Here is a 72,089-nt window from a genome sequence, read left to right on the forward strand (position 1 = left end):
TTGGATGAAAATTGGTATCTGGGAGTTTTTTGACATGAAAAACTTGATTTTGATGCCAATATGACTTCTTGTTATAGGGGGCGCCACCTACATGTATTTTAACTGTTTTGAAGAGCAATAACTTTTCGTCCGTACCTGTATTAAACTAATGAGTGAAAAAATATACATTTTCGTGATTTTTTACGTAAAAAATGTCTCTATGTAAAAATTGCTACGAGCCACTGTTTTTAAGATATTTAGAATGGAAATAGTCATTACATGTCATTATTGACAAAAAATAAACATGTTGAGTAGATAGCTATTTGAATGAAATAATAAATTTGGAAACTTTTTATTTTTTTAAATTAATCATAAATTTTTCATCGAGAAAACGATGATAAAACAGTTTCTGTTAAACTTTTGGCACAAAAACATTTCAAAAGTTGTCGTCATTTAAGGAGAAAAAGGTAGTGACAGAAAAGAATAGTATACGTCAGTCAATCCTAATGGTATGAGCCACTTTTGATACGCACCCGGTATATGCATTAAAATTCATAATCTTTTTAGATGTGATACACACTTTCTTATTTAATTAAATATTTTTTTATGTACTCTTATGATTTTTAGATTTTTTAACTTATCAGTTACGTTCTTATAAATATGTTCCAGAGTCTTTCAAATTACTAGTTTGGTTTGTTGCATGATGTTTAAATTTATTGCTCGTATTTGCAGGGTCCAGTCCGTGATTTTAATACTTACGCATGTTCTTTAGTCCTTATTTAGCTTTTATACAGATTTATTTGTTTTAAATTTGTTTAGTGTGTAGTGTTTAGTGTGCTTCTCATACGAAATATACAGGGTGGTCCGGAAACTTCGGCAGCATATACTGCAGATAAAAATAAGTAAAAATTTCGTATAAAATATGTCCTAAAGAAGAAAGTTTTGAAGAGCAATAACTTTTCGTCCGTACCTGTATAAAACTACTGAGTGAAAAAATATGCATTTTCGTGATTTTTTACGTAAAAAATGTCTCTATGTAAAAATCGCTACGAGTCACTGTTTATAAGATATTTAGAATGGAAATGGTCAATACATGTCATTATTGACAAAAAATAAACATTTAGCTATTTGAATGAAATAATTAATTTGGAAACTTTTAATTTTTTTAAGTTAATCATAAATTTTTCATCGAAAAAACTATGATAAAACAGTTTCTGTTGAACTTTTGGCACAAAAACATTTCAAATTTATGATTTCAGTCTAATAACTATTTGGTCAATATGTTTAATTTATGTCAATGATGATAGGTATTGATAATTTCGGTTCCAAATATCTCGAGAACCATTACTCGTAAGGATTTTTACCAAGAGACCTTTTTTACGTAAAAAAACATCGTAAATGTATATTTTTGTTTTCAAGAGTTTTGTACAGGTACGGACGAAAAGTTATGACTCTTCAACTAGTTAAAAATATTTAGGTGGCGCCCCCTAAAAGCAGTAGTCATATTAACATCTAAATCCAAATTTCTAATATCGAAAAACTGCCAGACAACAATTTTCATCTTAATATTGACGTTATTTCAAAAATAATTTTAAAAAAATCGAAATAAAAATTGAACTTCTACATCCTGTATCTCCAAAACGAAGCATTTTAGGAAATAAGTTTACACGAATTTTTGACTAATTTTTATATGCACAAAATGCTGCCGAAGTTTCCGGAATACAGTTCGGACCACCCTGTATAATGAACGCTTCAACAGTTGTCCTCTTTTGCCCAACGTTTGTTGGAAGGGACCTGTTTCTAAAGTGAAACATACAGCATGTCCTCGGATTGTCTTTACAAGAGGAAAAGCTTTTTTATTATTTATATTTTGAGAAAAATGCATTCTTCATGATTTTTTTTTGCTTGTTCTAAAATGAAGAAAAACATGAAAATATGGTTGAATTATTTTTGGTTGAAGTCTTAAAAATCAAAACGTGTTTCTATGGTAATGCAACTTCGTTTTCATTCTTTGATAGATTGTTATTCATAGAAATTTAATTAACGTAATGTTTTTTGTTGTTTTAAATGTTAAAGATGCACAACATTTATTTAGTTCAAGGCTAAGGAAAGGGTGATGATAGTTATCGGAAAATGACACTTTAACAACAGCAAAGAATATGACATTAATCAAAATTAATAATAACCATCTCTCAAAGAATGAAATTGGATTGATATTACCATAGATTTTTCAAACGCCTTCACAAAAAATCAAACGCCTTTTGATTTTAGAACTTAGGAAAAATTTAACCATATTTTTGTTTTTCATAATTTCCACTAAAACGGTATGGAAATTTGGAAAAGTATAAACGGGATTAGCCATTTTAGAACAAGCGAAAATTTTTATGAAGAATGCATTTTTCTCAAAATGTCAATAATAAAAAAGTTCTTTCTCTTGCAAAGATAATCCAGGGACATACTGTATAGACTTGGAATGGCACAGGTCAAGAATATCCTAGCGAAATTATTCAAGCTAAACTCCAAATAGATATTAACGCAGTACAAAAAGGAAAATGAAACAAAACAATATGCATTAAGAGAATACGTTTATTGGTTGAGTATAACAGAACATGCCTGGGCAACAGGCCTAGCAAGCCTGTCTGTTATAAAATGGTTAACCATTTTAGTAACATCGATAAATATTTTAAAACACCAATAATACATTATATTATGTTTCCAAGTAAATCTGAAGAAAGTAGCAGGTTTGTACAAATAGTCCACCATTAAAATTTGCAATAAGAGTTAGAGAAAGTAGTTAAGTTTTATTATTAGGTTTTTTGTCGTGTCAATAATTCGTGAGTGAATTCGACTCTATTCAAAGTGTCAAAGAAAGAGCGGGGCGAGGAAAGTAAACCGCGCATAGACACACAGGTTAACTCTCCCCGCCCGTCGTACTATCAATAGAGTCGAATAGGGCCATGTCGTCAAAATCGTGAGTGGGGGCGCGTGCGGTTCGCGCAGAGCCCAATCTGCGCCGACCACAGCGCGATTAAGTAATGTCTCAACCGGTGTGTGGATTTCCGTTTTCGAAAATCATTCAAGAGAAATGCTCTCTACAATTGTCAGGTCGTGTTTTTGTGTCCCTGACATGATTCACGCATACTCGGTGTATTTAATGAGTATATTTAGCACATAAAAAGCAACTACTATCTAAAATATTGTTCACGAGATGGGGATTTCAGATTAAACTGATTCGGGATTAGTTAAATATTAATTAGAGTGAGAGAATCGTCCTTGTTCTTTGCCGCGGGTCGGTAGTATTGGGTTTGGGCCGAGGTCCGATGTGCTGCGTTGACGTAGCAGTGCGCGGCTAGGGCCCATCCTAGCCGGCAAGAGCGGTGCTGCTGGGCTTAGTACATGTTGTTGCCCTTCTTCGCCGCTACTGGTAACTTCTCACCCTCCAGGAATGGATTGGCTTTCTAAAACGTGTAAAGAATAACGGATTTTATATTTACACTCAACGGAGAAATTTTGGTCAAATTTAAACTGTTATATTTTGTTATATTTAGCTCTATTTTCATGATTTTTTTAGCAAGCTGTACATAATTATATCATCTTTAATTCGTAAACTAAGTTTTTATAAACTTTTGTATTTGGCATAGTTTACAGGGTTAAACGAGGGGTTGTTTTTTACCTTAACTTTAAAACAACCTGTGCAATAATTTCGTGTGTAAATTTTTCTAAAATATAATTTTATTATTTCTATTTGAAATTGTTTTTCAATATACTATGAACTGGCCATCGTGTTCGACGTTTGGGAAATGCTTGGCAGGATGTTTAGAGGTCGCGAAGCAATACCAGCTTCATTAAATGAACTTCACTTGGTTCTTACAGAAGAATGGGAAAGCATAACGCAATATGATACATGCAGCCTCAATGACAGTATGAACGGACGTATAAGGCAGTTGTAGCAGCCAAGGGAGGCAATACAAAGTATTAGGGTATTTTTTACAATTTCTTTTTCTGTTTGTATACCTACTTGACTATTACAGATGTTTCTTTAATATCGTTAATTCTGTTATCGTTATGAATGTTTATTTACACCAGGACATTATCGTCAGTCTTTAGTGTTTTTTTTTAATTTAGTATAGAGTATCCAATGCAGCGTAATGTGACGTTACGACCATGGTCACCAAAACCATCTCGTCATATTACAAAATTACATCAAAAAGTAATGATAATTGAAAAAATTGCAAATTGACCGTGATCAGTTCATTTCGCCCTTAAAAATTAACCAAAGCATGTATTGATATCAATCAAAAAACAAAATACCCGGCTTCTCACCGTAAAACTATATTTCAGAAAAATTTACACACGAAATTATTGCACAGGGTGTTTTAAAGTTAGAATAAAAAAAACAACCCCTGGAACACTATAAAAACTTAGTTTAAGAATTAAAGTTTAATTAATTAATTAAGGTTGATAATTATATACAGTTTGCTAAAAAAAATCTCGAGAATAGGGCTAAAAATAACAAAAATATAACACTGAATTTTTTGACCAAAATTTTCTCCGTTGCGTTTTTTTGCATCTGAGTGTAGTATACAAACGATTGAACGTCCAAATATATGAAACACGGGCGACGCCGACGTCGAGAGTATCAAGCTGGATTTATAAACTCGGAAGATGAGGTTCAGTTGCCGTTCAAAATATCCAACGCTATGAAACGAACGCGCGCATTTATAAAGTCAGTTGGTCGAAAAGTTGGCAGTTCGTTTTACGTTCAGCGGAGTTCAAAGATGGTCAACGTTTATGTCGGCAGTTGCAGGCAGTTGGCGACCGCTGGCGACGTTCGGCGACAGCCAATGAATAAGCGCCTGTCGATCACGTGAAGCACGGTAAAGAGAGGCGACGCCAATGCATTGGAAAATGACCCTTATTGTTGTTTCATTATTTCTGTTAATATAATGTTTATATTTTGCGTAATCTTGGATTACTGTGTTTGAACTTTGACAAATATCAAAAGTATTTTTAAATCGAAAGAAAACCGTTCGAAATTTTCACAATTCCAAACCTAACCTACAACCGAAACAGACAGTTTATAAATGCAAAAACATTGAACCTCAACTGCCGCGAACATCCAACTGCAACTGAATCTCAACTGAACGCCAACTCCCGAGTTTATAAATCCAGCTTCATGGTGTAAATTGTCACTGTTGACGCGTCAACTATGGTATCGACGTCAATTCTAGTAAATCGACGTCGATATGTCCAAATATTTCTAGGGATGGTATATTTCAATCCCAGGAACACGCCTATGAGTTTTTTTTGCGTGAAAAAAAATTGAAAAGTATGTATATTTCAAAATTTGTTTTAAATAAAAAAGATGCATAGAAAACAGTAGAAAATTTAAAATAACAAATGTCAGATTAGAAAAAAATTCTAACATCCAAAATAACAAATATATCCAAATTTCAAAGAAAATTGTCATAACAACTGGCAACATTTACCATGTCTATCAACATAAAGCAGTTTTATCGGCCAATTCGTTTACTTGATGCGATAGCTTTTTTAACAAGGATATAAAATGCGCTTTAAGTTTCAAACAAATTTTTATTTATTAGAAATTTACTTTGGTAATATTTTCGACGTCTTTGATGACGTGCACACCAATTTTATAGATTTATCTGTAGGTTATAATAATCTCCTAATACTGGTTATAATAATCTCCTAACTACTACACTTCAGTAGGCTGAAGCTGAGAAACAGCGGCAAATGCAGATTCTGTGGGGAAAATGGAGAACACCAGAACACCTCATCACTGAGTGCGCCGAAACGACAACCATTCGTACCATGAACTTTGGTACGGCTGATGTCGAGGATGGAGAGCTGGCCTCAGTGGAGCCGTCTCAGATACTGGCTTTTGTTAAAGCCCTGAGACTGTATGATAAGTTATAACTCGTTATAACTCAAGAAAGGGGAACACACAATAGATCTGTAAAGTCGCGGTGATTAACTCCCCTCCTAAACATTCTACATTCTACTACACAAACGTATTACTTTTGTTAGAGATAAACAAAACGATAATAATGCCTACTAATAAAGGTAGTTCTAATTGGATTTTAAGATTTACCATATTTATGGACAATTGCAAATATAAGATTCAAGTCTATCTCTTTTGTGATATTCGAGAATAAGGAAAATCCTATTAAATTACGTTTATTTGTGCGAGACTACCTGTAGAAAAATATATATACAAAGTGAATATGATAAAAAATATAGGTATAAAAATATGTTATAAAATGAACAAACATTTTTCCTACTCATTGGAAAAGATTCGTTTAAATGAAAGTTATATGCGAAGATGTAAAAAATATACAAAATATCATTTAAAATTCTGCACATACAGGGTGTTTCATAAAATATGTGCTTACTCAACATATAAATTCATTCATCAAATCCAATATCGCAAAACTACCAAATGTTAGAATTTATAGTTAGCCATGGATAAAATTTTGTTTTGATTTTTCAAGTGAAACCTCTTTAAGCGCGATGGGAGTAAAAATTCAAGGCCGCGACACACGAGCTAGCGCATGACATGCGTCACAAAAGTGGTACCGATAGAGAAAGTGGTAAGCCAACGAGGAAGAGATAGTCTTTGGAGTGTCGTAACTCGTGTCTTATGTGAGCTAGGGGGTTGAAACTAAGTCGAAACTCGGAATGTAAATCAAAAAAAGTATCGAAGAGCCCATCTTTTCATGATATTTTGGCGATGTTTCATGCACTATGAAACTCTATCATCAATGGCGAAAAAATCGTCCGATTTAATAGGTCTTTGGAGCGTCGCAACTCGGGCCCTATATGATATTTTGACGACGTTTCGGGCAGTATGAAACCCCATCATAAATGGCGAAAAAATCGTCCGATTAATGAAATTTGGTATGCCCATAGATAGGACCAAGGCCAACTTGACCATGTACGATACGTGTCACTGTTAGGCCGGATTATTTATTTTTATTATCACCCGATCGGACCGACCCCAATCGTCCAGATTTAGATCGCGCGACGAAGATCTTTCACCTAAGCGCAAATAGGTACGTGCCCACTGCACAGTGGTTCCCCTTAATTAGCTGCGCGGTCATAACTGTTAGATATCTAGATATATACGCTGTTTTTTTTCTCAGGTAATATTTCGACAGACGATGACAGAAGAAAAGCAGATGATGTCCCATACCAATCTAATTATTTTACTAAAAAAAGTTTCTAATAATTTTTAAGTTATCTATGGATGGGTTTAAATATAAATCCGTCATGCGTCGTGTCTTGTTGTTTTTAACCAGTTTTATTGGTTTATTTAAAAAATGACAGATCGTATTTCAATTTTATTGGTTTGACGGAACGATGAACGACAAACGGACGCCGATGCGTATGAACTCGCCTGTAGATTTTGTCATTTTTTGACGCTTGTCAAAGTCTTGCCAAATTATAGGTTATAATTTTGTGTCTTTTATTTAAATACCCTGCGTTTTTGGAAGATGATGCATTTTTGATTCGTATTATTACGTGTGTTTTGTGTCTTTTGAAGTCAATTGGAGGAAAAATCGAGTGAAAATTAACTGTAGACCCAGAGCACAGTTTATGGTTAATACTCGCTGCCCAGGCAGAAAGTCTTATACACCAATGAAGTTGCCATCGATAAAGTTTGTACACCATTTCGTCGTAGATAAGTGCATCTCGTATATGGTAGAAGGATCAAACTAAACACATACTAAAAACTGGAGTAGCTGTAAAATATCGACATCACACGATAGGTAAATAATGGATTTTAGTACTGCAGAAAAATAATGTCAAAAGGTACTGGTTTAAAAAAATTATGATTAAAGTTAATTAATCAACCTTTAAGGTATAAAATTTGGTAGGTGTTATTATTAATAAAATAGTTTGTTTTATTTACCTATGTTGTTTTATTTATTCCTGTGAAATATTACAAATTTGTATTTGTACATAAGTTATATTGATAAATATAATCATAAATGCGGGTAGTTTCATAAAGCTTGAAAGTAAATAATAGTTCTTTTTTATATTTTTTTGGTATGTAGTGTCTTGTTCTTGTTTGTTTTGTATTAACATATACCGTTTTTATTAAATAAAATAACTCGATTACATTTTTTCAGTTTTATACAGTTTTTTTCACAATATTTTGAAGTAATCACTTTCAGTCAAATTTTAAATATTTCCTGCTATGCGTTCCAGTTGCACCAACTTATTTCTTTGTAAAATAAATAAACTACTTTGAAATTAAAAGGGGAACACACAATAGATCTGTAAAGTCGCGGTGATTAACTCCCCTCCTAAACATTCTACATTCTACTACACAAACGTATTACTTTTGTTAGAGATAAACAAAACGATAATAATGCCTACTAATAAAGGTAGTTCTAATTGGATTTTAGGATTTACCATATTTTTGGACAATTGCAAAAATAAGATTCAAGTCTATCTCTTTTGTGATATTCGAGAATAAGGAAAATCCTATTAAATTACGTTTATTTGTGCGAGACTACCTGTAGAAAAATATATATATACAAAGTGAATATGATAAAAAATATAGGTATAAAAATATGTTATAAAATGAACAAACTCTGTCCTTTCAAAAGGTTTGTACAAAACAAACATGTTTCCTACTCATTGGAAAAGATTCGTTTAAATGAAAGTTATATGCGAAGATGTAAAAAATATACAAAATGTCATTTAAAATTCTGCACATACAGGGTGTTTCATAAAATATGTGCTTACTCAACATATAAATTCCTTCATCAAATCCAATATCGCAAAACTCCCAAATGTTAGAATTTATAGTTAGCCATGGATAACATCTAATTTTGTTTTGATTTTTCAAGTGAAACCTCTTTAAGCGCGATGGGAGTAAAAATTCAAGGCCGCGACACACGACCTAGCGCATGACACGCGTCACAAAAGTGGTAACGATAGAGAAAGTGGTAAGCCAACGAGGAAGAGATAGTCTTTGGAGTGTCGTAACTCGGGTTCTGTGATGTCGTAACTTGTTCAGTGTCGTAACTCGGGATGATGTGAGCTAGGGGGTTGAAACTAAGTCGAAACTCGGAATGTAAATCAAAAAAAGTATCGAAGGGCCCATCTTTTCATGATATTTTGGCGATGTTTCATGCACTATGAAACTCCATCATCAATGGCGAAAAAATCGTCCGATTTAATAGGTCTTTGGAGCGTCGCAACTCGGGCCCTATATGATATTTTGATGACGTTTCGGGCAGTATGAAACCCCATCATAAATGGCGAAAAAATCGTCCGATTAATGAAATTAGGTATGCCCATAGATAGGACCAAGGCCAACTTGACCATGTAGGATACGTGTCACTGTTAGGCCGGATTATTTATTTTTATTATCACCCGATCGGACCGACCCCAATCGTCCAGATTTAGATCGCGCGCCGAAGATCTTGCACCTAAGCGCAAATAGGTACGTGCCCACTGCACAGTGGTTCCCCTTAATTAGCTGCGCGGTCATAACTGTTAGATATCTAGATATAGCTTGACTGCACCTTTTTTAATAGAAATTGATAACAAATGCTAAATAAATGTATATAGAAGATTTAATGTAATATGTATTAAAAAAATTGGGCCCAGTTCGTGTGATTTGCATTTTAAGTTCTAACTATTCGGAAAGGTATACAGATTATGTTTGCACATATGTACATGTTTTTTCATATTGAAGAGGTCTAATTTATTTTAAATGTTGAAAAAATTAAAGAGACAGTTGTTTCATTTTATAAATACAATTTTACTGTCAATTGATATACAGTGTGTCCACCAAATAAGTTGACAGGAAGGGAAACAAATAAGTTACTTTTATTTTAAGACAAAATGTCAATCTTTAATCACCCGGTATAAGATCCGGCGGCAATTCGCGGCAGCCAGTGGCAATTAATTTGTATGCAATATACTTTAAGCAACAAGTATTATCATGCCCTTTAAGAGGATTTGAAAGGGAAAGTAGTTAAAAGTCTTAAAGAGTGACAAGCAAAAATGTAAAAATACTATTTTTGATGCCTTCAAATAAATTGCCATAAACTAATATTACTTAGGTTTAATTAAGTGAAAAATAGAAAAAAAACAGTTCTTTTTACCTTCTTTTCGAACGTCCATTACAGAAAAGGCAACAGCTTTTATCAATTTTAATAAAATAAGTAATTAATTGGCGTTATCTGACAACTGTTTATGTCAGCTTGATACCATTAGCCATAGATAAATGAAACAAGTTTAGATTGGAAAGTGCCCATAAGGACAATGTAAACACTGTTTGGCGCTATTCTTGCAACGGTCGCGACCCAAAACTTTTGAAAATTTCGGAGCGGTTCGGCTTTTTCCGGAATTATATCGCCAAATATTGTTTATTCAAATTTATTATTATTTTCGTTTAATTTTGTAAATAAAATACAGTGTGTTGCATACAATAAACTTTATTTTATATAAGGACGCATGTATGAAATACCTATGAAACATTGGAAACCGACGTTATGCCACGATCCACGATGGTTTTTGCAGTTCACAGTTCACAGCACAGCTTTTTAAGTTTTTAATGCCACTTTTTCACAATTATCACCGGTTGGAGTAAATAAAACTTGAATTGAACTCACAAGATAGCAATAATTACTTTGAAAATGGACGCTATAAATACTTTTCGGAATTTCTTTAATGAGAGCGGTTTAGATTTTGAAAGATTATTATGATTTTTGAAGATTCTGACTTTGACAAGAGAAAATTATTTCTGTTTTTGTTTGCCGTTGTTCTTAGCGACCGCTATAGTAGCGCCAGATCGCGTATAACGGTCGCGACCCAAAATAATTTCGCGACCTAAAATTTTTACGAGCTTTCCAATCTAAACTTGTTGCATTTATCTATGACCATTAGCAAAAATGTGACATTTCTAATTAAAAAAGCGCTACACTAGGCTTACTTGATTGTGTTATTTATTATGTATCGTTTACAGGGGAATATAAGAAAAGTATTAGCAACAGTTTCATGCAAACATTTTGAAACTGATATTTCTAAGTAATGACCTATCTGGGAACCACTGTGCACTGACAAGATTTCAGTCGTGACCGATTTTAATCGGGCGATATTAGTCGTACGCAACGCTGCTTGCAACGTCTTTGGTCGGCAGTCGGCAGTTACTTCTTCCACTGACACACATTTTCTGTAATTTCTAATTTGTATCTCGTTTGGAAATATACTGCCGCACCATATTACATAGGAGGTTAAAGCTATCTTTCGACATGCGGTACATAGTTTTGAACTTGTCGTTGTGGTATGCCAATTCACGAGCGCAAATGAAAGCACCTCTGTTTTGATTTTCCGCTATGTACAGGGTGTCCCACTAAAAATAGCTCTCGGCTATATCTCGGAAAGTATTAGCAGTAGCGGCTGCGGAAAAAAATATTTATAACTAAAGAGGCTATGGGAAATTGCTAGGAATTACTTGCAAGTTTGTAGAACGACCGCTAGGGGGCGCAACTGCAACAAAAAATAAGAAAATGGAGTTTTTACACAATTTTGCCTAGATAAGGTGTACTATAAGTAACAGCTTCATAATCTTCAGTAAATTCTGAATATTTTTTGTTAGAGCCATTTTCCCTAATCTATCTACCAAAATAATGTGGTGGAAGAAGGTTAGATCTGTTTTTATTTGAATATTAATAACTCTGGACTGGATGATCGGAATCCAACAAGCGAGGGCTCGTTTAAAAGAGCGTTTCTTACTCTATATTGTACCGTATAAACAATAATAATAAGCTTTTGAAAGTAGACGCTAGCGCGTTTTTTCCAAAAAATTAAATGCAATAGTATATGTAATTTTAGCTGATAGTAAAGAGTAGTAAAAACTTTAAAAGTCGGCAAAAAAAGCGCATCTTGATATCTTCTTTCAAACCGAAGATATTAGCAAAATTATAATAAATACCAAAAAATAAGGCCTTAATTACCTTATTTTTACAACACGGTATAGTAGCCCTTTTGATTATGTCCATTCTAACCTAAAAATAAGATAGAAACAGTTAGTTTATTTTAAAATCGACGATATACCAGAATATCATAATATCAGATGTATTAATATCTAATAATTAAGATATTAATAATAGTGAAAAAGAAACGATGATTCAGTGAAGTAATGGGCTTTGGAAAAAAGTTGCTTTTTACGTAATAGTATAAACGTCAAATTGTTATTAGATCAACATTTTGATAGTCTTAGCAGCGTTTTTTATCTTTTGATTGCTTTTTCAAAATGCCCCAACAAGTTCAACTACTTCAAATAATAAAGGCATTTTGAAAAAGCATTTAAAAGATAAAAAAAACGCTGCTAAAACTATCAAAATGTTGATCTAATAACAATTTGACGTTTACACTATTACGCGAAAAGGAACTTTTTTCCAAAGCCTACCACGACTTCACTGAATCATCGTTTCTTGTTCACTATTATTAACATCTTAATTATCAGATATTAATACATTTGGTATTATGGTATTCTGGTATTTCGGCGATTTTAAAATAAACTAACTGTTTCTTTCTTATTTTTTTGTTAGAATGGGCCTAATCAAGAGGGCTACTGATACTGTATTGTAAAAATAAGGTAATTAACGGCTTATTTTTTGGTATTTATTTTAATTTTGCTAATATCTTCGGTTTAAAAGAAGATATGAAGATGCGGTATTCGCTGACTTTTTAAGCTTTTACTACTCTTTACTATCAGCTAAAGAAACACATACTATCGTATTTAATTTTTTTGAAACAACGCTCTATGTTTGTTAAATTGTAAGAAAGCGCCCCCTAGCGTATACGTTCAAAACCTTATTATTATTATTATTATTTTTATTATATTATTATTATATATTTTCGGTCGGAACGACCACAATCGATCGAATCGATCTGGATCAGGACGATTATGGTCGGTCCGATTTGGTGAGAATCCGGCCTTGCATTTAATTTTGTCGTCCGATCGTAAGAAAGTTGATGTCGTCCGATTGCGACCAAATTTGGTGGGTAGGCGACGTGCACACAGGGTGTACAGATAGACAGACGGATAGACGGACAGAGAAGGACGGACGAACAGACAGGCGGACAGAAATTTCACTTGTTCACAAATATGGGCACAGTGCACACACAATTTTTTTTCATGTTGAAATAGGTTTTTTAACTTTCCAAAATAATAGGAGTCGATTTTTCGGAAATATGAGAAATAAGAGGGGAGATTCCTCAAGTAAAAATAAGATTTTTCATATTAAAATGCGTCCGATTCTGGTTTGTTTCGTAGCTACAGGAGGTTAAAGTCTTCATTTTTTTTTTCAATTTATTATAATTTTCTTCCAAGTTCTTTTAGTGATTCGAGAGTTGGTGTTGTTTTTTTGTATTAATAAACTTCGTTAAATAAATTAGCAATACGAATTATAAATACTGGATGTTGTATGATTAAAAAAAAAGTTCAAAAATTAATTATTGACGTAGTGTTCGTTTCTAGCCTTGATTATTTTACTGTTGTCACTGTTGTATTGTGTCTGAGAAATAAAGCAAAATTTGAACCTATTGACCGTTCGACATTGAATAATGTTGACTGATTTCGATACTAAGGATTGAAATTTCACGGTGCGTACAGTATTCTATCAGCAATTCACATAGCCGCATGCGATCATTTAAATTCGGCATTTCAGTATTAATCCCCGAAAATTCGTAAATTATAATTGAATGGCGCTGAAAATTAAATTTTTGCAGAAATTAACGTACTTTACGTGATTCCTCCATTTTTTTTAGTTTTTTGCTAAAAATATATATAGAGATGGAGATTAAAATAAACTAACTGTTTCTAACTTATTTTTTTGTTAGAATGGGCCTAATCAAGAGAGGGCTACTGATACTGTATTGTAAAAATAAGGTAATTAACGGCTTAATTTTTGGTATATATTTTAATTTTGCTAATATCTTCGGTTTAAAAGAAGATATCAAGATGCGGTTTTCGCTGACTTTTTAAGCTTTTACTACTCTTTACTATCAGCTAAAATAACACATACTATCGTATTTAATTTTTTTGAAAAAACGCGCTATGTTTGTTAAATTGTAAGAAAGCGCCCCCTAGCGTCTACGTTCAAAACCTTATTATTATTATTATTATTATTATTTTTATGGTATAATATAGAGTAAGAAACGCTCTTTTAAACAAGCCCTAGTTTGTTGGATTCTGATCATCCAGTCCGGAGTTATTAACATTTAAATAAAGATAGATCTAACCTTCCCCCACCACTTTATTTTAGGAGATAGGGGAAAATGGTTCTAACAAAAAAATCCAAAATTTACTGAAGATTATGAAGCTATTATTTATAGTACCCATTATCTAGGCAAAATTCTGTAAAAAAACTATTTTCTTATTTTCCATAGCAGTTGCGCCACCTAGCGGCCGTTTTACAAACTTGAAAATAATTTCCAGCAATTTCTCATAGCCCCTTTAGTTGTAAATATTTTTTTTTTCCGTAAGCCCTACGGCTAATACTTTCCGAGGTACAGCCGAGAGCTATTCTTAGTGGGACACCCGGTACGGATGTACCCAAAACCGGCGACGACGGCGGCGTCTTCGTCTTATATACGCGAGTGCTACAACAACTTTGTCTTCACTTGACGACATCTTGGAGGAGACTAAGTATCTCAACTTTAAAATAAATCTGACCATAATCGTCCCGATGCAATCCGATGAACACATTCAATCGATTTCGGTCAGAACGACCACAATCGATCGAATCGATCTGGATCAGGACGATTATGGTCGGTCCGATTTGGTGAGAATCCGGCCTTACATTTAATTTTGTCGTCCGATCGTAAGAAAGTTGATATCGTCCGATTGCGACCAAATTTGGTGGGTAGGCTATGTAAGCGACGTGCACACAGGGTGTACAGATAGACAGACGGATAGACGGACAGAGAAGGACGGACGAACAGACAGGCGGACAGAAATTTCACTTGTTCACAAATATGGGCATATAGTGCACACACAATTTTTTTTCATGTTGAAATAGGTTTTTTAACTTTGTAAAATTATAGGAGTCGATTTCAGAAATAAGAGAAATAAGAGGGGAGATTCCTCACGTAAAAATAAGATTTTGCATATTAAAATGGGTCCGATTCTGGTTTGTTTCGTAGCTACAGGAGGTTAAAGTCTTCATTTTTTTTTCAATTTATTATAATTTTCTTCCAAGTTCTTTTAGTGATTCGAGAGTTGGTGTTGTTTTTTGTATTAATAAACTTCGTTAAATAAATTAGCAATACGAATTATGAATACTGGATGTTGTATGATTAAAAAAAAAGTTCAAAAATTAATTATTGACGTAGTGTTCGTTTCTAACTTTGATTATTTTACTGTTGTCACTGTTGTATTGTGTCTGAGAAATAAAGCAAAATTTGAACCTATTGACCGTTCGACATTGAATAATGTTGACTGATTTCGATACTAAGGATTGAAATTTCACGGTGCGTACAGTATTCTATCAGCAATTCACATAGCCGCATGCGATCATTTAAATTCGGCCATTTCAGTATTAATCCCCGAAAATTCGTAAATTATAATTGAATGGCGCTGAAAATGAAATTTTTGCAGAAATTAACGTACTTTACGTGATTCCTCCATTTTTTTTTAGTTTTTTGCTAAAAATATATATATAGATGGAGATAAGGATAAAACATAAATTATTTTTTTTTTAGTTTTAGGGCATTTTGCAAAATTTACTTAAAAATTTTGGGCTACTGAAACAAGTTGTGTGCTAATACAAAAAATATACCAAGCAAATTCAGATTTTTTTGCTTATACAAACCAGTAAAAATAAAATCCAAAAGAAACAATCACTAAAATTTCTATTTAATTTTCTAACATTAAAACAAAATTATATATTATATTACATAAATATTCTTACCTTTTCAGAAGTATGATACTTTTTGGCGATCAAACTTTTATGCGGATTCATCTAAAAAGAAGAATATTACTTTTAATGTATTTTATCAAATATCACGTCACAGAAGTGATAATAAGAAATAATCATTTCCTTGATGTTCATGTTCTTGTAATTATTTAAAAAGATTATATTAGACAGTAGCAAAATGATACCCACAAAAGTTTTTCACGAGTCGTTTCAGCAAACTCAACGACGATAAAAATCAAATTCAGTATAATGTAGATATGCTGAGTGGTGCATCGTCGTTAAGCCCCATACTCACACTTCGCTACTTCACTTCCTTCCTTCGTCGCGTCCCTTCGTGACCAACATGAGGTATGTAGGTCGTTGGCCGTATAGTAAAATTAAAAAATATGTTTGAAAATTCGCAACCGTCCTATTTGTTAAATGTGTTCCGTGATTGTTTTTTATAAAGTTTCTTTCTATGATCTACGTTCTTGGACTCTGATGAAGGCCAAAAAAATGGTCGAAACCAAAGACATTATAAAGCTAGACCGAACATCTCATTCATAAATACTCGTTGGTAGTGTATCAAACATTCCAATGTGTCAAACAAGGACAGAAGAGACAGAGATGTCTAAAATTTCCGACCCCGGCAACTAGGCGCATTTGAATTGTTCTAATGGCCAGTGGCGTATCGTTTTTTGGAACGAATTTAATTAGTAAAGTAAAAGTAAAGTAATTAGTAAAATTTTTACTCCATATTAATATACTATATTAACACTTTTTCGTCAGATGACTTTTGTTATAAGGTCTAATATAATAATATAATTAATATCCCACATATATACTTATGTTGAAACGTTAGTAGTTTTCGAAAATCGCTCCAACGTCGATTTTCAATTTAAACTTTCAGCACAGTTTGAAGAATATAAATATTTTCAGTTACTTCTATATAAACTTTCAGTTACTTGAATATTTACAGGGTGACTCAAGATGCCGAAACAGTTCTATATTAGGTTTCAATGGTTGGTGACTTTTCTTTCATTTTTTTTTAGAATATGGAGGCAATGGTAAAGCACATTTGAGATATTTTTGTAAACATAGGTGGCCGGAACATATTTTCAAAATAAAGTTATAGATTTGCCATTAAATTTCCATTCCAGAAATACCTAGGGTTGTCACCTGTCCTTTTTTGAAAAGGACAGTCCTTGTTTGGAATAACTTGTCCTTTTGACTTTTTTTGACTTAAAAAGTCATTTTTGTTTACGTATTTTCCCTGAGAAAATTACCTACAGCAAACAGAAATATTCTTTTCGTGCTAATTTAATTCGAGATGTTATAAAACTTATAAATTAATTTTTCTTGTTTAGAATAGGCAACATTATTTAGAACTTCCCGTTTAATCTCAAATGACAGTTTAGGTTTTAGTTTTACCTTTTTTGATCTTAAAAAGAACTTTTCAAAATTAGTAAATAGTAACTATTTAGTTAGTTCGCAATCGATAGACACCCCCGCCCCCCCATACATACACAAGACAACATAAAGTACGTTGTCATTTTATAATTTTGTCAATGTCAAATTATTATTTTCTAAACTATTAAATATATTTTTTTCTCGCTTCCTTTTAGAAGGAGTATTTTGTATTTTTTAGGTATATGAGAGCTAAAGAGCTAAAAAATAAATATTTTTGGATTTTTTTTTGTATTTATAGTATTTAAATAAATATATTTAACGGTTTTGCAGATTATTCGAAATGTTTTATTACTTCTGCACCCTTATACAAACTTATACTAAGAGACAAAACTAAAAACCATTAGATGGATCTGAAAAAATACTTATAACTATGCAGGGTAAGTATTTTTAGGGGTAGTATGTTTCGACCTCAGAAACAAGTCTACAAGATTTTTTTTGGCAAAAAAAATTGAAAATTTGCAATTTTTTTTACTTGTTAGTGGCATTTTCTCGTATAAATAATTAGAAATATAGGTCATGTAGGAAGTGGCAATACTGCATCCCTTTTAGTAATGTAACCATGGTAATATCAGAGATTAAAAAATTATACCGTGGGGGAAATTTTGCGGTGAACAGACAGTTCTAAAAATATACAGGGAAATTTAAAAGAAAGAAATTTAAACTAATGCTGAGAAATTATGTAATAGATAACAGCCATGAAAATACTTGCATTTATTAAGACTCGCCCTGTATTGTATTGTAGTCAAACTACTAACTCCCAAGTTATCCTAATAACAGAAATAAATCACTAAATAACTAAATATTAAACGACTAAAAGCGCCAAAGACAAAAATAACTTAATTAACTTAATGGATATCACTTCCCAGTTTTGCTGTAACAGCAGAAATAAATAATTAATTAACAAAACATTGAGCGATTAACAGAGCCAAAGACAAAAATATCTTCGCCTTCGGCTCTCAAAAACATAGTGCTTTCTGTCACAACAGTTTCTTCACAATAGTTCCGTCACAATGATATTTATACTAACACAAAATATTTGATCTAAATTCTGTTTTAGCCGTTCTTTTTCTTCTAATAAATTTACTATTTTTTTGACTCTGTTATTAGTAAAATCTACATATTTTTTAATGTAAATATTACTATGTTCCAATTCAACTACAACATTGAACATAGGATTTTCAACGGTAAAATACCTGACAAAGATCATTAGGTGGCTTTGATAAAAAACACAGACTAATCTAAATTACTGTTGAAAGAGCCATATCTAATATAATACAGTGAATATTTACAAAAGCGTTACAAATTTAGGTACACTTTAAATACAAAAAATGTTCACTTTTTAATTCTGCGTCGGAAAGAAAACTAATATACAGGGTGTTGCATTTAAAAAATTGAGATATAGCATTTAAATATTGCAATGTTGGCGACATCATAAAAATTACAGTGTATAAGAAATGTAAATTTTCCTCGCGAGTTTATTCTGTTATCCTTGGTGTTTAGGAAACTGTATATAGTGTTTTTTGGATATAGTGTTTCTAACCAAAGTTTAAGTAAATATGAACTAGAATGGTAACACCGCATAATGCTGGAAATAAAACTAGCGTACTATAGCAGAATATTATGCTGAATCCAAATCTATAGGGAAAAATGTGGGGTGCAATTTAAAAAACTTAAAACTTTATATAATATGATATGCTCCTTTATAAATCATGCAACATCTGTAAGTATAAATCTAATTTTTTTCATATCTTTGACAACGACGACGATATTGGATTTCCTCGCACTAGAATGTAGAATTTTTAGGAGGGGAGTTTATCACCGCGACCTTACAGATCTATTGTGTGTTCCCCTTTCTTGAGTTATAACGAGTTATAACTCATCATACAGTCTCAGGGCTTTAACAAAAGCTAGTATCTGAGAACAAAGTAGTAAGAGAACAATATCTTTAACAAAAGCCAATATCCTCGCACTATGTCTACATTTTGTTGACTCTAGCGAGAATTCTACATATCTACTATACTATCTTTGCGCGTGCCACGTAATAATGTATATAAAAATTAGATTACTGTCCTATAAAGTGTCAATTCGATTTCCAAGGTTGGGTATATTTAAAAAAAATCTAGAGATTTTGGATATTAAAGATCAAAATTGGAAAGGACCGTGTAGAATTTTTCCTGCGCTGTGTAATGGTATAAAAATATTAAATGGCGTCCATAAGAAAACAGAAACTTGATTTTTGCGAAATCTAGAAGGCTTAGAAAATTTCAATAAAACGGCATTTAATTGACTGTGTTCAAAAAAGTAAAACTATCAATTTACGCTACAATAGATATGTTATGGTTAAAGTTCGAAATGAGTAAATATGAGTTAATATCAACATTAATAAGTTAACGTTCGGGTTTGATTTTGTTTTATAACATTATATCGAGATTAACCTGATAATATTGAAACTAACTTTATTTCGGACCTAATAAAATATAAAATATAACAGATACAATAGCTTTGAAAATATTGTCGTTTATAATAAAAGTAGTTTTTCATTTTTTGGTATAAATCGGAAACTAATCAAGATATCGGGGTTTTCTTTGCAGGCGTTTGTCAAACTTCTAATAACGCAACGTTTTTTTCATTTAACCGAATTCCTATATTTTATAGTTTCCGAAACACCAATGTCGAGCCTCGAAATTGCCACCACCCTGAATATGAAATATTGAATTACATAAAAGGGTTATACAGGGTGAGTTTCCTACGATGTTCCCTATATGGGTATCTCGGAAACTACTGGAGATAGGGAGTCGGTTAAATGGGGAAAGAATTGCAGTTTTGTGGGGTCATAAATATACGCCTTTCAGATTTTTGAAAAAGTTCATGGCTTACTAGATATTTCGAAAAAAACAAATTTTAGCTATTTTAAAAATTGTCCCTAATTCCATTATAATCTATTTTAGACAAAAAGTTTTCAGATAAAATTTGTAGATAATCGCATCCTTAATGCGCTTGTGTTCTCCGATTTTTTTCTAAAGCGTGTCATTTTTGACATATTACACAAACATACGTTTTTTTAAATGGAAACCATAGTTAGCCATGACTTCATGAAAAGCGCCATTTTTTAAGCTTTTCAGCGATATAAGCTATAATATGTCTTTTTCACAAAATTACTGAGTTATAGCCGATTCTTATCTTTCTTGACTAATTTCACTTAGTTAGACACGGAAACAAATTCATCCAAACCAGAGAATAGGTACATTAAAGAAATGCTAACTTCATGTTAAAAAATGGAAACAGACGCCACCTGGTGTCGCCTGGCAGTACTAGCGAAATTGAGGGGAATTGGAGGGGCGGGGCTTAAAAGAGGGGAAATTTTTAAAAAAATATTTTTATAAGAATCACTGACTTACTGTTTAAAGTTAATAAACATATTTTATTACTTTAATATAATTTAATGTATTAAAAATATGTTTATTAACTTTACACAGCAAATCAATATTATTAAAAGGCTTATTATTTTCAGTTCATAATTCATAGTAAATAAATTACACATTAGTAAACAATATCATTTATTTTTTTAGAGCTGCGATTTATATTACAATAATATTGAAATATATATATATATATATATATATATATATATATATATATATATATATATATATATATATATATATATATATATATATATATATATATATATATATATATATATATATATATATATATATATATTAACAATGAAAAAGAATATCCCGGAACCTGAAAAAGAAAGATGATCAATTAATGACTTAAATTAGTTCAAAATACATTTTGCAAATAACTAGTGAATTGGACAGATAAACATACTATTAAAAAGACATTTTAGTAGTATATTATCATCTATTTACTGATAATACATAAGTATATAATAGGTAAATAACATGCATAAGGCACTATGATACAACTACCTGTATCATGATAACACACTAACATCACAAAAAATATATGCTAATTTAAATTTCTTTAATGGTCTAATGAAACACTATCTAGCCTCAATGCATGCCATTCCAAAGGCAAAAAAAACTGTTATACCAAATAAATATAAGCTGAATAAAACATAAACCAAGCCAATGTGCATAAACAACCAAAAAATGCATCAAAAAATACTTTTATCAGATCATGCCCTTGGATATATTATGTATTTTATATATCGCACATCCCGTTCAAAAGTTTACTAACTCAAAATAGAGAATATAGAGAACATTGTCAGGAGAAGTAAAAGAAAATTTAAGTTAACGCAATATGCTCCTTTTTGCATATTAATGGCCAAATAATGTAATGTTGATTTAATAAAAATTTAACTGGCATCCTTCTGAGGTATAAATCAGATTAAAAGGACATTGTTTTTGTAATAATTGTTTGTTCTGTAAACATTTTTTGAAGACAATACAGTTTTGAACGGGCTGTGCGATATAAACAAGGATCTTACTATTATTTGAGGTTATAAAGTATTTAAATAATATAAAACATAATCAAAATCATTTTTCATCATAAATTATAGAGGTACTTACGTGTTTTGATATTATTATCAGGAAATAATACGTTTAATTAAACAGGTACGCTGCCAGGCAAGTTCTATCGGCGGGTCTTTGCAAAAGTTGAAATCTAAAAATACAAAACTACGTTTACATCTTAGTTGTATTTACGAATAAAGTATTTGTGTGTAATTTCTGACTTACCAGTTAATTGAATAATCGCATTAAATACATCCAAATGGTAATTTAATATTGTAAAAAGCAAAATTGTTTTAAATCACTTGCCAGGACAGCCGGCCAGCTTCTTTGTTGGCAAAATGGCCGCGGTATCATGATTTAAACAATGTGAGTGACAAAGAAAGCCAATGCCTGGCAGATGTTGCTTTCTTTGTCGTTGGTCCTGGCACGTTTAAATTTGACTGTTGCCTGTTTTCCCATACAAGTGACATCCCCGTGATCCAAACAGTTTCCACGGAAACTGTCACATCCAAACCAAAGACTCAAACGTTGTAAATTAAATTAAGGCTCTCCTTCCCACTGGCGCTAGCCTAGCTTTTGTAAGGGTTTGGCTGTCACAAAATGCTGCAAAAACCATGTGACCTTTCTTCACGAATCTTTTTTTATTTGTTTGTATACATCTTAAGACGTGCTTATAATTATATTTCCTTCCCCAAACTCAACTCAAACTGTTTCAAATTTACCCCTAAAACGCCCTAAAAAAGATGATTTTATAAGTAATTTTTTTAGCATTAAATGTATTCAAATCGATTTTAAAACTAATTACGAACATGTCCGGAAGCTTCCTTAATAAAGTGAAAGAAAAATTATTTCAAAATATTAAAAAACATGGTCGCAATTTTGTGACGCCCGACCCTCTACAAACCCAATTTTGATCATTTTTGTTGCCCGTAATGTGGCGCCCTCACGTGAATTTTGTTGCTGACGCTTTTGAAGGCGGGTGAAGGAAACCGGGTACGTATTCGAATTATTTGGATAAATTATTTTATAACGCTTGTCTCTTACACAATAATTTGAAATTTCCATTTTGTAATCAAATCACACGGCAAACAAAATTTGCGTTGCATCTATTGTGTGTGTATGGTCATTGATCATGATGCAATGTAACAAAACATAAAACAATAAACAATTAATAAGATGGTTTGAGATGGTGAAGTAATGGAAGGCATCTGTAGCTTCTAGAATAAAAAACTTTTTTAAGTTTGCAAACCTAAATTATGTACGAGGATGTATTTGAGGAAAATATTTTAACTTCTATAATGGTGGTATATATACGCTCAGATAGCTTATTATTACTTATTCTCCTGTACTGCCTCTTCGAGTGTCTCTCTTAATTCATAAGTTCTTTTGTAAACCTTGTTGTTAACCATACCTCATAAAAAATCTAAAATGGATACGTCAGGTGATCGAGGAGGCCCATGCAATTGGTCCACCTCTTTCTATCCCTGAGTCTATATAATTCAGCTCAGATAGCTTATTATTACTTATTCTCCTGTACTAAACTTATAGAATAAATAATAAAAACTTATAGAATAAATAATAATAAAGTACAGAAAGTTTAATTAACTCGACCAGTCGTTCTGTAAGAATAGCTAAAAATTCAGTTTTAAAAAGATGCATTTATGTACTCAAAACAATGGCGGATTTTTTGAACAGTTTCTAAAATAACATATTGTACGTAGTGATATTATTTTAAGGTTTAGTTTGTGTAATGTAAATTTTAAAGAGCCGTTTAATAATATATTTTGTCTTTTTATAAGTTATAAATCATAAGAAAATATGAACTTTTTTATGAAGTCATGGCCAACTATGGTTCCATTTAAAAAAAAACATATGTTTGTGTCATATGTCAAAAATGACGGGCTTCAGAAAAAAACGGAGAACACAAATTCATTAGGAATGTGATTATCTGAAAACTTTTTGTCTAACTAAAATAGATTATAATAGAATTAAGGACAATTTTTAAAATAGCCAAAATTTGTTTTTTTTTAAAAATATCTAGTAAGCAATGAACTTTTTCAAAAATCTGAACGGCGCATATTTCTGACCCCATAAAACTGCAATTCTTTCTCCATTTAACCGACTCTCTATCTTCAGGACTTTCCGAAATACCCATAGAGAACATCGTAGGATTAACTCATCCTGTATATTATTTCTCATGAACCATTTGGTCAACATCTCCCCTAGGTTATTCACCTTACCTTCAACGATTGTTGTAGAAAACGACCAAAATCAACGCGAGCCACATCCATTGGATCTTCCATCGGGTTGTTAACGCTGGGACAGTCGAACATGTGTTCGGTGTCGCACATACAATCCTGCATTGCCTGGTAGCTGCGGCTATAAGCAGCGGTGTTTTCAAAGTTTTCCAAACATCCTTGATTATCTACAATTATTAAATATAATAATAATAATAGCTCCCGTGTATAGCGTTTAACGCAGGGCCGTATCTAGACCAAAATTTCGGGGGTTGGCTTGGAGGGGGGGTACAAAAGCTGCTAGGAAAAAAGCATAATAAAAAATCGCTTTGGGCTACACTCAAATCTTAATTGAAAATAAAATTTTAAAAAGTAACAGGTAAAATTATTAATCTTAAAGGATAAACTGGAAAACGATTGACTACCTCTTCGATATCGATATTTATTTCTCTATGTACGCTTAATAGAGCAAGTCCTGTCAATCGCTCCTGACCTGTAGAGTTACGTAGGAAGTCCTTCATTCGCCCTATGCCGCAACCGCACATGCGGCATTTAGCGAACTCCGAGCGTTCGTCAACTACCGAACGCTAGTGATCGGACTTCGCCTTTCCATCCACACATGCGGGCTCTGATAGCAACAACATAGAGACGAGCGCTCGTTCTCGCCGCCGATCGAGTCGCCGAAGTCCGACTTCCTCATTCACACACATAGGAAATCGGCGAAGCCCCGATCCGAGATCGCCGAATACCGCATGTGCGGCTGCGGCATTAGGGTTGAAAAAGACCTTTCTGGTGTAGCTGTTGACACTAGTAGAGTTGCTAGGATCATTAATAAAATGTATATATTTGGAAATATACACTGGTTACACTCCGATTATCGTTTCGACGGCGTTTTTAGGTCGGTCGACTGCAGGTAGTTGCTTCCATTTTTGCCGCCACAAGTCTACTTCTGCCGCTAAAGTGTCATAGTCCAAGAATTATTTGTTTAATAGCAGAACAATAACAAACGTTAATCACGTTAATGACCAGCAAAACACACAACATTCAAAATCTCCCTCAAACTTTTGCTGTTTTAAACACTTGAATGTTGAAAGTCGAAAATCGAAAATGACATTTGCTTTCAAAGTGGAAAAGTGAGGTTAGGGTGTATAATGTATAACATCAATGACTAAAGAATACAAGGACAAATAGCACCCGAGACCAAACTGTGGCCATTCTTACAAACAGTGCCGTGGCACATATTTTACTTAACATTGCCGCTTGAAGGATATTTATATTTTTGATATTATATGTTTTCACTACGCCTATGGTGTATCGGGTGGTATCATATACTAATTAATTATGAAAAAACGTATTAAAATATTGACAAAAGGCACATAACTAGTATCGACGTATAGTACATATCAAGTACATATAATATCAGAAAAATAATTATCGAATTCAATAAAAAAACGCTAAAAAGGTGTAGGGTACTGTTTATTTCCCTATAAAACGTAACTTCTGGCTCTTTCTTATCATTGCGCCTTTTACACTTGAAAGCTGAACAAATTACCATTGTAATAAAGTTTATACAAAGTTCACTACACACAACCATTTACTACAACTATTAAAAATCGCTAAAATTTTCGCTGATGACCAGCTGATGATGTCGTTATGTCTAAAAAGTTGGCGTCTAAGGTCACAAATTCTGCTGCAGCCCGTATATGGGCGTTACATGTTCTGGTATTCTTTAGTCATTGATATTCATCCATCTTCTTCTTTTTTGTTTCGTTCTTACTTACTTACTTACTTAATGATCATTACTTTCTAAAAATTTTCGGCCATAATTTCGGAGGGGGGTTTGAACCCCCAAAACACCCCTCCAGATACGGCCCTGGTTTAACGCCTTTGGAGTAGGCAAGGTACAAGCCATGCTAGAGCCGTTCGGTATACAAGGAAGGTAATGTGGCTAGCATTATGCTTCAACCGCCTATTATTACCTCAGGGTTGTGAATCCCAAGTACTCATTTAAGGCTGAGTCGACCAAGGTACCTAAACTATTTTTATTTTAATAAAAATAGTCGGCTGATGAAATGCCGGGTGTGGGATTCGAACCCACTACCTTCAGATTGGTAGACGAGAGGAGACGAATTATTAAATTAAAAGTAAAGTAAATTATTTTAAGCTAACGTCTCCTTTTATTTTAAGGCTAATCTGGACGGGGCCAACTTTATTTACGCGGAATCTGAACCGCGGTCCTTGGCCATATAATTTCAATGGCCTACCGACTTCGCGACTCACGAGATATCCGATCTCATCTGGCCTCGAACCGGTGTGAAAGAGCAGTGTGTGTGTCAATAGAATTTACATATATTATTATACATGTAAATAATAAAACTACAAACACTTAAATTTAATAAAGCTCAGTAGGTAGTGTAGAGCAAGAATGATCGAACAAGACATGGAGAAATGTGTACAAGAGTGATCAATGAGACATAGAGAAAATATGCACAATACGACTACAAAATCGTCTAATTATTTCTTGTTTCAGGTTATTGTAAAGTGTAGGTATACTCTTTTGTATGATAACATACATAGGTACGTCTTTTCTATTGGTTTTTTCCTTTTTGGTTGATAAATGACTAATTATTCTGATAAAGGAAATAGTAATTAATTAATAACATGCTTCATCATACCCCGTCAGTAAGGTAGTCTTGGGTCGGTATTTACATGTATAAAAGTAAATCGTTAGGGTGATCTTGTAAGTCACTCAGATAGATAAATATTCTTTAATATTTGATTTAAACCTTAAATTTGTAATCCGATTTTAGTTCATCATGTGCTGCTTTGCGTTTTTTTGTAACGCCATTTATTCATCATCGCTTTATTACCAGGAAGTTTACAAATGGAAGGCTGTGATTACATTCAGATAAAAATATCAAGTTCGAAATAAAATCAGAAATTACTGATTAATTAATTTTATTTCATTTAATTGCGCCAAATTGATAATTTATAGCAAGACCAAGTTTAAAAACTTCTTTGTTTGGATTCATATTTTTGAAACGAATTAATGAATTCCAACAATTCCGTAGAAATAAATATACAGAATTTTTTTAGGATTTTGATACTACAAATAAATTACTAAATATTTTCAAAAACAGGGTGGTCCGAACTGTAAACTTCGGCAGCATATTCTGGAGATAAAAATAAGTAAAAAAGTTCGTATGTATGTCCTAATGTATGTTCGGAATGTATGTCCTAAAATGCTGAGTTTCGGAGATACAGAGTGTAGAAGTTTCATTTTTATTTTGATTTCTTCCAAATCATTTCTGAAGCAACGTCAATATTTGGATGAAAATTGGTGTCTGGGAGTTTTTTGACATGAGAAATTTGATTTTGATGTCAATATGACTCATATTTGTAACGACCGCTACCTAGATGTGTTTTAATTGTTTCGGAGTGTAATAACTTTTCATCTCCGCACCTGTATAAAACTACTGAGTGAAAAAAAATATACATTTCCGTGATTTCTTACGTAAAAAGTGTATCTGTAAAAATTGCTACGAGCAACCTCAAGATATTTAAAATGGAAATAGTCAATACATATCATTATTGACAAAAAATAAACACATTGAGTAGATGGTTATTTGACTGAAATAATACATTTGGGAAACTTTTATTTTTTAAATTAATTATACATTTTTCTGCGGAACAATGATGATAAAACAGTTTCAAAGTTTCTGTTGAACTTTTGGCAAAAAAAACATTTCAAGTTCTGCCCAATTTCAGTCTGATAACTACCGTGCTGGCAACTGTTACTTTTGGGTCGGTATTTACATGTGTGGAAGTAAATCGCATAGGGATCTTATTAAGTCGGAGTGTGAGAAATTCGACGGTGTGCTGTATGCCTTTCCCTATCAGTTAAAGTAAAATCACGACCATAAATCGCTTATTTTTAAAAGACTTTTTTCGAAAAGATAACTAGATAAAATCGTTAGATATGTTTCTCAGCATCTGAAATGGAATTATAAGGATATCCTTAAGGTGTCCATTTTTTTATAATGAGAAAACGTCAGTAATCGCGATAATTTAAAAACTCAACTTTTTAACACATAACACGCTATAACTTAAGAACCACTTTAGAAACTTTTTTTTATTTTGAAGATCGGATCCTTTATATTATATTTAAATAAGAAAAAATCGACAAGGTTTGATAAGAAAAATTCGACAAAAAATTTAAATAACCAGTCCATTTACTTTTAGTGCATAGCAATTTTCAGCAATCGTGTAACTTTTTTATTTATAAAGATTTTCATATACTGTCTGCGAAGAAAATATAGCAGAAATATTAACAAAGTTTTTGAAAAAAATTACAATCAATTATTTATAATAGATATTGAGTTAATAAAAGTTATTACTTTTTGAATTCAGAGTTCTAATAGCACAATCACTGTCGAACACTAACTCAATTCCATTTATTTTTATCAAAAATGCAAGTGTTTCTAGCTTTTTCTAGCTAAAATTACAACAACTCGTTAATAAATAAACTAAAAAATATCACGAGACGTAATTAAATCGTGAAGCTGAACCCATGATGTACACCTTTCCCTAGAACTTTAAATACTGACAGAGGTACTGATTGGGTCGACCGGTCAACTGCGACAAATCAGAAGTGTCTAGCCCATAGACTTAAAATAAAATATAGACTGAGCATCTCATTCATAAATAGCTGGAACATGCGGTCAGACAATATCTTGTTATTGTTGTGTTATTGTTTTAGGTTATAACGAGTGCGACACGAGCGATAGATAGGTTGTCTCTGTCGTAACGGTCGTTCCCTGACGACTCTGCCGAGAAACACAACACTGTCTTTCGTTTCTCAAGTACACCTGAACTCTCCGTCTCATAGCCGGGTAATTTTTTTATTTTAATGAAGCTATAATTAAATTAAAAATATATCGTATTTAAACATTTTTATATTTTATTAAGATTTAGGACAGGTTTTTTAAATAAAAGTTTTAGAAAAAACGTCTTAGAGTCCAAAAAGGATAAAAATAATAAAATACACGTTATAGAAGAAATTTTATAATCGAAATTATGTAATTTTTGAAATTAATAATAAATTATTAATTTTAGTCAAACATTTACAACCCCTAATATTAATCAAAACAGGATCTATTCCACAGATATAATAGAGTCGGCGACAGGGAGAGAAAAAAAAATATGATTGTTGTAATGTTTTTTCTGGTTAAGTGATGTCTTATGTAAATTAGAGAAAACATAAATCTGTTCCATTAAAGCAAGGAAGATGATAGGAAGTGGATAAAATGAATACTACATTTATTTAACTCGGTACTGTCTTTATTATACCGGGTGCGTCCAAAAGTGGCTCATCCCTCATAATTTTTTATATTTTCAAATAAAAACACAAGATTTAGCATGTTAGTATATGACATAAATTAGGATTGATTGACGCATTCAATTGTTTTTGGTCACTTCCTGTTTCACCGGAAATGACTATAACTTTTAATTTTTAAACGGCACCCTCGGTATATTTCTACTTTATTCGATAGAAAATGACACTCTGAATAGAATGACATATAATATGTCACCTTTTGACATTTTCGCATATGGTTTAATTGTAATTGTAACACGCAGTTCATAACGACAATTTGACTCGAAATACCAAGTGTGTGGTATCAATATATTCATAAAAAAATGCTTTTTTCAAATATGCTAATGAGTCACCCTTATTCCATTTAAAAAAATTGACATATGTATGATTAAAAATACGATTTGTACATCTTTTAACCGGCCTAGACAAGACACGAAACCTATTAGACGATCAAAACTATTTTTCCAAGGCTCCTTGATTAAAACTTAGTGTAAAAACACCATGGCACCCTGGATTGAAATTTATAATAGGATATATTTTTAAGCGACAATGTCAAAAGTTGACATATGACATGTCATTCTATTCAGAGTGTCATTTTTTATCGAATAAAGTAGCAATATACCAAGCGTGCCTTTAAAAATCAAAAGATGTAATCATTTTGGTGAAACAGGAAGAGCCAAAAACAATTGAATACGTCAATAAATCCTAATTTATGTCATATACCTACTAACATACAAATCTGTTTTTTTTATCTGAAAAAATAAAAAAGTTATAGGGGTGAGCCACTTTTGAGACGACCCGGTATATTAAAAAATATTGTTTCATAATGTAATATCATTTTAAAATTCTTGTATGTTATTTTAGATTCTGAAGATAATTTTAGAATAAACCGGAATATATTTTTAATAAAAACATTATTAATATTAACAGGGTTATAATTATGATTTTGTTACAATGTAAGTAAGTAAATAATGTAATGTAAAAGAAAAAATTCAGATTTTACATTTTACTAAAATATTATCTAAATAAGCGCCTTTCTACAACAACGCCACTGACTGCCAATGGGTAAATTGAGAGTTGCCTACCGGTCCAAAGTCGTTTCAAGACTTAAATGGATTATTTAAGTCAAATTTCTTGCAAATTTGGCACTGGCGAACCATATTTTATAGTTCCTGAACAGAAAAAGTCAATAAAATAAACACTTAAGGACTACAAGCTAAGAGAATGCGTTAATACAGCCGGGGAGATAGCGGCAACAAAGCTTTACCGCACACGTGCGACACGTACTACAAGGTAATAAATGAATGAATAGGCTCCCTCGCCTCTAATCGGTGTTGTCATATTGTAAAGAACTTATCCTTATTAAACAGTATCCGACTTATAATTTAGTAGTATAAGGACTATTTAATACATCTATGGAATATTAAAACCTACTTTATTAAACTGTAGTATTAATATCTCAATATATGTATATAACAAGAAAAAAAAATATTGATAATATTAAAGACGTGACAACATAGGCTGGATGAGGAAGGCTCGGTCGACTGTACCCAGAAGTAAACATGTGTACAAAAAAGGTTGTTTGTCCGCGTTGAGATGTAAATAGTGTAGTCTATATTTTATTTTAAGTCTATGGTCTAGCCCTAGCAGTCAACTTTTAAGCTTGACCAATCAGGTTGGTTAGCGTGGTTATTTGAAGTGTGTTAATTCATTTGTGTTTGTCAAAAACTCTAACGTGATTGGTCGGGCCTAATAGTTGCCTGCTAGGGCTAGACACAAGTGACAAATCTGCTATATCCCCTTCCACGTCTCTTAGCAATGTGTCCAGTTTCTCGGTTTATTTCATACGTTTGGCAACGTGTTTACTATTCTCTCTTTGTTCAGTACATTATAAACGCATTGTACTCTTCTTACATACGGAAATCTCGACCCAAGACTAACCTTTTCCAGCCCTTAGTATATGTAATCAATGTGTTTAATTTATATCAATGATGATAGGATATTGATAATTTCGATTCCAAATATCTCGAGAACCATAACTCGTAGCGATTTTTACCAAGAGACCTTTTTACGTAAAAAATGTCGTAAACGTATATTTTTTACTCAGTAGTTTTATACAGGTACGGACGAAACGGTATTACTCTTCAAAACAGTCTAAACACATGTCAGTGGCGCCCCTTAGAAATAGGAGTTATATTGATATCAAAATCAAATTTCTCAAGTCAAAAAACTCTTACTTAACTTATTTGGAAAAATTTGAAATAAAAATGAAACTTCTACACCCTGTATCTCCGAAACAAAGCATTTTAGGACATACAATTATACACATTTTTTTGTACTTTTTTATATCTGCAGAATATGCTGCCGAAGTTTCCGGAATACAGTTCGGACCACGATATATCTGTAATACGATAAATTAAAATCAATTTTCGGTAACTTACTATTATATCCGACGGGACAAGGATTAGGTGGATTGCAATAGGCCGGCAACGTAGCATCTGTCTTAATCTCTTGCTTGGTAATCTTCAATCCGGGAGTAAGAATTTGGTTTCCATCACCCGATCCTCCGGAAATGTATTGATTGCCCCACAGGCTACCATGCTGGATATACTCCTGGTCTCTGATACTGGGATGCATATTAATATCCCTACAATAAAACAGAAATTGTTAATTCAATATATCATAATATCTTATATCTTATGATTGAATTTGATGATTTAAAGAAGAACACATTCGACCAATGTGTATTCGAAACCTGGATTCTGACACAACGCTAGAAGGAACGAAATATGCTGGGAACAACCATAGAAGACCGTAAAAGAATAGCGTGGATACGACAAAAACCCAGGTAATAGATGTCACCCACAGAGTCAAATCTCTCAAGTGTCAATGGGTAGGACACCTGGCAAGAAGGACGGACGAAAGAGGACAGATGGACCACAAAAATTATAGGATGGTACCCACGAGGAATTAAGAGACTTAGAGGAAGATAAAACCTGAGATGGGACCATGATATTAGGAAATTAGCAGGGATAACTTGAACCCACATAGCTAACAATAGGCAACAATCGAGCCAACTACAAAAGGAGTATCTACACATATGAGGAAGGCTACACCATAATTGGAAATGGTTGAATAAGCTGAGAATAATAATGATGATGATGATTGAATATAAATCTATACTAATATATAAAATTCTAAAGTGACTGACATACTGATTAATCACGATCCTGCTCAAACCACTCAACATAAGAAGCTCAATTTTGGCATACAGGTTGATTCTAGGGTGTAGAGGTTCGATAAGGAGAGATTTTTCGAAATTCCAGTTCCAAGGGGGTTGAATATAAATCTATACTAATATATAAAATCCTAAAGTGACTGACATACTGATTAATCACGATCCTGCTCAAACCACTCAACATAAGAAGCTCAATTTTGGCATACAGGTTGATTCTAGGGTGTAGAGGTTCGATAAGGAGAGATTTTTCGAAATTCCAGTTCCAAGGGGGTAAATAATTTTTATTTAAAAAACAGTCAAGTTTCCGAAAAAACGCTTAAACACGTATATTTTATTTTGTTTTTTTACATATTTTAAGATTTTTTAAAAATGTATACAGGGTGTTACGAAAAATCTGATCATTGATTAATCACGATCCTGCTTAAAGCGCTTGATGTAAAAAGCTGATTTTTGGAAAACAGATTGACTTTAGGGTAACTTACTATTATATCCGTAGAGGTGCGATAAGAAGGGATTTTTCGAAACTCGAATTCTAAGGGGTGAAACTATCCCTCAAATATTAAAATATTTTTTATTTAAAAACCGGTGAGTTTTTCGGAAAAACTCTTAAACACGTATATTTTATTTTGTTGTTTTACATATTTTAAGATTTTTTATAAATTTATACAGGGTGTTTCATAAAATATGATCATTGAGTAATCACGATTCTGCTTAAACTGCTTGACGTTTAAAGCTGATTTTTGGCAAACGAATTGACTGTGGGGTGTAGAGGTTCGATAAGGAGGGGTTTCTCGAATCTCAAATTCCAAGAGGCTGAAAACGCCCCTCAAATATTACAATATTTGGTCTTTAAAAAACGGTTAGTCTTTAGGGAAAACGCTTGGACAAGCATAATTTATTTGGTTTTTTACATATTTTGAAATTTTTTAAAAAATCATACAGGGTGTTCCAAAAAGTTGGGTAATTTCTTAACCACGATTCTGCTTTAACTGCTTGCCGTAAAAAGCTTATTTTTGGCAAACGGATTTTTCGAAAGTCAAATTCCTATGAGATGAAACTACCCCTGAGATATTACCAAGTTATACAATAATATCGCCATATTGTTTTTTCTCATGCTGACATAAATGTCAGAAAATTTTATCCAGTTTGTATGTTAATGAAAATACTTGCTTTGCTTTATCATCACCATTACAAATGATTAATTCGACGCGAACGAAGTCGCTGGTACACGCTAGTAAGAAAATAAAATGCATGACAACCTTTCAATAGCGTTTCCATAGAAATTTTTGGAAAACCCGTACAAAATCCGGACTTCGTTGAAAAATAAATTTTGAATTTATTTACGTATGTAAATTTTGTCTAACGAAAGAATATCTGATAATCAGAGTTATCTGTCAGTAAAATTCGCAGGTAAATTGTATTTTCTGTCACTGTTTGGATGTGCGTCTGACGATATTCTTCTCTGAGTCGTTGGACACACGGACTTTAATTTAAATGGGAAATTAAAGGTATTTAAAAAAATATTAAGAGTCTATTACGCTGTACTGTACGGGTCGCTTTCAGGGGTCGGGTAAAGCGCGTGTGTGGTTGTGTATACAGGGTGGTCCGAACTGTATTCCGGAAACTTCGGCAGCATATTCTGCAGATAAAAGTAAGTAAAAAAGTTCGTATAAATGTATGTGCTAAAATGCTTAGTTTCGGAGATACAGGGTGTAGAAGTTTCATTTTTATTTCGATTTTTTCCAAATAATTTCTGAAGTAAAGTCAATATTTGAATGAAAACTGGTGTCTGGAAGTTTTTTGATATGAGAAATTTGATTTTGATGTCAATATGGCTCCTACTAGTAGGGGGCGCCACCTACATATTTTTTAACCGGTTTGAAGAGTAATAACTTTTCGTCCGTACCTGTATAAAACTACTGAGTAAAAAAATATACATTTATGACGTTTTTAACGTAAAAAAGGTCTCTTGGTAAAATTCGCTACGAGTAATGGTTTTCGAGACATTTGGAATCGAAATTATTAATACCTGTCATCATTGACATTAATTAAACATGTTGACTAAATAGTTATTAAACTGAAATCATAAATTTGAAATATTTTTGTGCCAAAAGTTCAACAGAAACTGTTTTATCATCATTTTTTGCAGAAAAATTTATGATTAATTTAAAAAAAATAAAAATTTTCAAATTTATTATTTCAGTGAAATAACTATCTAATCAACGTGTTTATTTTTCGTCAATAATGACATGTATTGACTATTTCCATTCCAAATATCTTGAGAACGGTTGCTCGTAGCGATTTTTAAAAAGAGATATTTTTTACGTAAAAAGTCACAGAGATGTATATTTTTTTACTCGGTAGTTTTATACAGGTACGGACAAAAAGTTATTAAGCTTCAAAACAGTTAATACACATGTAGGTGGCGCCCTCTACTAGTAGGAGTCATATTGACATCAAAATCAAATTTCTCATGTCAAAAAACTCCCAGCCACCAATTTTCATCTAAATATTGACGTTACTTCAGAAATTATTTGGAAAAAATCGAAATAAAAATGAAACTTCTACACCCTGTATCTCTGAAACGAAGCATTTTAGGACCTACATTTATACGAACTTTTTTATTTCTTTTTATCTGCAGAATATGCTGCCGAAGTTTCCGGAATACAATTCGGACCACCCTGTATATTATATTTCAGAAATCTGCCTAAGGCTTAGCCCGATCCTGTCGTGCTAAGCCACACCCAAAATTCCAAACACACGTGCTTTGATTAAGGCTTGATTAAGTTTTGCAGAGCTTCAGCATTTGCCATAAAATAGCGAGCAAGTTGTTACAAAACCATATAAATTATATACCTATCACTGTAATCACAAAACTTCAATCTATTTCCGTATAATAACGGAATTTTTGAATTATGTCTTTATTTTCGAGAAAATTTAGTCCAAACATAAGGAATATTTTGTGGATGTTTGACCATCAAAATCTTAAAAATGAAGAAGTTGTCTAAAAATGTGCTACAGTACGAATATAGTATAATCCTGTATATATTTAATTTCCTTCTTCATTTGTGTAAAAATACTTAGCTAGTTTTACATAAAACGTTAAATGCCGCACGCTTATTTTGCTACTTTTTCGGACTAGCGAAATGGACTCTTAAGGATACTTTTTGCCTTTGTGAGCAGTACTAAGATTTGTACTCCATACGTTCCAAAGAACACCCAGAATTGATTTATCCTGTTTTAGTATAAGAGTAAACTTTTTTTGCATTTGATTAGTTACTGCATACTTTCGTTTTGGCATTATTAAATGCTTAATTTTATTGGTAAATTGCATAAAAATAATGTCTATAGTCAGAAGACTTTTATGAATAAATATTGCATGTTATACCGGATGCGTCTCAAAAGTGGCTCACCCCCTAAAACTTTTTTATTTTTTCAGATAAAAAAATGAGATTTGGTATGTTAGTAGTTAGTATATGACATAAATAAGGATTGACTGACAAATTCAATTGTTTTTGGTTACTTTATTCGATAGAAAATAAGACTCTGAATAGAATGACATATCATATGTCGACTTTTGACAACTTTGCTTTAAAAAAATCGTATTTTAAATTTCAATCTGGAGTGCCATGAGTGTGCTTAAAACACTAATTTTTAATCAAGGAACCTTGGAAAAATAGTTTTGATCATCTAATGTTTCTCAGTTTCACTTCAAATATCCGCACATAGTGCACACACATTTTTTATAGATACTATACCGGGTGCGTCTCAAAAGTGTCTCACTCCCTATAACTTTTTTATTTTTTCAGATAAAGCACCGAGATTTGGTACGTTAGTACATGACATAAATTAGGATTGATTGACATATTCAATTGTTTTCGTTCACTTCTGGTTTCACCGGAAATCACTACAACTTCTGATTTTTAAATGACCCCCGTTATTTTTTTATTTTATTCGATAGAAAATGACACTCTGAATAGAATGACATATCATATGTCAACTTTTAACATTTTGGCATATGGTTTATCCATTTGAAAAAATTGAGATATGATTAAAAATACGACTTGGGCATCTTTTAACCGGCCAGGACACGAAAAACATTAGACGAGCCAGACACGAAAAACATTAGACGATCAAATCTATTTTTCCAAGGCTCCTTTATTAAAAACTAGTGTTTTTAACATAGCCGTGGCACTCTAGATTGGAATTTAAAATACAATTTGTTTTTGAGCGAATATGTCAAAGTTGACATATGATATGTCATTCCATTCAGTGTCATTTTCCATTGAATAAAGTAAAAAAAATACCGAGGTACCATTTAAAAATCAAAAGTTGTAGTCATTTCCGGTGAAAAAGGAAGTGACCGAAAACAATTGAATATGTCAGTCAATCCTAATTTATGTCATATACTAACATACCAAATCTGGTTTTTTTATCTGAAAAAATAAAAAAGTTCCGGTATATTTGAAGTTTCTTATAATAATTTACAATTTTACACAGTAGTAACTAACTAAACTTTGTTTAATGTAAATATGTTGTTTTAACTGAACATAAATCTCAAAACTAAGTTAGTTTAAATAGACTTAGATTAAGCCTTGCCGAGTCTACCTCGGTCTCCTCAGTTAATGCTAGATTTCCTTTTAGCATTATGTGAAAACAAAAGTTAAGTATAATCAGCTTATAGTTCAAAGTCGAGGGTAAAGTGATAATAAATATAATACCTAGTTACCTGGCGGTTATATAAACTTATTTTAGAAAACATTAAATAGAAAAGTTATAGTAAAGGTTAGGATACACAATTTAAAATGATTTTTGAATACAAAGGGTGCTTTAAATAAGTGTGCCGGATATAACATTTTTGACGTGAAAGTTCTTTACGCGCGATGAGAGTAAAAATTCACGGCGACACGTGACACGAGATGAAAAAGTGGTAAATCGAGGAAGTTGAGATGGGTCTTTGGTGCGTGGCAACTCTGGCTCTATATGTGAGCTAGGGGACTGAAACTCGGAATGTAGTTGTTTTGTCTTGCTTTCATGATATTTTATTCATTGATATTGTTGCATATGAAACCACATCATCAATGGCAAAAATCGTTCGATTTAAGGTTGATTCTCACTATACCTTCCATATCAGCTCCCTTCCGTTTACATAAAATATTATATCATGTAAATGAATAGGACAATGCAAACTATCCGTTCCGTTTCCCTTCCGTTCCATATCCTTTCCTTCCATACATTTTTTTGGCGTACGAACTGAAGCGTATCGAAAACTTGTCAAGTTTTACATTTCGGTTAATATTTTGCTAATATATATTTATTCTCAAAGCAAAACCTTTGAAGGCGGGTAAAAGGACAATAACTCACAATCTTTAAGTTGTTTAATTTAAATTTTAATGCTTAAAAAAGCAAGGGGGGCGACATATTTCGAGAATATAAACTATTCCCATCATCAGGCCCAAAGCTAAAACAATTACAGAGGTCAAATTTATAAAATACAATAACAACAAGTTAGAAAGTCAAAAATCTTTTACAAAGTCAAAAAATTATATCTATCACAAAAATTGTTATCAATCACAGATAACAATATGGGATGCTAAATTTGAAAAATTAAAAACAACTAGACTAAAATCATAAGGTGAGGGGAGCCGTATAATCAACTATAATTAGATAAATTGAAAGAAAAAACAAGGCAATAATCAAATCATATCTCAATGCACAATTCAAAGAAATTTACTTAAGCATTAGTTAAATTTATTTTGAGAGATATATTTTTTTATTTATATATTTTTTTTATTTTTGTATTAGTAATGTAAGTTCAGAATTAATTATTTCAATCTGTATATGCTGATATTCAATTATGTAGGATAATTTTTTTAGTTATGTTAGTTAAGAACAAGTTAATAATTATGTTTATTTTTTTTATTTTTTAATTAATATATGTTGAATTTTAATTTATATTTCAAATTTATATATTGTAGAAAATTAATATTTACTTTAGTTTAATTTTTAGAAATTTAATATTTATTTTAATTTATATATTATGTAGAAGAATTATTTTTTATTTTAATTTAATTAAACTTGTGTTCTTTAAAATAAAAGCATACTCACACAAAAGTCACCTAGGAAGTACAACCACTCGAAAGAAATAAAATTAGTTAGAGTTGTTAACATTTACACAACTCATTCATTGTAATTATAAATTGTATAACTCCATATATTTATTCTGTCACGTCTTAATTAAATCTATTACTTTTTCAAAAGATACAAATTTAAAAAAAAAACTTTCTTAATTATATAAATTTTACAATAAAAAGTATGGAACGATACGGAACGGAAGCTTACATATAACGTCAATACCATATAGGTAAATACGGAACGGATACGGAATGGAAACGGAAGATATAGTGAGAATCAACCTTCAATGGGTCTTCGTGGCGTCGTAACTCGGGCCCTATATGAGCTCAAACAGCCGCATCTTTTCATGATATTTTCACGACGTTTCGTACACTATGAAACCCCATCATCAATGGCGAAAAAATCGTCCGATTTAAATAACGGTCCGATTTAACCAAGGCCGACTTGACCGTGCACGACACGTGTCACTGTGACGGTTAGTTTTGACATAAAAAACGTCAAAAGTTGATGTCGTCCGATCGCGACCAAATTTGGTGGGTAGGCTATATGAGCGACGGTGCATACGGTCCCACCCTGCAAAGTTGAATACGACGTTTCGTTTACATCTGCATCACGGTGGGACTAAGGATTTGATATTGAAGAAAAATGTGGGTCGATTTCGGCATAGTTGGGGACGGGCTACCCTCGACGTTTCAAACCGATGCCTCTAAATGGGTGAAATCATCAGGATTTTTGTTAACTATGGGTCGATTGGAAGCAAACTCGGCACGTGGATAGAGTACTCATATATATATATATATATATATATATATATATATATATATATATATATATATATATATCGTAGTTTCATAGTGTATTCCGTCTTTTCATTAAGATCCTAGGTCACTTCATGAAGCGTCGGTTAGGTTAGGAGTTTAGTTATGTTATTAGGTTAGTTTTTTTTCATTAAGTGACTAGGATCTTCATGAAAAGACGGAATACACTATGAGACTACGACATATACATAACTCTAAAAAATGTCTATAGCTATGTGGCGGATTCATCTTTCCAAAAAAATCCTTTAAAATCATTTTAACAGAACGTCAACGGTTTCTTGTAGACGTATCTGTTTTAAAAAAGTAAAGTGTTCTCGAATAGTTGAATTTAAATATTTTAAATAGTTTTTTTCTTTATTCTTTGTATTTTTTTGCTTCCGACGACAGAAAGATATAACTTTCCGAAACGTTAAGCATTTTTTTTTCTTTGTTAGGCAAATTTTTTTAACTTCTGAAAAGCAGCGTCCGTTTAGGTTTAACCCTTGTTTAACGCAGAAGTGTTTACAAAAATAATTATTTTATTTTGTAGATTTTCTTGCAGTGCAGTGGCGAAATAATAATAATATTCATAAACCTCATCAGAAGAAAATATTTTTTGATCCAAAGTTTTTTTTTCATTATTAGAATAAATTACCTGGAATTTGTTAATTCATTACAACATTGAATAAAAGATGCAAAGTGTTTATACATACTATAATAGATAAATCTTCATTTAAAATTATGTGATAGATCTGCTTGCTTGTAGGATCTAGACTGATAAACTCAATTTCTTTTATTGATATAACCAATAAAGTAGTAATGCTGAAATTTTGTTTTTGATTTGTGCAATAAGGTCCATTATTTCCATTATTTGATGCTGTTATTGCTCTACAAAATGATGATCTCTATCAAGGGATGTTTATGTGTATAATATTACTATTTATGTGTATAATAATACTGTATGATCGAAAAAACACGGCGTCCAGTTGGCTTGGAATGACATCTCAATGACATTCTCCATATCATTTTACATATAAAATGACAGCAATCTTCATTTCATAGGCATCGCTGACGCTGTTTTTTAAATTGTACCTACGTATATAATATTCATTTAATGGTTCCTGTTTTAGTTGCTGGTGTTCATATTTTGGTTTTTTATTCTGTTGTTGCTCTACAAAATGTTAATATTTATGTGTATAACATTACTCTTTCTTTGTATAATAATACTTATGTGTATAATATTCATTTAATGGTGCCCTTCTTGCTTGTTGCTGTTGTTGCAACTCTTAAAGAATTTAAATTAACCTGAGGCAGTAGGTAGAGCTTCATCCTCCAACATTTTCCTATGTAAATACTGCAAGTGGACAGTATTTCTGATGACAATTTTATCATAAACTTTAACATCTTGTTCTTTAAAACGAAACTGCCATACCTTATCTGTAGATTTCAAAGCAATATCTAAATGCTTTTGACCATCGCTGTAATCTAATTCTTGTTTGAAAATCAATACCTAATATTATCCTGATGATTTTGATTTTTTGACAGATTATTAAAATACAGCACTTACAGTTAACTATATTTCTTGAAAGTACCTACAACTTTATTTATTTCCTACTTTTATTTGTTTAAAAAATGCCAACAATTTGTGCATGTCTGTCAAACTTTAAAATCATTAAAAATAAATTTTATTCAGGTTGTAACTTTATAGAAAGGATTGTAAAAATATACTTTGTAACATGTATGTCAATAATCTTACGAAAAATGTTTACTACACTTTTGATTGACTCTAATTTTTACATATAATACAAATAATACAATACTGAATTATTTTATGTATTTTAAATACATAAAATTGGCTTTGCCTTTGCTCTTTATTTCTTTGCATCAGCTATTCCATCAACTTCTCACCACACACACTTTAACCATTGTTACTTAATAAATAAAGCACAAAATATTGATAAACAATAATTATTTTATATTCTAAAAAATAAAAACAACTTTTTTTGGGTAATGTTTGGTTATATTTATTTTTATTCTCTTATCTATGGTCACTTTTCATTTTTTAGATTTATGCGTTTTTAGCGCCACTGTGGTCATTTGGCGAACCCTTATTCTTCCCATTTTGTGACCACTTTTTCAATAAAAGTCCCATAAGAGTTATTTCTCCTTACCTCTACACTCCATAGTAAAGCGACAATTGAAAATTTCAAATATTCATTTGAAAACTTCATATTTCAAAACTATTTATTTTAGTAATACACTTTATATGGGACCATATGTAGGGGTTCTATCTATAGAAGGTAAATAATCATTTCACTATTTATTATTTTGGAGAGATTTTATTTTTTCAGATTTTGCAAAATTTCTTTGAAATTGACTTTGGTTCGATTTCGAAAATTATATATAAATAAGAAATAAAAAAACCGCCCTGGAAGATCGCCATCCACCCTCTATCCAACCATACATAATTAGTTTCAGTCAATGGAAGTAGTTAGAAAAAATTGAAAAAAAGTGTTAAAAAAAGCAAGAATTCAAAAACATTTTGTGGCCAAAATTGAACTTCTTTGAAATACTTTGATTTCGATAACTTCTGAATTATTAAGATTTTTTATTTCAGACGGCTCTAATCAAAAGTTTTATTTTTGGTATACAAAGTGTGTCATAAAGTCATATACAGGCGATGAAAAAATAAAAAACGGTTTTTAAATTTTCGAATTTTCTAAAGTACATAATAATATTTAAAGAGAATAAAAATGCTCTTGAAATTGGAATATTGACGGCTTTTTATAAATTTTAAGTAATAAATATGTCATCATCATCATCATCAACCAGCCTGAAGTGTCCACTGCTGGACGTAGGCCTCCCTCAAATCCTTCCACTCTTCTCGGTCCTGTGCCACTTGGATCCAGTTTCTCCTAAATCTCTTCAAGTCATCTGACCATCTTGTCGGAGGTCTGCCTCTGTTTCTGAGAGCATCTTGTCTTGGCCGCCATTCTAGTATTAGCTTGGTCCATCTATCATCCGTTCTTCTGCAATATGCCCAGCCCAGTTCCATTTGAGTTTTTTAAGCAGATATATAGCATCTGTTATTCGTGTACGCTGTTTTATAACTGTACTGGGTATCTTGTCTCTTAGAGATACACCAAGCATTGCTCTTTCCATAGCTCGTTGGGCTACACGGATTTTTTCTATGGACTTTTTCGTCAGTGTAAGTGTCTCTGCGCCATATGTAAGTACTGGCATAACGCACTGATGGAACACCTTCCTCTTTAAGCACATTGGTAGATCTGATTTTAACACATATCTTAGTTTGCCGAATGCTGCCCATGTTAGTCCTACTCTTCTTTGTATCTCGTGCGTCTGGTTATCGCGGCCAATTGTTATTTCGTGCCCCAGATATTTATATGAATATACTTGTTCTATATTTGCTCCGTCTACCGAGACATTTCCACTAATAACAAGATTAGTCATTAGTTTGGTTTTGAATAATGTATGCGTGAGTCCAATTTGATCTGACGCCCGTTTAAGTGTTTTAGCATATTTTGAGCTTCGTGTATTTTGTCTGTAATCAGCACCAAGTCATTAGTAAAACGCAGGTTATTGAGCATTTCCCCGTTAACATTAATGCCCATTTCCTCCCAGTTAGTCTTTTGAAAATATATTCTAATAGTGCTATGAACAATTTGGGGGAAATTGTATCGCCTTGCAGTACTCCTCTTTTAATACGGAATTTATTTGTGTTTTCGTGTAGCGATACAGATGCTGTTGCATGGTCGTATATATACTTTAAAAGGTTAGTATAACGGGTGTCTATACGACATTCGGCTAGGGCCTTGAATAATTTGTGTTGATCGATAGAGTCGAATGCCTTTTCGTAGTCGACAAATATTAAAATGAGGGGTTTATTATACTCAACATATTTTTCTATTAGGGACTTCACCACCAACAGATGGTCATTTATACCAAAGTTCGATCTAAATCCAGCCTGTTCTCTTGGTTGATATTGTTCTAGTTTTAGGGAAAGACGATGGGAGAGACGAAAAAATATGTAATAAGTCAAAAATAACAATATCGATTTTTTGTCGAGCGAGTCTTAAATAAGTGCAATTATTCTTCGCAGTAGTAGGTATATTTGACCCCAGAAACACGATTATGAGTTTTTTCGCGAATTTTTCTTTGGAAATTTGGAATTTTTTGAAAAACTTTTTGGATTTTTTTTAATTTTTAGTTAAAAACCATAATTTCTTGATAATATCGCAACATAGATAGGTAGTAGATTAAATTTACAAGACAGAAAAACCCGAAAAGCTGCAGTGGTTCTCAAAATTTAAGCAAAAAAAATTTTTTTTGGAAATTTTTAAAGTAAAATAATTCAGTTATTTTGGAGTTATTTGAAAAACGGTAAAGAGAAAATATGGTTTTTTATCGAGACTTTACTCAAGACTTGCCCTGTATAATACCCAGAAAATCGACAATTGATAACTTTCATATGAAATACGAGTAGCTCTAAAACTCTTAAAAACATAGTTTAAATAGGGCATTTGTAAGGCTCACTAGCTCCATATACAAAGTAAATGATTTAAATCAATGCATGAACTATTCGAGGTGTAACGCGAACGTAGTCGCGGGAAAAACCTAGTTTGTAATAACATCAAAATCAGTCAAAGTCGCAGTTTTCGAGATATTAACATATTTTAGTATGGGCGGCTCTACGTGCCTCCCGGCGCCAATTTTTTTTTTAATTATTTTTACACAATTACACAATTTTTTTACTTATATGCTGCCAAAGTTTCCCGAATACAATTCGGACCACCCTGTTGTATTTAGTAAAACTAGACAATGATTAAAACTAATTATTATTAGCTTTAGTTCGTTTTTTTTTATTACCGATTCTGAACCGTCCCAGAACTGTAATACGCATGCGCAGAAGGATATATATGGCAATTTTTTTTCATTTGCACATGCGTAGCAAAGTTCGAGGACGGTTCAGAATCGGTAATAACAAAAACACTAACTAAGTTTTCAACCTTAGAAGAATAGCCAATTTAATCTACCATCGGTAATGAAACAGAAAACCATAATCAAGCAAGTTGAAAACGTAAACAAATTAAGGTGTGTTCCCTTAATTTAAAAAAAATTATATCATTTAATAACGAAATAGTTGCACAATCCGTCATGTAACTGCTTTTACCAAATAAATTCGAAATTTTGCTTTGGTTCGACATATATAATTATATTATCAAAACAAACACTTTCTATTAAAACAAAGCAAATTAAAATAATTTAATCAGAAATAAGCCTAAACAGAGAATTTTAATGATACTCTCTATACCTATCTATTATTTACATGCGACAGTGGAGATTCAATATGGCAGAATTTTGAAGTTGCCCAAAGCAACCACGACAAACATCAAATCGCCCACTCACTTATGAGTCAAAAGGGATCTTTATTGATTTTTCAGTGAAAACCAAAATAAATATTTTGTTTCCACTATCAAAACTATCTTTTGTGGGTGTTGGGAAGGCTCAAAGAAACAATTATATTTTATGCGACGTTATTATATCGCTTCTTCGGGCACTCAAAAATTTAATATTCTAAATGCCTACGAAAATAATCCGTGGCGACTCTTTAACCGTGTATGTCTTAACGTGTATGTTTTTCTACTTCTAGCTCATACTAGAAAAAAATACACGATTTGAACAAACTTAAGTAGTTTTGTACGATATGCGCCGTTGTCAGTACGATGTGGTACAGTATGTATAGGCATTTAGAATACTAAATGTTTTATTTTTTGTTTGTTTTAATCGCGAAACGTCGCGCGTCGCACAAAACAGAATTGTTTTCTTGAGCCTCCCCAGCATCCACAAATTATTAAAATAGTACGAGAGCTAGCAACGTCGGAAAAACAAGTATTTTAAGACGTCTGGCTCTTAGATATATTTTTTTCTATGCTCTATAGAACAGCATGCGACCCGTCTGGATGCCGGTAAACGTTGCGTTCTAGGGAATGCAATCCCGCAAATGCTGGATCCCGCAAATGCGGGATCCCTCTGTGATTCCGCGGGATTAAAGTTGCGGGATTTATCGTGCGGGATCGACACCAGGGGATTCCCCTTACGACTTGGCCATTAAAAATAAGTGAAACAAACAGGTTAATTGTTAGATTTCTTTCTGACGTGCCTAAGTGAAGAAAAGCGTTAACTAGTACTTGTGGACAATTACGCCAAATAAACTGCCGGACATAATTATCGGGACAAGCAAAATTTTAGGGTAAATTTAAAGTTGAATATCTCTTGAACTAAAAAGATTTTGGGACGCGCTTTGGACCAGGTTTTAGATGCATCTATTGTGATTAAGATACTATGTGGTTTTCGAAAATATGAAAATATATTTAGTGAATTCTCGTATATAGGGTGTTTTATAAGAGTAAAAATATGGTCAAGAATCTTTTTTACCGCAAATTTACAATTTTTAAAAAATCGAAATTTTTACCAAGTACGAATCTGTATTGAAATTAGAAAAAAACAATTTGATCGGTTTTTTATTTTTTTTTGCTTTAAGGAAAATACGACATTTTTTATACGATGGTCCTAAATGGTACAAAAAGCTTTGTACATTCTGCATATGAATCAGAATAATATTTTTATTTATAAAATAAGTAGATAAATTATAATAAAATTTAAGTTTATTTAATATTAAATATATTTTTTGAACACCATGTATATATCGGTCCAAATTTCTGTACTGCTAGTTTAAGATACACGCTATATCAATATATTGTGGGCCTATGCAAAATATACAATGCCTTTTGTACCATTTAGGACCAAATGTATGACTATGAATGCATATTTTTCGAAAAAAGATCGTATTTTCCTTAAAACAAAAAATTCAAAAAAAACACCAAATTGTTTTTTTCTAATTTCAATACAGATTAGTCGTACATAGTTAAAATTTCGAATTTTTAAAAATTGTAAATTTTCGTTAAAAAACCCCAAATTTGTACACTATTATAAAACACCCTGTATACGAGAATTCGCTAAATATATTTTCGAAAACCATATAGCATCTTAATGACAATAGATGCGTCTAAAACCTGGTCCAAACTGCATCCCAAAATCGGAGAGAGAAGTGCATTTATTGTTTACAATCCCGCAATTTTGCGGATCCGCGGGATTGATTGCTTTAACCCCGCGGGTTTGCGGGATTGGGTTTTTGGTGCGGGACTGCATTCCCTATTGCGTTCCCTACTACGCATTAAAAGAATACTTATATTATACTAGAATTTATAGGACTAAATTAATAAAAAATATAGGATCTTCTTCCGATGCACTGTAGTGAACGCAATGGGTATCGGCAGCCAGACGGCCTGCACGCTGTTCCAGAGAGCATAATAAAAGATATATCAAAGAGCCAGACGTCTTAAAATACTTTCTCGAAAATGTTGCTAGCTCTTAGACTAAAATGTCCCCTAGCGTCATATTTAGCATCTGTAGCTCTATAATAAAAAACTTCAGAATTTTGTATAAGTGCAGACCTAAAGTATGTATTAGAATGTATTTCAGGAAAATATTTTAACTTCTACAGGGTGGCTCAAAATATCAACTGTGTGGTATCAAATTATTCGTAAAAAATGCTTTTTCCAAATATGCTAATGAGAATGAGCCACCCTCGTTCCATTTGAAAAAATCGAAATATGATTAAAAATCAAATTTGAGCATCTTTTAATAACTGGCCAGGACAAAACACTAAAAACATTAGAAGATCAAATCACATTTTCCAAGGCTCCTTGATTAAAAATTATTGTTTTTAATATAGCCATGGCACTCTAGATTGAAATTTATAAAACAATTTAAGCGAACATTTTTAAGAACAGTTTTAAGCGAAAATGTCAAAAGTTGAGATACGATATGTCATATATTCAGAGTGTCATTTTCTATCGAATAAAATAAAAAAAATAACCGAGGGTGCCATTTCAAAATCAAAAGTTATAGTCATTTCCAGTGAAACAGGAACTGACCGAAAAGAATTGTATACGTCAATCAATCTTAATTTATTTTAAAAAAGTTATAGAAGTGAGCCACTTTTGAGACGCACCCAGTATATTTACTCTATTTAAAGTTTTTATTTTTTTTTAATTTACTTAATATTTATAATCATACGTAATACGTAGAAAGTCAGAACACGTGAAATTGAATTTACCTATAATTATTAAAAAAACATCAAAATTTATACTAAATTATTTTTCTAAAAAAATAAAAGAAATTTTATATCCTTAACAAATACCGTATGATCGAATAAAAAAACGGCGTCCAGTTGGCTTGGAAATGACGATCGATGACATTTCCCATATAATTTTACATTTAAAATGACAGCAATCTTCATTTTTTATTCGATCATACGGTACTAAAAGGTACTAAAATTAAATTTCTGATTTTTTTTTTTCAATAACTATATAGCAGGGTGGGCATGATTTAAATCAAATGATTTAAATCATGATTTAAATCGTGATTTAAATCAAGTGATTTTTTTAATTTTAATCATGTGATTTAAATAAAAAAAAATATTGAAACTTTATAATAAATCAAATGGTGCCCGGTGGCGTAGAGGTACAGGCTCTCGTCTACCAATCTCAAGGTAGTGGGTTCGAATCCCACACCCGGCATTGCATCAGCCGACTATTTTTATTAAAATAAAAATAGTTTGAGTACCTAGGTCGACTCAGTCTTAAATGAGTACTTGGGATTCACAATACTGAGGTAATAATAGGCTGTTGAAGCGTAGTAGCCACATTACCCCTTCCTTGTATACCGAACGGCTCTAGTATGGCAAGCTGTACCTTGCTACTCCCAAGGCGTCAAACGCTATATACGGGAGCTATTATTATTATTATAATAAATCAAAAAATAACTGTAAAAGTTATAAAAATGTGTCCTAGGAAACTCTAAAAAATATTTCTGTTATAAAAATAATAAATCGAAAAATAATTGTAAACGTTATAAAACTATATAAAAATAACTATTCATCAATTTGATTTATCCAAAAAAATCCTTATGGGTTTTTCGCTACTGCACTGCAAGAAAAATCTACAAAATAAAATAGTTATTTTTTGTAAACACTTCTGGCGTTAAACCTAAACGGACGCTGCTTGTCAGAAGTTGTGTTTACAGTAATAAAAATTTGCCTAACAAAGAAAAAAATGCTTAACGTTTCGGAAAGTTTTCTCTTTCCGTCGTCGGAAGCAAAAAATATAAAGAATCAAGAAAAAACTATTTAAAATATTTAAATTGAACTATTCGAGAACACTTTACTTTTTAAAACAGATACGTCTACAAGAAATCGTTGACGCTCTGTTAAAATGACATTAGAGAACAACGGCATACGGTCGAATCGGCCTACAAACACGTAAACGTTTACGTACGCATGCGCATTTCTTATATTTTCTATTTTTTATACACGTAAAAGATTCTTTACGTCTACGTATACGTGCCAGGAGCGGCCGACTCGACCGTATGCCGTTGTTCTCTATTATATTAAGTTAAACTTCAAAATTAACAATTACTACCTGATAATTACTTAATAAGGTAAAACCAAAAAGCCCAAACTTTCTGTATGATTATTTTTAAATTTCACGTATGTTATGTTCACGCAAAGAAGCGATTGCCATACATTACTAACATCTACAGATGCATGAGCAATACATTTATTTTTATTAGATTGAATTAAAAAAACCTCTTTTATTTTTCTTTTAGAGGCTATCGCTTCTTTCATTATAATTTTGGCGTTATTAAAATTTATTCTGCCCTGTGTCCCATGAATGCTGACAAATCTTAGATTTGTGAAAATCTCCCTTTCTTAAATAATCTTTATGTTCTTTAATTCTAACATTTAAGGGTCTAGATGTTTCACCAATGTAAAATTTATCGCATATCTGCAGGGTATTTGGTATATTACATTTTTGTTTGTTGTTCTGTATTCATTGGTTTAGTATGTGATAAAATTGATCTAAGTGTATTTTGTGTTTTGAAAGATGTTTGTATGTTATATTGTTTTCCTATCCTTCTTATTTTTTCCGAAACGCCTCGTATGTATGGAATTGTAAGTTGTATATATTGTGTATTGTTATCTTTTTGTCTATGATTTGGGGTTTGTATTTCGTTTAATGTTTTGTCAATAGACATTTTTTATCAATTTAATTGTTGGACCGATTTTTGAACTAATTTCGTATGTATTCATTAGACTGCTAAACGCAGGGATTTTGAAATTTATGTATAAGTGACAAAAATTCTGTTTCGAATACATATCATTCGCAAAGTCCAATGCAGAACTAGGTTCTTCTTATATAGAGACTATATCTTCATTCCCGAGAATCTACAATCGTTGTCAGAAAATATGTTGTTTTATATTTTTTTTGAAACGGTTGTATGTTTCCAAATTCCTACCGACATTTTGATCTGCAGTAAGTACTTTAGACTTTGACATTAGATAATACATACTAATTTCATTCTCGACTTAACACTATTTCCGAACAATATTGTATTGTTTTATTAGGATAAAAAATTATACTTTTTTTGACGATGCTGTACCTTTGAAGGACCATCGTAAAGCTATTCCGACGTTACAGGGAGGCATAAAAAGTACATTTTTATTCCGAATAGAACATAGAACATACTATTTTTTTTAACATTACAAATATTTTTTTAATCAATTTCAAACATTGCAAATAATATAAACAGTAATCGAGCAACAATTTGTACACTCGTTGAATTTGACACTTAATATTAGTTTAATAATAATTTTTTTGTACTTTTGTGCTTAGGCGTAACAGTGCCTTTTACTTTTATGTCTAGGTAGTAAAATGACAAAAATTAATACTTTTGAGAGGTTTGAAAAAAAAGTCCTTTTGATCTGAAGCGAACGACTTTTTTTGCGGAATATATTGGTGACCGATGTGAAAAAATCACACGCCCCGTAGAATTGTTAATGTTATCTGTATCGGGGTATATATTTAGCCATTTAGGATAGGACTTTAATTGGAAATAAGTCCTAGTCATTTGGAAATCCGATTTAAACATTGTTTGAATTAAAATCAAAAAAATCGGATTTAAATAAAAAAATCTGATTTTTTTAATTTTTTTAAAAAAATCATGATTTTTTCCAACCCTGCTATATAGATATAAATTACATACCCCAAACTGTCATAATCTTGCTCTTCCTCCAAATCTCTTGTATCCAATGGTAGACCTTCTGTTAGATCTAGATAGGATATTCCACCATTTCTCAAGTCCTCTTTCCTATTGATTCTATTTACCAAATCGCGAAGAAAAATACTGGACAAATAGCTCTCCTAAAAAGGAGAGTTTAGAAAAAAACTAAATATGCCAAAAATAAATATTTAACTTACTTTTCCAGTTGGCAAATAAGAAAGTACCCCCGAAAGGGGTACTAATAGAAGAACAAACACGAACTTCATATTTGTCGACCTGCAAAACAAAAATTTAGTAAAGTGATTTTTTTTTAAATTTCGTACAAACTTGAGTTCTTTTTTTTTCAATGTTAATTAAATTTAATATTGTGTGTTTGTAAAAGGTTAACTTTCTTTAATTGATCACAAACGGTTGCTAAAGTGTTAATCCAGAATACGAACTAAAATTCAAAATAAAACCTGCGGGGAGGAAATAGGGAAGCGTCAACAAGAAAATCGATAGAGAAAAACATATGGAAATTTCAAGCTAGGTATAGCTACACAATTTCATTTGTTTAACAAAAATATAGTCATTGTCAAGGTAGAAAATGACCTTTAATTAAAAACGTAACACTTACCCAAAGGGCCGGGAGGGACTAATATGCTATAGATAATTTTTGGATAAAATCAATGTGGCCTTGCGCAATAACGAATAGAGATATGTGTTTTGTTGGCTGGGAGAGGCGTCAGTGCCTGTAGAAAGGTGAGAACATGTCAATTATTCTCTTGTAATGTTAATTACATATCATATATCATTTATATTAAAAGAATATTATAGAAAGCTCATCTTTAATATTTATCTGATCATCCATTAGATAAATGTATGCGTACATAAATATTTTTTCATTAAATATAAAATGATTAATTACATAAACATATAGACTAATCGTTAGGATATAGCATATATCTTCATTATGGAAATGTTATAATCCATGTAAAAATACATAACGAAATTTTTAAATATTTCCCGCAATAGGATCCACAGATGAAGATAAGATTTACGCTTTAAGTAAGCTGTTGTCACTTTTACAATAAGTTGGAGCCATAGACTTAGAATAAAATATAGACTACACTATTTACATTTAAGCGCGGTCCAATATTAATTTTTGTAAACATGTTTACTCCTGGGTGCAGCTGACCTCGGCCGTCTGAGTCTTTCGCCTCCAGCCTATGTTGTCACGTCTAAAATATTATTAATATTTTTTTTGTTGTTCTACACATATATTGAGATATTAAAACTGTATTTTAATAAAGTAGTGTTTAATAGTAGAAAGATGTATTAAATAGTCCCTATACTACTAAATTATAAGTCGGAGACTATTTAAAATGACAAATTCTTTACAATTTGGCAACACCCATCAATCGCCGGGTCGCCTGTTCATTCTTTATTCTCTCGTAGTAGAGCCATAGTAGAGTAAAGCACGTGTCAAAAACCTTGTTGTCACAGTTTCTCCATGGCTATTTTATTGTTTTTATTGGATGTTTGATTTTGTATTTTTTGGATTCGATTTTCTTAGTGTGTAGTGTCGGTTTAGTGTTTATTTTGATTACTTTTATTTAAAAACTATAAAACATGGTTCGTCAGTGCCAAATTTGTAAGAAATTGGACTATTTAAGTCCTGGAACAACATTCCACAGGTAAGTCAAATTTACTATTTTGGCGTCAGTGGCGTTGTAGAAAGGCGCTTATTTAGATAATAATTTAGTAAATTATAAACCCTGGAAAATCTGTATTTTTTATATTTATCATTTACGTAAAGGTTCTTACTAACCTCGTTATTAATATAACGAGTAGATACATTATTAAGTACATAAGAAGTAGACACATTATTTTCTTGGGCATTGGTTAATTTAATGCTTTTTTTTATGAAAAATGTGTTTCTTTTTATTCTAAAACCATCCTTAGAATCTAAAATAACATACAGGAATTCCAGAATGATATTCCATTATGAAACAACAATTTTTAAGGCTTATTATAAACTATAAACAATCGAGAAAGTCGAAAAAATTACAAGCTACCAAACATTTTAAAATACCAAACATTCCTTATTTTTTTTCAAGACTAAAATATTTTACAAACATTACTTTTTCCCTATAGTTTCACATCAGGTATAGAAATAACTACGTTTTTATGATAGGGTCACCATTATGATAACAAAAATGACGAACAATGGTCCAGAAATGTAAACAAGTACATATTTTTTGTAAATATTTTTCTTACCGCTTGCATTTTTGTCCATTATTATTTCACAAATTATACAGGGTTATGTAAACCAGGTAGATATTTCGTTTTTTTTATATTAAACAAAGATAAAATAAATATGCCATTTTAAAATTTATCCAGTACTTACCTAGAGTTTTTTCTTTTTTTTTCTCGACTGTTAATCTATTATTAATTTGTAATACCGTATGATCGAAAAAAACGGCGTCCAGTTGGCTTGGAAAAAACCATCGATACATACTCCATATAATTTTACATATAAAATGACAGCGATCTTCATTTCATAGCCATCGCTGACGCCGTTTTTTTTCGATTATAAGGTATAATTTTCATTTTTTCTTTTATAATGTAATATCACTTAAGTAATATCACATATAATCTGAAGATAGTTTTAGAATTAACCAAAACGTAAATCTTTAATAAAACAATCTGTTATTATTTGCCATATATGTATGTATCCAAGAAAATAATTTACATATTATTATTATATGTTTTACTGTTTTTTATCTTTATTTGAAACTCAGAAATGTTGCATTGGCTTTCTAAAAAAATGAACTTGTAAGTTTTTAAAATGCTTCGTTTCGGAGATACAGGGTGTAGAAGTTTCATTTTTATTTCGATTTTTTTCCAAATAATTTCTGAAGTGACGTCAATATTTGGACGAAAATTGGCGTTTGGGAGTTTTTTGACATGAAAAATTAGATTTAGATGTCAATTTGACTTTTACTAATAGGGGGCGCCACCTACATATTTTTTAAGTTATTTGAAGAGTAATACTTTTTGTCTGTATCTATATAAAACTACTGAGAAAAATTTACATTTCCAACGTTTTTTACTTAATAAGGTCTCTTGTTGACACTCGCCACAAGTATAGTTCTCAAGATATTTGGAAACGAATTAATCAATACATTCTTCATAAATTATTTGGAAAAAAGCGAAATAAAAATGAAATTTCTACACTCTGTATCTCTGAAACGAAGCATTTTAGGACATAAATTTATACTATTTTTTTTACTGATTTTATTTGCAGATTATGCTGCCAAAGTTTCCTGAATACAATTCCGACCACTCTGTATATCAAGATATCCCCCATTACGTACTAGTTTTTCTTAATAATTTTCTATACATTTTCCAACGCCAAGATGTACCAAGCGCATACAAATACATCAAGCTTCAAACAAGCTTGCACGTTGACAGTAATACCTACAGTAATATTGTATTATATTAATGTAATATTTTTGAACCAATGTTCAATATTACTGTAGTAATACTGTTTATACTCATGCCTTTTATATTTGTTTGAATTTGGTGCATATTTCCATTGAATAAAGTATAGTCACCATTACCATTATTATACTTACTCTATAATAAAGACAGTAACGAGTTAAATAAATGTAGTTTTCATTTTATTCACTTCCTAAAAGCTTGCTTTAATGGAACAGATTCCTGTTTTTTCTAATTTACATAATAAGACATCACTTTTACCGGAAAAAAAAATTAAACAATTATAAAGTTTTTTCTCTTTCTGTTCTATTATATCTATAGAATAGATCCTGTTTTGATTAATATTAGAGTTGTAAATGTTTGACTAAAATTAATATTTTATTAAATTAATAATTTATCATCAATTTCAAAAATTAAATAATTTCGATTATTAAAATTTCTTCTATAACACGTACTTTATTATTTTTATCGTTTTTAGACTCTAAGACGTATTTTTTCTAAGTCCTAAACTTTGCTTTATATTAAACTATTTTCTTTATCCTAAATCTTAATAATATAAAAAAGTTTAAATACGATATATTTTTAATTGAATTATAGCTTCATTAAAATTAAAAAAAATACCCGCCTATGATACGGAGAGTGCAGGTGCACTGAAGAAACAAAAGACAGTGTTGCGTTGGGCGGCAGAGCCATAAAATAATTAACTAGAAAGAAGTGTCAACTCTGTGTTAAATCGTGGAAACACGATACGCCACCGAAAGCCTTCGTTGTCGTCTGGAGAACTAATTTTCCAATTGACAGGTTGACATGATAAGGACATGATGGCTTAATTTTCATTTCCGTTTCCGGTTATTCAATGGCGGGTCCTCTTTCAGTTCAAATGTATTTTGTATTTTTACTTTTCATAAATAAAACCAAAAAATTATTTATTCACATATATTTATTTGAAATATGGAACAACGTGGCTAAATAAATATAAAAATATAGAGGATTGTATTGTTTCAATACCAATTAGTTAATTATATGTACTTTTAACGTAAATTAGTTAAGGTATAAGCATGACTTACAGTAATTTGTAAATAAACACACGTGTTCGCAGACTTCAAGGACAGAAAACGGACACACGAACATGAAAACGGGAGCCTTATACAAAACCTGAAAACAGAAAAACAATTTTTTTTATACTAAAATTAACAATGTAAAAATATCAATAGGTATAAAATATAAAAATACTGTTTAAAAAAGCGTCCATTATTCCCAAAGAGGCCTGGCTTATAAATCAAAAAGAAGCAAAAAGAGACTTTTAGTTGGATAACATAATCAGATTATCAGTTCAATAATTTCATTATTGACAATAAATCGCACATACTGGAGATAACTAATGTTGGCTATAGTTAAAAATGATCTTACCTTGCTGTAAATTGCTTCCATTTTCAGAAAAACACCATTTTCTTGCATCTAAAAAAATGTAAAAACAGTGTTTATTTACTACCTATTTTTCATATACATGGGACATACCTACTACTACAGAAACGTCGTTTTCTCCAGGATTCTTCATGTAATATATATTTTATATACTTTATTACCATTATATTTATAAATTTCAGCCGAAATATTAAATTGAACTTCCAAAACGAAACTAAACGGAATGAATTAAAATGGCGTCGAATATTTTCGAATTTGTTCTAGAACAAATCTGAAGTTGTCTCTGAAACTGAAATCTGTCAATTCTAAACATTCTAAACTGTGAAGTTAGACAATAGTTAGACAAAAACAATGCTGTCCTTGTCTAGGCGGCCATACTTGTCGTGAGGAGAATGACAGGAATGACACTAATGACTGTTTCCAATTTTCCTATTTCACTGTCACCCCCCTGGGCAGAGCCGTCAGGAAACGACCGTTACGACGGAGACAGCCTATCTATCGCTTGTGTCGCACTCGTTAGAGCCAAAAACAATAACACAACAATAACAAGACGTTGTCTGTCCGCATCTTCCAGCTATTTATGAATGAGATGCTCAGTCTATATTTTATTCTAAGTCTATGGTTGGAGCTAAATCCTTTAAAAATAATATTATAACAAATTTAAGGGTCAAAAGGTAAATAAATGCCTTTGTAGTTTGTCGGTTGATTTATGTTATATACTTATTTTGCATAAAAACTTAAAACTCCATAACTGTCACAAGTAACAGCCTCAGTTCAATAAAATATTTTTTTACATTTCCCAAGAGTTTCTTTTTAAAATGGCAACGCTAACTATGAATGGCAACGTTGCATGTGATCTCTTGCCTTTAGAGAACAATAATTATTATTGTACTGAATTCAGTACGAAATTATTAGATATGATATTAGATTTAGTTCGTCAACACAGCTTTTTGAAAAAGCTCGAAATTCAGTACGAAATGCGTAAAGCAGAAAAAGTAACAAATTTAGTAATGTTTCTCTGTTGAAAATGTTTATAAAAGTATTACAAATAAATAAATACATTTTTACTAACGGACTTTTCTTGCAAAAATAAAAAGTTAAAAATACAATAAACATTGTAACTTATTATTGCAGTTGGGGGTTGAAAGCTTTGGTGTTACAACAGCAATTGAGCAATATATAAAAACACTAATTCACCACAATACTTTAGTGTTTATTTTTAGTTTTTACTATCTGCTGATAATGCTAAAGCTGCGTATAAATATGTCGAGACGAGTGCGAGAGACACCCGAGATGAGTCAACCTCAAGCGGATTTGAGGTTGACTCGTCATATTTGGACGGGGTCTGAGCTTCGAGCCGAGCCTATGCCCAGCCGGACGGCGTTGTCTCCGTTTTTTCCGGAGCCTTTGGCGAACCATCAAAAGGATTGGGGCGTCTATTTAACCAGTGGCGTATACACCGCGGCTCCGCGGAACAATTGCCTCGAGTTTCAAGGGGCTCGGATTCCACATCCCATTTTTATATAAAAATAATATTCTTTCCTTTATTTGTAATAATGTTAATAATGCATCCTAACTAGAAAGATGCAATTTTGTCTTCTCTAAAATAGTATAGGTAAGTTAGCCAAAGTAGGTAAATCTCATATACAAAGATTTATTAGTGATTTCTTTTATAAAAACATGAAAATTTTAAGAAAAATGAATAAACGTAATGAACTTTTCGTCGAGTTATTAACGGCTCAAACGTAAATTATGCGCTATTTCTGCTGAACGGAATTAAAGATGTAAAACAAGCTTCTTTACATATAGGATGCATAGAAGATAAGAGAGGCAAATCGAGTGTGTTGAAAAAGGTGGCCATGCTCTCAGAAGTTCCTTACGGTACTTTCATAAATAAAGGGAATCGACAAAGAAAGGAACGATTCGATATAGAAAAATTCAGAAATTTGAACTATCCAGACTACTAAGAAACTTAATTTAAGGCAAATATGAAAATAATAAAGTTCCCGCCATAGAAATAATTAAAAAAAACTCTCCGAGCTTTAAAAAAACCCTGTTCAGAAAGCACATTACGGCGAAGGTTTAAAAAACTGGGAATTAGATTTAAAATTATATACATAATAATATTTTAAAAATTATTAATAAGCGTGCTGCAATGATGGAAAGCCATAGAATAATAATGTAGCGAATTGAATACCTTGAAAAAATATACAACTTTAGAAATGAAGAAATGCAGATATATTATTTACAATATATGTTAGTTATTGGCATTTAAATGTAGATTTAAATTAATAATTTAAATCTTAATTACTTAAATTTCTAATTTTTTAAATAAATAAAGTCGAATTAGGTCTTATCTTACAGCGCTTTCAAATGGAACGGAGCATCCGCGACTTCGAGCAAGTACCATGAGCTTATATGAACAATTTCACCTGGGTCGCGTATGCTCCGTCCGGAGAGCTATCTTGAAAAACATCCGTGCGGACGCTCTGCGCGTACGGTCTGCTCCAACTGAAAGCGCTGTTACTCTATTTAAAAAATTTTATAGATATACAAACCACATACAAAATATATTATTGAATAAAATAATTAAAGACTCAAAAATCGGCACTGGCAGAAGGCTCCGCCGCCGCTGCCGCGCGCCGTGCCGTTATCTCCAGGTATCTCAGTCGGCGTTCTCCAGTTTTTTTAATGTAAACAGTCCGAATATAATTTAAATTTATCATTAATTCCCTTTAATTTATCTAGCTTGTTTTTTTACCTATTTTGAAATTAAACAAACATATACAGGGTGTTTCAAAAAACATGTTCCATCTCTCGTGGGGAAGTTCCTCACGTAAAAATAAGATTTATTTTTTATATCAACCAATCCAATTCTGCTTTGATTCGTAGCTACAGGGGGTTAAAATAGGGTTCCCAACCGTCCTCTATTCCAGAAACAGTCCTCTTTTTGATCTGATTGTCCTCTTTTCTCTCACGTATTGAAAACTTTGTTACATACTAACTTCAAAATCTAAAAAATATTCGTTTATCGCCACAATGCTTTAAAGAATTGTTAATCTGTGTCTTTTATGTAATTTTATGTTTACTTACTGTTAGTTTATGTCTTGAAAAAAAGTTTGTTGACAATGGTTTGCTTTATTTTAATAAGTTTTGAGTATAAATATTTTTGTGTATTTTAAATATTTATCGCATACCGTTTATATAACTTTTTGGTAAATTCTCGACATTTGAGCGACGTTTCAAAAATGTTTCGCCTGTGCCTTTTTTTATCCTCTCGCCCCTATTTTTTATTTTCAAAGTTGCCAACCCTAGGTTAAGTGTTTTATCATTTTCTTCCAAGTGCTTTTAGTAATTTGAGATCGTTTGATGACTGATTTAGTTCTGATCCGGGTAGTTTTTTGTATAAAACAGTGCCACCATCGTCGATTTTTTTCGTTAAATGCGAATAAGAAAATATCCTGATTATATTCTGGCCCTATCCCTTATTATTTTTATTTACAAGCGATCTTAAGTTTATAACATATACATATATTTTATTTAATTGTTAACATTAGGGTAGTTTTACCAATTGTGTATGTGTGGAATTCCACTGATATGTGTTTTAAGTTGTTTGTTAAATTTTTAAAATTTTTTGATTGTATTTTGCTCTCTTAACTTTGTAGTGTCCTGAAGATGCAAATAAATTTTGCGAAACGTCGACAAATTTAAAACAAAGGACTTCTGTTGATTTTTTTCGATCCTAATCCAATTAAAAAACACATTATACTTAAATTTATTAATTAATTTTTTAAAATATTGAATGGTATCGAATAATACTTTAATATATTTATCAATATTTTAAAGTATCGATACTTTATATTCAATACAACCGATACCAAAATATCGATACTGCCTCAGTATCGCACAGCCCTATGAAGAATTTTGTGGGTTCGCCAAAGGCTCCACTGAAAATGGATAGCCGCGAGACAACGCCGTTCGACTGGGCAGGGATCTGCTCGAGGCTAAATCGCTCGGCTCGAGGCTATAATATGACGAATTCCGCTTGAGGTTGACTCGTCTCGTCCTCGTCTCGGCATATTAGTACGCCTTTTGGAAAGAATTTGCTATAGCCTCGTTTCATACTCGTTTCGGGTTTGTCTCGTACTTGCCTCGGCATATTTATACGCGGCTTAACATGCGGTTAGCGAAACACGCATCCAGTTTTTTTTTAATTAAAATGTTTTGGTGTATTGTGGTAAATTAGGGTTTTTATTTTGCTAACTTATTTTTTAATAATATACACAGAGTATCCCAATATTCCGTGAACATAGATCTACTACGTATTTTTGGAATCAAAATAAGTTTATTGGACACAATTGAAGAGTGGAAATTTCAAAGGGTAAGTCAAAGTGCCAAATGTTTCAATATTAACTTTTTAAATTAGAAACGCAATAAATACTATGCTGCATGTCCTAACAAAAGTTACAAGTGCCAAGCGAATGCGTCTATTTTTTATGTATATTATATATTGTCAAGGTGTATGTAGCGCTAAACTGTATTACTGGTTGCATAACTGCATTACTGCTACATAACCGCAACGTGCATTGAGGACCTTGGCAAATTCGCCAGAAAGTAAAAGAAAATTACAGAATTCTTTAGAACGTTCCAGAAACACTCGCCAGGGGGTATATAAAGGCCCGCGCTTTGGCAGTTGGCAGTTTGAAGTTTGATAATACCGCGCTTTAAATTGTGAATTAATTGGCGAAGGTGCCAGTACTGTTAGAGTAATAGTAGTTGCATAAATTGTGTTGTAAATAGTATAAGTTGTGTGTACAGAGTGAGAAAAAAATAAATTCGTTAAGTATTTTATCGTGAGTTTAATTTAGTGGACCCACGGAATCCGTAACAATTGGTGTCGGAAGTGCGATTCAAGAGGATTTTAAGAAGAAATTAAGTGGATTGGAAGATTTTTAGACCGAATCAGAGTATTTTTATGGTTGGTACAAGGGAGCAATCGAAGAAAATGGAAGAAGTAAGCAAATTATTGAGCGATTTTATGGAGAATATGAGAAGAGAGAAGGCAGAAGAACAAGAAACACTACGTAAAGAACGCGAAGAAGAGCGAGCCCGACTAGAAAAAGAGAAAGCAGAAGAACAGGACCGCTTACTGAAAATTCTAGAAAATCAAGACAAAATTTTCGAAGATTTGAAAATCCAACGACAAGACAAACAAGAAGAACAGGACCGGCTTGAGAAAATTTTCGAAAATTAAGAAATTCGACTTCAAAAAAGGTTGGGGGAACAGCAACAAGCAATGTTGGAAGTACGTTGCCAGGAACAGCAGAACCACTTCCAAGAAGCCGTAGAAGATCTTGAGGAACGCCTTCAGCAGAAATTGAAAAAATTAGAGATGGACCTACAGAAGACCTGGCGTTCAAGGAACTGCAAATCTTAAGGCACCGACTTACGATGGACAAACCATCTGGACAATGTACCACCGCCAGTTTGAAGCAGCGGGGATGGACTGACCAGGAGAAAGCAGCGGCACTTGTCATCGCGCTGCGTGACCCTGCTCTGGAACTGCTGCAAACTATGCCTGCAGCCCAACAGCAGGAATACGAAACATTGGTTGCTGCACTGGACAGAAGATATGGCGACCAACATCGACGTCAACTTTACCAGGCCCAGATCAAGACACGCCTGCAGAGGTCCGGAGATAGTCTGCAGGAATTTGAAGCAGACTTACGTGTCGGCTGGTACACCTAGCATACCCAGAAGCACAGGAAGGATTTAGGGAGGAACTCGTTGCTCAGTGCTTTATCAGACTGAGGGATAACGAATTGCAAAGGGCGCTGCAAATATCCCGATTTTCTACCAGCAGCGAAACACTGGTTAGGGCGCTGGAAATCGAAGCTGCCTTTAGCGCCATCCCTAGACCGAAGATTAGATCGGCAACGGTCGAGGAACAGCCCGGAAGTTCTCACATACGTTTGGAGGAGATGTTTAGTAAATTATGTGAGTTACTAGTGAACAAGAGTAGCAACAACACCCAGACAGAGAACCAGAGAAGATCCCAAGATATTAGGTACTATAGATGTGGCAGGAATGGCCATATCCAACGGGATTGTCGCATCCAAATGCCATTCCGTTCATCATCAAGAGAACATCGGCACATCGGAAGATCCCAGGACATAAGTTGCTATAGATGTGGCAGGAATGACCACATCAAACGGGATTGCCGCGTTGAAATGCGATTCCGTTTACCTTTCAGAGAACATAGGCACCAGGAAATCAATGCTAATGGGCGAGTATTGGATGAGGAAAACAGAGCCCCCAGGATGGTTTCCATTAGGAGTCTAGGAAGAACCGCTGACAGTTTGGTGATTAACGCGAAGGTCAATGGTAGAAGAATTCGAATGACTGTGGATACAGGCGCTATGGTATCGTTGGTGCGGACTAACTCAGTGCAAGGATTGAAGTTGATGCCTCTTAGAAGAAGAGTGTATTTACGTACAGTTACGGGGGAAATGGCCGTTGTACGGGGAGAGGCTTTCATGGAACTGGAGTTAGGGAATTTGAAGTTTTGGCATAGCGTTTTAGTGGCAGACATTGAAGATGATTTTATCATGGGTATGGATGTGATCAGTCAACATGGTTTTTCGTTCGATCACCATAGAAACATCCTGAAAATCGGAAATGAGGAATTTGCTGTATCTAAAGAGAAGAGACCAGGAAATATGGAAGGAAGATCAGCGGATATTGTGATGATACCTGGTGATACCAAGAAGACAGTGTTCGGGAAAATGGAGAAAACCTCTGGGTGCCGTGTAGGACGGGTACAAATTATTGACAACGAGCCAGATCGACGACGAGCTACCTTGGACAAGAAAATAAAACATCGCGAAAGCACTATCAGAGTAAGGAATTTTAAACTGAGAACTGACGAACAATGGACGACGGTACAATTGAGGAAAGATCAAATGGAAGATCCAGACATCGGAGCAATACTACTGCCCAAGGAAGGTAACGGCGAGAGACCACCGTGGCAGGATATTGCGGACAGAGGGATCGTTTTCAAAGCTCTCTGGGCTCAGTGGAATTCTCTGGTTATTGAGAATGGATTGTTAAAGCGCACGTGGGAAAGTGCGGATGGCAGGACAGTAACAACTCAGTTACTGGTACCAAGGAAGAAAGTTACCCAGGTATTGGAAGAAATTCACGGTGGTAAAACTGGAGCCCATCTTGGAGTAAACGAGACCTTGAGCAAGCTGAGAGACCGTTTTTACTGGGTTGATTATTGCGAAGATGTCAAGGAAATGGTGTCAACGTTGTAAGATTTGCGCAGCTAGACAAGGACCAAGTACTCGATCTTGGGGAAAAATGGAACAAGATAACGATGGACTGTCGTTCGATAGAATTGCTAAGAAGGAAACATTATTGAAAATTCATAAAGCCGTTAGAAGTAAGATTTTGCTAGCCAGTGACCGGATGAAAGCTCGTTACGACCTCAGAGCTAATTCTACGGGATTTCAACAGGACGATAGGGTATGGTTGTATAATCCACAGCGCAAGAAAGGAAGGTCCCAAAGATAACTCCAGCATTGGAAGGTCCTTATACAGTCATCAAGAAGATAAATGATGTTGTGTACCGGATTCAACGCAGCCCTAGAAGTAAGATGAAAGTAGTACATCTGGATCGATTGAAGAGATACCGGACAGGAAACCTTGATCGGGTCGATCAAATTTGAGAAGGGGGCAATGTCAAGGTGTATGTAGCGCTAAACTGTATTACTGGTTGCATAACTGCATTACTGCTACATAACCGCAACGTGCATTGAGGAACCTGGCGAATTCGCCAGAAAGTAAAAGAAAATTACAGAATTCTTTAGAACGTTCCAGAAACACTCGCCAGGGGTATATAAAGGCCCGCGCTTTGGCAGTTGGCAGTTTGAAGTTTGATAATACCGCGCTTTAAATTGTGAATTAATTAGCGAAGGTGCCAGTATTGTTAGAGTAATAGTAGTTGCATAAAGTGTGTTGTAAATAGTATAAGTTGTGTGTACAGAGTGAGAAAAAAATAAATTCGTAAAGTATTTTATCGTGAGTTTAAATTAGTGGACCCACGGAATCCGTAACAATATGTAGTTTAAAAGATATTTTAAAAAACTATTAGTTTCAGTTCTACTGTGTTTTTCTCGTTTATCTCGAAAAAATAATTTTGGCACTACTTTACACCCTTTGGTATTTCCACTCTTCAATTTACTTTTCTATACAAAAGCGCTTCGGTTGTCCGTTAGAGGGCATCAAAGTTTTAAAAAATAAACACATTTTTTTAAATATTTTAAGAACCATTATTCCGAAACGAATAAAGCTTGATTTTCATGCATCCGTTATCCGACGATACGATGATACGATATTAATTTTATTGGTTGAATTTAAAAACTTTGATTGGTTAGAATCGGTTAACCAATCGAAGTCTTTAAATACCACCAATGAAATTAATATCGTATCAACGTATCAACGTAAGACTGAATGAGATTTGGGTGCCTTTGTTTTGCTCAGCGCTTTAACATCTTCACAAATATTAAGAAAAAGTAGGGGAAGGGTGAAAACCCAGAACAGTTAACCTACAGTAGCACCCTCTTATTATACTAATTAAAGTTTTGAGCCTGGATAAGTCTCAGCAGGTAGGTCCCTGCTCCTCGACAGAAAGACCGTAATGGCCGCCCCTTTAAGGATGTTTTCTCCCTTCACTGCAACCAGTTAATTTTTAAGCTTAGGTGCGATTTCCACCAACCACGATACACAATCTGTGAGGATCATGCCCACCCGAAAGTGTATCCCAGCAAAACGCAACTGACCCACATTTTGTAGATCGTCGTGTTGCGATCCGATCGCCACTACTTCGTCCAGTATAGCCTCTTCTAAAAACGTTTGATGATCGGTGGTCAGAGCAACCTCTGGGAAATCCTTTGGCAGCACCGCCATTTACACTTGTCCAGCAATAGCGGCAAAGCTGGTGATACCAGCTTGAGGACCTGCTTGCCTCCCGGTGTTGGACGGCTTTCCATCCTGGCTTTTTTCTCTCCCTGCTGGAGAAGAGGTGAGAGGTTCTCGCTCCCTCTCTTGCCCTTTGATGGAGATTAGTCAGGTTGTTTCTTGGTTTCTTTACTCTCCGCTTTTCGAAGGAGTGTTTTCGCTTTTGCTTCCTCTGGCGCAAGTCCTTCGTGGAGCAGTCGGAGGTATCTCCGTGCTTCTGCTCCGCTAAGACCTACTCTCAGAGGATCGTCTAGCCCGTTTTTAGCGTTTTGCGTTTTTTGCGTCTCAAGCGCTGTTTTCGATTTGTGTCCATTAAAAACAGGCAAAAGGCGCGGCAGGTCTGCAGTTTCTATCAAGATGTCAATTAGTAACGTCGCAAGCTCGTGGATTCCCGGCCCGTCCAACAATCAATCCTGTGAGAAAGAGATAGGCGAGATCGGCGCCGTTAGCGTTGAAGAGACGAAGATAAAAGATGCTGGGATTGAATTGTGGACGGGCCGGGGCATATATTCGGAGACAAACACAATGTACTGCTAGTACCAGTGGTGTGTGTAAAAAATAATAATTAATATTTGCGATTTATTTTACGAATTTTAGTTTATATGTGTATAGTTTTTTTATGTTGTAGTGTTGTGGTTAGTACTTGTTATAATTATTATACTATAATATAATAAATAATTATAACTATATAATAGAATAGTAAATATTTCTAGTTGCTAATGCAATTTTAGGACATGATTTATGAAACATTTTGGAGTGAAACTTCTTTACGCGCGCTGGGAGTAAAAATTCAAGGCTGTGACATACGAGCTAGTGAGACGGCCCTGACACACGAACTCGTTGTAACAAAACGTGTTAATGGCTTAGAAATACGTAGTGACGCGACGTGTATTTGCGAGCAGTCCACGTGTTTATCAAAAATATTGATATTTTAATACAAATTTTGTAAAAGTGAATCAAATTATTACGTGTACAAAAACATTTGTTACGCGTAAAAAACTATATTTATTATTTTACGCGAATAAAACTGTCACACATAAATAACTATTTTTTACGCGCATAAAACTATTTGTTACTGGTAGAAAACTATTTTTTACGCGTATAAAACTATTTGTTACGTGTAAAAATCTATTTGTTACACGTAAAAAACTATTTTTTACTCGTCAAAAGCGTCAAAAACTTATTGTTTCTGGTAGAAAACTTTTTTTACGCAAAAAAAAAACTACGTGTAAAAAACTATTTGTTACACGTAAAAAACTAATTTTTACGCTTCGAAAACTTATTGTTTCTGGTAAAAAAACATTTTTACCAAAAAAAAAAATATTTTTTACCTGTAAAAAACTATTTGTTACACGTAAAAAATTATTTTTTTACTCGCCAAAAACTTAATAGAGAACAACGGCATACGGTCGAGTCGGCCTACAAACACGTAAACGTTTACGTACGCATGCGCATTTCTTATATCTTTTATTTTTTATACACGTAAAAGATGCTTTACGTCTACGTATACGTGCCAGCAGCGGCCGACTTGACCGTATGCCGTTGTTCTCTATTGTTTCTGGTAAAAAACCTTTTGATGCGCAAAAAAAAATTACGTGTAAATATCTATTTGTTACACGTAAAAAACTATTTTTACGCGTCAAACGCGTCAAAAACTTATTGTTTCTGGTAGAAAACCTTTCTTACGCAAAAAAAACTACGTGTAAAAAACTATTTTTTACGTTTCGAAAACTTATTGTTTCTGGTAAAAAAACATTTTTACCAAAAAAAAAATATTTTTTACCTGTAAAAAACTATTTGTTACACGTAAAAATTATTTTTTTACGCGTCGAAAACTTATTGTTTCTAGTAAAAAACTCTTTTACCCAAAAAAAAAATTACGTGTAAAAAAACTATTTGTTACACGTAAAAAACTATTTTTTATGCGTCAAAAACTATTTGATTCTGTTAAAAAAAACCTTTTACGCAGAAAAAAAACACTTTTTACGCATTAGAAAACTATTTTTTACCCGTAAGAAAATATTAAAAAGCGTATTCTTTATAAAAATGTTTGTTTGTTCTAAAACGGTTAATCCCGTTTATACCTTTCCAGATTTCCATATCGTTTTAGAGAAAATTAAAAAAAAACATGGAAGTTTAGTTGAATTTTTGAAGTCCTAAAGCTTAATTCAGAACCTCGCAATTAGCGGAATAAATTAGTGGTTCCAATTAGGAATTAGCGTAGAAATTTGTTCTTTTAATTTCAATGTAAGCATTCAGAACGTCTAAATTAGTGGTAGTCATTTTCAATTAGTAGAAAAAGTTAACACACTTTTGACTTTTCCACAAATTTTACTTCAAAATTTGCGGGGAATGTCATTATTTTGACCTTTGATTATCATTTGTCAAGAGAAATTGTGGTTAGAAATGAAAAGTTTATTGTGTTATAAGCTAAATATTTAAGCTTCCTCTATGGATACAACTGACTACCGCAAGCTGTTGCTAGGATATTCTATTAATTTTAATTGTATTTTTTAGACATTGTGAATGATTGTAAACTAAAAAGTATAAAGTGTAATTGAAACCACTAATTTATTTCACTAATTGCGAGGTTCTGAATGAAGCTTTACACTTTATACTTTTTAGTTTACGATCATTCAAAATATCTAAAAAAACACAATTAAAATTAATAGAATATCCTAGCTTGCGATAGCAAGCGGTAGTCAGTCATATCCATATAGATTAATGTGTAGCTTATAAAACAATAAATTTTTAATTTCTAAGAAATATTTTTCTTGACGGATGAAAACCAAAATGACGTTACTCGCAAAGTAAACTTAGAGGAAAAGTGAAAGGTTTGTTAACTTTTTCTACTAATTGAAAATCCAGTGGCGGCTCGTCAGGTGCAGTAGGTGAAGGGGGCCGAAGGGGCACTTCACCGAAGAAATACAAAAATTAAAGAAAAAACTTTACTGCTTAAATTATTAATTTAGTTTAATATATTTACATGCATCTAAATAATGGTAATTTTTTATGTTATTTATTTTTTTCCGGGCGGACCTCTGCATAATAGGTCCACCGCATCGTTAATTCCGGCCGAAAAAGTAGCATTATAGACCCGCACGCGCCTAGAAGCCAGAAGTGCAAGTGAAAATGTTTCTATTTCTGAGCCAAGCGGCTGCACGGTTTCCATGGTAACGTGACGTCAGCCTAGCGGCAGATGTAAATCCCCCCGCCCCGAAGTTTATTAGCGACGACCGATGTGAATGAGTTTTTGGTTTTGGGCAGTTCGCTTCATTCTCTTCGTCTTCCTTTTGTTCAGGAAATGCGTGACAGCGCGGGCAACGCATAATTTATGCATTTATGTTAATATTCGGCTACTTCGGCGAGTAATTAACCGTGTAAAGCTGTAAAGTTGTTGTTGTTTGTTAATGGCTTTTGTTGATTTAACTTGTTAATTTTTGCCGATTTTTACTGTTTGTTTTCTTGTTGTGTTTTAAAACTGTTTTGTGTGTGTGTATGTGTTAAAAAATGAACTCAATTAATGACTTGGTGTGCAATTTATTGCAAACTCCCTTCAGACGATAAGAGGGATGTTTTATCTCAAGGGCGACCAACTGAAACTTTAACCATAAATTGCAAAAAAGAAATAAGAAAAAGTGGTAAATCTTATAATATTAAATTTAAGTCTTCCTGGTTTTCTGATTTTAATTGGCTATGTAGTAGTATTGTTTTACAAAAATTATTTCGTTGTTCGTGTTTACTAATTTCTAATAAACATGGCATTTGGAATAAAGAAGGGTTCACTGATTTCGTAAATATAACAAGATCTTTGCATAAACACGGGGATTCTGCAGAACATATAAAATGTCAGTTAATGCTAAGAAATTAAAAAAAAAATTAAAATACAATAGCCGATGCTTTAGAAAAAAACGTTAGACTCTATAAGCTTAATTTTAATAAAAATGTTATTCGTTTAAATTGGCTTTAATGTGTGAATATAATTAATTAATTAAATGACGATATTACTGATAAGTTTGCATCAACAAAGAACAGAAAAATTGAGCTGATTTACAAAAATTAGTAAGGTTAGTAATATAAATAAGTCAAATTTATTTTGGTTAATATTGCTTAGTAAAAATTAATGTAATAATTGAATAATAATTGAATGGCTCCTCGGTTGTAACCAACAATTTTTTCAATACCGAAATTTCAGTGAAAAACCCGAGGAAAAAACGCTATACCTATGAAAATTACAACTTTATTTCACTGAAATCTCTATTTTGAAAAAAATTTGAATACAATGTTTTTCGGGGAAGCCATTCAATAATTACAGTGTTCGACATAAAGTTGGATCCATATGGACGGTTTTTTTTGGTACAGAGTTAAAAAAAACTTTTTGTGGCTATCAATTGTGCTTTAAAAACAACTTAAAATGCATCAAGTCAAAGTTGAAACATAATTTTGTTAGTCACTTTTAACCAATTTTTAAAAATTTCTTTTAAATATTTTGCATTTGACAGTTCCCAGATGTTAGCTGTCAACTTTGGCTTGGTGCATTTTAAGTTATTTTCAAAGCAGAAGTGATTGCCACAAAAAGATTTTTTAAAACTCTAATATAAAAAAACATCCATATGGATCCAACTTTATGGTGGACACTGTATATAATGTTTATTATATTTAATTTAAATTTAATTATATTTTCACTGGAATGCAAAATAATGTGTTTATCGAGAACTGGTTGTATCTCTTTTTACTTAATGCGTTTTAGCCCAAACTAAAACGAAAATATTATATAGGGAAATTAAAATAACTTTGGGTGCACATCATAATACGACCACCAACAAACTCCATAAGACGACGCATGGTGTCATCGATGACGTGCAACGAAAGTTAACAAAAATATAAATATAATAAATAATAACAAAAAAAATGTTGACAAAATGGTGAATGCAGCACAAAATTTTCAAATAATATTTAAAAAAATGTTGACAAAATGGTGAATGCGCCAAAAAAATGTTCGCCTCCGGCGCAATTTAAAAAATATTAACTCATCTTCGCCTAATTTTTTACCCACGAGCCGGCACTGGACTACAACTAATTTTGACGTACTGATTGCTTACATTGAAATAAGAGGAACAAACTTCTGCGCTAATTGAAACCATTAATTTATTCCACTAATTTAGAGGTTCTGAATGAAGCTTTAAGGTTCATTCTGGAATAAATTAGTGGTTTCAATTAGCGTAGAAGTTTATTCCTTTAATTTCAATGTAAACATTCAGAACGTCAAAATAGTTTAATAGTAAAAATAGTAAAAAAGTATAAAAACTCTAAAAAGGGTATAAAAATTTGGAAAAATATAAACGGAATGCAGAACAAGCAAAACAAAAACAAAGAACAAAAAAAAGCATTTTAGAACAAGCAAAAATTTTTAATATATAATGCATTTTTCTCAAATTGTTAATAATAAAAAGGTTTTTCTTCTCGTAAATGCAATCCAGGAACATACTGTATAGTGCGTGTATTGCCTTTCATCAGCAGAGTTTTAACATAATATTGACGTTACTACAGGAAAATGAGGGACAAATAAAAATGTGTAGAATAAATATGTTTTCATTTTTTGTGTTTTGTTTTAAATTTGATTCCAATTATTAGAATTATGCATATTTTATTACTTATTGTTTACTTTCCACTAGATATATTTTTTCTTTTTTTACATTGGAGGATATAAAAGTAACCTCTGCTTTTTTCATGTAAATACCTATAATTGGAATGAGATTAGCATGTATATTATTGATTATTGTAATCATAAATTGTAATCATCCCAAAATTTTAAATTCAGTACATTTTTTTCGCAATTCAGTACATTTAAAAAGAGGTTGTACAATTTTAAAAAACCGTGCGGCAACACTGCATGTCATGTCAATATTGTCATTTCATTTCATTTCTGTTAATTCGCGCCATTTGTTTTCCCGGTTTCCTGTCTTTTGTTTAGAAACAGGTTAATCTATTCTGACAAACAAAAATTATTGAAAGTATATAATTCTAATTAATTTTAACAAAATTACCTAGTACTATGTCGTCTGAGCCCACCGAACCAAACAACGAAATTAACCCAGATGAATCTCAATTGGAAGAAAGTACTGAAGAAACTGCGGACGCAGATGATTCAGCAGGAGTCGTTACTCTCACTTTAAATGATGTCTTGGAATTAGAAGACGAACTTATAGAAACTACTGGTGCAATTCTTGGAGCTGCAAATGATAAGGCTTGCTCATATACAGAGGTAACAATTATTACAAAATTAAATTTAGAACATTTAAAAAGAAGGTGAAAAGAATTCAGTTTACAGTTGGTTTATTAATTTATAGGGATATTTAAAACGCCAAGCTTTGTACTCATGTTTAACATGTATACCGGAGGCAAAGGATGATCCTGAGAAAGGCGCTGGAGTTTGCCTAGCTTGTAGTTATCATTGCCATGATGGGCACGAATTGATAGAACTTTACACAAAACGGAACTTCCGTTGTGATTGTGGCAATAATAAATTTGCCGTTTCCAAAAATAAATGTAATTTATGTGAGGACAAAGCATCTGAAAATGATCTTAATGTCTACAATCAAAATTTCTCTGGAACTTACTGCGTTTGTCACCGACCCTATCCTGATGTCGAAGATCCAGTTCCTGATGAGATGATTCAGTGTATTATTTGTGAAGACTGGTATCATTCCAGACATTTGGGAGTTGAAGTGCCAAGTGATAATTTTGCAGGTATTTTCATATGATATATTTTAACTCTGTCGTGCTTATTTTCCTGCATTTTATTTTTCTAGAAATGACTTGTGAACTATGTATTACTAAACATGAATTTCTTCTTCATTATGATGATTTAACAACTAATAAAAGCAAGAAAACGACAGATGAAACTGCAGAAGTAAATGTAACTGAGACAAATAATGATGATGATTCTTCAATGCCACCAGATTGTAAAATGCCAAAGACAAAATCAGAGAGATCAACTGCTAGATTTTGGGTGGATGTAAGTATTTACCTAAATGTGGTGTAGTTTTTCATTTTTTCTATTCTAATTTCCACTACAATGTTATCGCACATATACAGTATGTCCTCGGATTGTCTTTACAAGAGTAAAATACTTTTTTATTATTAACATTTTAAGAAAAATGCATTCTTCATAAAAACATTTTGCTTGTTCTAAAATGGTTAATCCTCTTTATAATAATAGTACCTAATATCTCCTGTATATAGCGTTTAATGCCTTGGGAGTAGCAAGGTACAGCTTGTCGTACTAGAGCCG

The 72,089-nt window shown here is 32.5% G+C and overlaps 2 protein-coding genes and 2 long non-coding RNA genes across 5 annotated transcripts in view; 2 read left to right on the forward strand and 2 right to left on the reverse strand.

Annotated features, from left to right (window-relative positions):
- Window positions 1-2,547: 2,547 nt before the first annotated feature.
- On the reverse strand, window positions 2,548-51,634 carry LOC115890593 (neuroendocrine protein 7B2). 2 transcript variants are annotated; one of them, XM_030910868.1, is made up of 7 exons: window positions 51,483-51,634; window positions 51,064-51,142; window positions 50,849-51,006; window positions 31,933-32,138; window positions 24,121-24,305; window positions 15,942-15,992; window positions 2,548-3,437 (listed from the first exon to the last, which is right to left on the reverse strand). In XM_030910868.1, exons 2-7 carry the CDS (start codon window positions 51,130-51,132, stop codon window positions 3,369-3,371), a joined length of 738 nt encoding a protein of 245 aa, XP_030766728.1. In that variant the 5' UTR covers window positions 51,133-51,142; window positions 51,483-51,634; the 3' UTR covers window positions 2,548-3,368. The 2 variants fall into 2 exon arrangements, with proteins under 2 accessions (XP_030766728.1, XP_030766729.1); XM_030910869.1 differs by lacking the exon at window positions 51,483-51,634 and adding an exon at window positions 51,194-51,351.
- Window positions 40,300-41,236, reverse strand: LOC115890594. Its single transcript, XR_004051665.1, has 4 exons — window positions 40,889-41,236; window positions 40,758-40,832; window positions 40,375-40,549; window positions 40,300-40,316 (listed from the first exon to the last, which is right to left on the reverse strand). It is a non-coding gene; the product is annotated as an uncharacterized LOC115890594 (long non-coding RNA).
- An 820-nt stretch (window positions 51,635-52,454) lies between the features above and the next one.
- Window positions 52,455-54,514, forward strand: LOC115890605. The gene is made up of 2 exons (XR_004051667.1): window positions 52,455-52,542; window positions 54,156-54,514. It is a non-coding gene; the product is annotated as an uncharacterized LOC115890605 (long non-coding RNA).
- Window positions 54,515-70,714: 16,200 nt separating this feature from the next.
- Window positions 70,715-72,089, forward strand: part of LOC115890602 (putative E3 ubiquitin-protein ligase UBR7) — a 14,114-nt gene continuing 12,739 nt past the window's right edge. Inside the window, exons 1-3 of the mRNA XM_030910881.1 lie at window positions 70,715-71,060; window positions 71,146-71,545; window positions 71,608-71,813. Coding sequence (XP_030766741.1) covers window positions 70,851-71,060; window positions 71,146-71,545; window positions 71,608-71,813 — 816 coding nt within the window. The 5' untranslated portion in view covers window positions 70,715-70,850. The remainder of the gene's footprint in view (window positions 71,061-71,145; window positions 71,546-71,607; window positions 71,814-72,089) is intronic.

The sequence above is a fragment of the Sitophilus oryzae genome, unplaced genomic scaffold (genome assembly GCF_002938485.1).
Source record: "Sitophilus oryzae breed Bouriz unplaced genomic scaffold, Soryzae_2.0 scaffold_888_pilon_pilon, whole genome shotgun sequence".
Classification (NCBI taxonomy): Eukaryota; Metazoa; Arthropoda; class Insecta; order Coleoptera; family Curculionidae; genus Sitophilus; species Sitophilus oryzae.

Coding starts and splice junctions, on each gene's coding strand:
- LOC115890593 (XM_030910868.1), bottom strand. CDS start 51,132: ATGAAGTTCGTGTTTGTTCTTCTATTAGTACCCCTTTCGGGGGTACTT. Junction 32,139..50,848: donor CAAGATTATGACAGTTTGGG/GTATGTAATTTA, acceptor GTTTTATTGTAG/GGATATTAATATGCATCCCA. Junction 15,993..24,120: donor TTCTACAACAATCGTTGAAG/GTAAGGTGAATA, acceptor TCTTCTTTTTAG/ATGAATCCGCATAAAAGTTT.